This window comes from Opisthocomus hoazin, chromosome 5 (assembly GCF_030867145.1).
Source record: "Opisthocomus hoazin isolate bOpiHoa1 chromosome 5, bOpiHoa1.hap1, whole genome shotgun sequence".
Lineage (NCBI taxonomy): Eukaryota > Metazoa > Chordata > Aves > Opisthocomiformes > Opisthocomidae > Opisthocomus > Opisthocomus hoazin.
The window spans coordinates 22,759,559-22,831,647 of record NC_134418.1 but is presented as its reverse complement, the minus strand read 5'-3'; the positions used below and the strand labels follow the sequence as shown (position 1 = coordinate 22,831,647).

At 41.7% G+C, this 72,089-nt stretch overlaps 1 long non-coding RNA gene across 2 annotated transcripts; it reads right to left on the bottom strand.

Annotated features, from left to right (window-relative positions):
- Window positions 1-33,578: 33,578 nt before the first annotated feature.
- LOC142361399 (uncharacterized) lies at window positions 33,579-50,524 on the bottom strand. Of its 2 annotated transcripts, XR_012763980.1 has the most exons (4): window positions 50,458-50,524; window positions 44,555-44,837; window positions 44,182-44,240; window positions 33,579-33,802 (listed from the first exon to the last, which is right to left on the bottom strand). It is a non-coding gene; the product is annotated as an uncharacterized LOC142361399 (long non-coding RNA). The 2 variants fall into 2 exon arrangements; XR_012763979.1 differs by having other exon boundaries at window positions 44,182-44,837.
- Between the last annotated feature and the right edge of the window lie 21,565 nt (window positions 50,525-72,089).

Sequence of the window (72,089 nt, the reverse complement as noted above, 5' to 3'; positions counted from 1 at the left end):
ATCTCTAACACCAGCTGCCTGATTCAAAGACCACTGAAAGCAGTGTACAAGGAACTGTAATGAATTATGTTTCATCTTAGTGTCAGTTCATTATTTATATGCATAGGATGGTCAGTAAATCTGTAGCACCAGCAAGAAGATGTATGTGTGTACATTCATATGTACAAGGAGGAACATGCTCGGAAATTTAGTGAGGAACTATTATACGAAATCGAAATAATCAGATTACTTCTATATGGCATCTTAAAAGTAGAGTAGTAAACACAGGACTTCTAGAGGAAATATTGCTTGTGAGTTCCTGATCTGAATGATTCTTGACGTTTTAGTTGAGTGATGGAGAATGTTCTTCTGAAAACATGAAGAGGGCTGGTGATTGATCTACACTGATCCGTATCTATGGAATGGGTGATCAAAACAAGCAAATTGTTTTCTAGCATAACTAAACCTCAGTCATATATCTAGTAATGTGTAAGCTGTAATTCACAATGTGAAACTTCATGCAATGTTTCTCAAAAGAACTTGGAAGTCATGGGGAAAAGTTAACAGAACAGAAAGTTCCCAGTGTGACATTGATCAAAGGGGCTAATACATTGCAAAAACAGGGCAATACTGGACATCAGTACAGTGAATAAATAATCTGCATATTTTCTAGTGTTGAATGTTATGGATTATCTGTAGCTAACATGCAGATATGATGTGAGAAACTAAGGAAGTTTTGTAGAAAGAAGCATAGAACTGAAGATTGACTCTTGAAGTACTAAAAAATCATTGTAATCATTACGCAAAATGAATTGGTGGAAGAATTGCTTGTTTATTTTAAAGGCGATTAAAGTCCATGCAGTCAGATTCTAAGGTCAGAGTTTTGGGAAATATATAAAAATTGTGATATCAAGGTACTTTTGTAGTGAACAAATGAGTACTGTAGTTCTCTTGGAGAAACAACATATCTTTTGAACTACCTCATACTTCCTGTGCTCTCCTGATTGATGGGTTTATTGATTTATGATAAATATAATTAAGTAACCCGTAGACATTTGGTTAAAAATAAAAAGTATTTTGAAGACAAAACAAACAAACAACAACAACAACAGAACACAGAAAAAGAAAGAAAAAACCTGAAAGAACCCACTTTCTTAGCTTTAACTCTTTGAGGGGATTATTAAATTTTATGTTTTAATGTGAGAGCAAGTAAACATTTCCCGCAGCAGATATGTACCATCCAGCATATGTACCTGTACTAAATGAAGATGAGTTAGAAAGAAATAATCAGAAGTGCTCTGGATGTAAATTAGGTCTGCCTGTGGGCTTGCTTAGATATGCAAATTAAGCAATAGAATATTACAAGGGCTTTTGTTAAGTGTTTTGGAAAATAAAAACTTGTGGACCATTTTGTAGGGGTCAGTTCTGAATGAGACATTTGAGCACAGAAGTTTAGTACATTTCCAAAACTCAATAAACCCTTTTTTTCCTCATTCCCTTGCAAAGAACACATTTCAATTTCAAACCATTGAAAGATGACATGCAAATATGTAAAAATATGTGCAAATATTGCATATTTATTGAAAGAGCAAACATATTTGAAAGCATGCAGTTTTAACAGTATATCGGTCCTTCATTTATTTTGCATTTTAGAATAATATAGTTCTTAAAAATAAAATCTCATTTTCTCCTTTTTCCTTACAGATTGCTACATGCTTACTACACACAATCAAATTCATCACACTTTGAGGGGAAGGGATAAACATGAAAATAAAACAAGACAGTGCTGTATATTGAACAAATTTGAAGAATCACCTCCATTGAAAAAAAATGTAAAAGCTTTAGAGCTCTACAGTGACAGAACTCATAGGCCACATATCTTGTGTGAAATTGGATTCAGTGTGATTATTTCTGGGCAATAATTCAGAGCGAGTAACATGAAGAAAGACTTGCACAAATCCTGACAGAAAAAGTGGATTTAAAGCAAACTAATATGTTGCAAAACATATGAAATATGCTTTGTACTGTGCCTTGGAGACACATGGCCAAATCCATATTCAAAAAGTAAAAACAAACCAGAGTGATGTGAAGAATAAATTACTTGTCGTCTTGATCTTTAAAAATGCCAGAATTTAAGGCAAAAATATAATCCTAACATATATTGCAGCAAAACTAAATGTCAACATATTAGACTTAACTGGCTAAGCCTTGTGGTAGCATTTCTACAAAGTTTAAGGAACACGACAAGTTGTATTTCGCATTTATTAGAATGTGATTTGGTCTTCTTTATCATAAGCAGTAGATTTAGACACTTTATTTTAATTTACTTCACAGTATTGAGAAAAACACTGACTCAGATAAGAAGTGGAATACCATATACACTTTTGTCTGAAGCAATCAATCAATTTTAGAAGTTAAATATGTAATATGACAACACTAGAGCTTTGCAGTGGAATACAAAATGTAACCTAAAAAGTTCATGACATATCACAGACACTACTTACAAGCATATCTGCTCTATGTAGAACATTGTAAAAGTTATGATCTCCTATTAGTTATAACAGATATATCTTCATAAACATTGTCCTGGGTTCGGCCAGGACAGGGTTAATTTTCACCGGAATCCAGGAAGGGGCACAGCCGGGCAGGCTGACCCAACCCCAACCTGGCCAAACAGAGCCGGGTATTCCATACCATGTGCCATCATGCTGGGTTCCGGGGCGGGGGGGGGCGGCGCGGCAGGAACTCTCTCGGGGCTCGGGAGGGCTCAGCGGCGGTTCGGTCCGAGAGAGTGGGTCTGTTCTGCGGGTATGTTTTGTATTTTCTCCTTATCTGTATCGTTGTTGTTCCTGTTCCCTTTGTTTGCTGTTCTGTTAAACTGCCCTTATCCCAACCCACCTGTTTCTGCCTGTTTATTTCCATTCTCCTCCGCACCCCGGCGGGGGGAGGGGCGGCCGTGTGGCACTTTTGTTACCGGTGGCAGCCGAAACCAAAACAAATATGTAAGTACACTACAGAAAAACTGTATCTAAGACCATCATTTGAATGCAACTAGGTACATATCCAGAGACAATCATTGTTCTAATTCCTTCTGAAACTTTGATATTGTCTAACACTTCTGTGATCTTCCTCGTCTTCCATTACTTATATTTATTCATTGCAAAGTATGTTCTTACACATTATCTTTCCACTACTAACATAAATACACATATGAAACTTAGGCATCGTAGACACTATCAGTTTTCTAAGCCTTGTCTTCATATGAAACAATTCGAATTCCATGGATACTAATACAATTCTTCATTTTATAACAGTGGCAGCATAGACTTCAAGGGCTTTTAAGTTATCATTTGTTGCCTTGCAGGGTTATAATGTTGAGATCATTTTCTTTAAGAAGACAAATAATGTTTATATAAGCCTTTTATCTAAAATAAAAAAGTAACATAAATTAAAACATGAATATCATAACTGCATTAATTTTCTATATGAAATAAAACTGTAAAATAAAAAGGGTTGTAATTGAAATAAAAACAAATATTTTAAATGAATATATTTCAATTTGCAAAATTAAGTACTTAGAAATCAGGATGGTCCAGAATGATAATTGGTCCTTTTTACTAAAGTTAATAGCTACAGGTAACAGAAATCAACACCAGGCTTGCTTTCCAGCAAACAGGTTAAAAAGATTATACCTCCGAAAAGAGTAAGATCACATGAGAAGATCAGAAAAGATTCAAGATTGATTTGAAAGACTTTCTTTTTTTTTCCTTTTAGTAATATCAACCATAAACATTCATCCTAATCTTTTCATTGAAATTAACAAAATATTTTTAATTTTATCCTAGATTTCTGGTATGCATAGGCTTGGTTAGTAAGATGTATGAGCAGGCTAACTTGTCATGAAGGAGTTGTCTGGGGAACTGGATATTTTCATTATCTTATGCAGGGGCTGAGACAAGCTTTCTCCTTTCTAGTACTTACACGAAGAAAAGGTTGATACAAACTAAGTGCTAGGTCTAGTGGAAAGCTTTACAGCCTCTGAAAGTGCTTGTTTTCGAGGAGACTCTCCTGTAGATCATCTCCTAACACTGCTTTGGCATTTTGGCATAGATCAGCTTTGGCTCTCAGGCACTTTAATAGATTTCACTCCCAACAAAAATTTCCCTTGGAATGCAACTGCTAAAATGGGCACTATGATTGACATGTTACAAATTTTTTATTTGTGAGGGGCTTTAACACTATTATATGTAAATATCTCTCTTCTTCCTACTATAAATTTATTTCACCATTCAGAATTCTGACAGACGGTACGTGTGTGCCACCAGTAAAAGTGTGTCTCTTGAAGGCCTGACAGTACGAACCTAAGTTCTGGCACAGGTTACTCACATACGTGACTGTATGACACAAAAGTATTGTAGCAGACCATTATGAAATTAGACTTGTCTCGACATTGTCATTTTACCTCAGCCATCACTTCCTGACTTGAATACCCTGCCCCTGGAGAAGCCACCACACCAAGCTGTGGACAACTATCTGGTTGAGCCCGCTCTGGGGCGGAGGCACGAAGAGGCAGGGGAGCCTGCCTGAGGAGATCACAGACTGCACGTACACGCGGGCTCACTGCGCATGAACTTGGGCCGGTATAAAAGGGATTGCGCGTGCTCCTCCCTCCTCCGTGCTGGCTGGAAGCTGCCGGAGTGACTTCTCGACATCGAAGGAGAAGGACCCATCTACTGGGCCTTGCTGGACTAGTGGTGGCAGTTGGTAGTTCCCAATACCTCCCCCCCCCCCCCCCCCCCCCCCCGCTGTTCTTTGCTGATTCAGGTTATCTGGCTTCACCTTTTTCCTGTTTTGTTTCCCTTTTCCTTCCTCTCTCTCTCTCCTTCGCCTCCTCTTTCTGTATTCTCTCTGTTATCCACTTGTCCCACCTTCAGTTCACGGTTTGTTGGAATAAAGCTTGCAGGGTTGTACAGCATCTGACCTCATTTGTGTCTCAATCTTGTCCCCTGGGATTGTATCAAAACTTCCCCGATATTGGATCGGGCCAAGTATATGCTATGTACTCAGTACATTAGTAAGCTGAGAAGATTAGTTATTTGAATGACAAAATATGAAATTACACATTTAACTCTGAAATATGTGCTGTGAAAATGAGTTGCAGCATATATGGATAATAGCATTTAAATCTGAAATTAGTTATCATTTTTTATAATAAATAAGGCTCCCAAATGTCTAAGTACTGCACTGTTTTGTATAAATAATAAGAATGACAAAAAATGTAATTACATACACTAAACATGTGCTGCGATGAAAGGATGATAAGTTATTATAATGTGCTTTTTTAGAGGAAACCAAACCCCTGTTTTCAGTAGAACCGTATTTCCAAACAGCTTTTATATAATTCAGCTTACAGATACATAGGAATGTTTACAGATCTGGAACAGGTAGCTACTTAAAAAGCTTAAAAATTTCTACAGAAAACATTTACTGAGCTTCTGAAATATCACAAACTACACATACCTCTGGTCATATACTTATGTAGGTTACATGAAAAATTCTCCCTTCTTTCCCTCTCCAGGAAATCCCCATTGTATTTTGATCTGCTCATAAAACATTCACTAAAGCAAACAGAATGTTCAGGTAGTAATAATATATTTTATGTTTCCTCTGTTTTGTAAAGAAGCTTTTTTTCTTTCATTTATGTTTCATTGCCCCCTACTGTTTGATAGAGTCCTTTTTTATAAAAAAAATAGTCAACATCTCAGTCTACTTTCTTTATTTGTGAAAAAGAAGGTGGAGTTGAATTCATCTTCTCTTGTTATGGTCTCAGATTCAATATGAATTCTTTTTTCCTGAAGGAGTGAAGTATTTGGATAATGCAGTCAATGAAGCTAAACTGTTATGGCAACACTGTAAAATGAAAAAAGGCTTTCAAGAGCATTTCCTGCCTTACACACAATATTGAGGAAAATTAATATTATTTTCATATGCAATATCTCTTTTATTTTCAGTTACTGTCTTGGGATACAGAATGCCTCATAGGTACATGTGAAAAGACAGCTTTCCTTACATATGCAGATCTATTAGCCCCTACTGCTTGAGAAGGCTTCTCAGTTGCTTCATGAAACTGTTCATGTAGATCTGTTCATCACTTACCTCAACAGACTTCTTTTATGTTTTTCAAAATATTTACCTCAGAAAGCTGAAGTAGTTAGTGGTGTTCACCTTTTCTTCTGGAAGATATGCATAAGTGTTGCCCAGGCTAACTCATTCATACGGAGAAGAATACCTATGAGACTTCTCCAGTGGTATCATGATAACTACCAGGTGAAGTCGCTGATGACTGGAAGAATGGAGACATTGCACCCATTGTTAAAGAGGGTAGAAAAGAGGACTCTGGGAACTACCGACTTCTCAGCCTCTTCTCCGTGCCCAGGAAGATCATGGAATACATCCTCCTAGAAGCTATACTAAGGCACATGGAAGACAGAGAGATGATTCGAGAAAGCCAGCATGGCTTCACCAAGAGCAAGTCTTGTCTGCCAATTTCTTGGCTTTCTGTGATGGTGTGACTGTATCAGTGGACAAGGGAAGAGATATGAATGTCATCTATCTGGACTTTCATAAGACCTTTGACATGGTCCCCCACAAGGTCTTTCTCTCCAAATTAGAGAGACAAGTGTTTGATGGGTGGACTGTTTGATGGATAAGGAATTGGCTGGATGGTTGCATCCAGAGGGTAGTGGTCAGTGGCTTAAGGTCCAAATGGAGATCAGAACAAGTGGTGTCCCTCAGGGGTCCATATTGGGACCAGTACTGTTTAATGTCTTCATCATTGACCTAGACAGTGGAATTGAGTGCACCCTCGACAAGTTTACAGATGACACCAAGCAGAGTTCTGCTGTTGACATGTGAGGGAGAGGATACCATCTAGAGTGACCTGGACAAGCTTGAGAAGGGGGCCCGTGTGAACCTCATGATGTTCAACAAGGCCAAGTGCAAAGTCCTGCACCTGGGTTGGGGCAATCCACAGTATCAATACAGGCTGGGGGATGAAGGGATCGAGATTAGAAGGACTTGGAGGTGTTGGTGGATGAAAAGCTGGACAAGAGCCAACAGTGTGCTCTCACAGCCCAGGAGGCCAGCCATATCCTGGGCTACATCAAGCAAAGCATGGCCACCAGGCTGAGGGATGTGATTCCACCGCTCTGCTCTACTCTGGTGAGACCTAACCTCGAGTCTTGCGTCCAGCCCTGGATCCCTCAACACAAGAAAGACATGGACCTGTCGGAGCAGGTCCAGAGGAGGGCCACAAAGATGATCCAAGGGCTGGAGCACCTCTCCTGTGAGGAAAGGCTGAAAGAGTTGGGGTTCTTCAGCCTGGAGACGAGAAGGCTCCAGGGAGAGGTTATTGCACCTTTCAGTTCTTAAAGGGGGCTTATAGGAAAGATGGCACAAACTTTTTAGCGATGGCTGTCGTGATAGGACAAGATTTAATGGTTTTAAACTAAGGGAGGATAGATTTCGACTAGATATAAGGAAGAAATTTTTTACAATGAGGGTGGTGCAACACTGGAATAGGTTGCCCAGAAAGGCTGTAGGTGCCCCATCACTGGAAACGTTCAATGTTCAGGCTGGACTGGACTCAGAGCAGCCTTATCTAATAGTAGATGTCTCTGTTCACTGCAGGGAGGTTGGGCTGGATGACTTTTAAAGGTCCTTTCCAACCCAAAGCATTCTATGACTCTATGATTCTATGACGTTATAAAGATGGATATGGCAGATATTGACTCTGTACACCAGCAGAAAATGTGTATACCCTATGGATTGTTTCATTCTTTAATGAGTTTCTTTCATGCTAGGTAAGGCTCTGTTGTACCAGAACGATACATTTTTTGAATGAATGATATACATAGGTAAAAATAGCCAAAACTCAGTGCAAAATCTTCCAGAAGTCACAAAATCACCTCATTGTCATCAGAATTGTGGGTCTGTGTTGAAAGCTGCAGGGTTACTTTGAAAAATGATTTTGGGAAATGTTACATGGGCTTACTTGTTTTTTCAGGCTTCTGTACGTCAGCTTTTCTCTGCGACATTAATGTCCAGCAATTTAAAAGAAACAAAGATATTAAAATTATAATTTTTAATGCAAATCCACACAGATTTCTTATTATCAGAGCCTGAAGACTCAGGCTAATATCCGTTTTATCTTGGCTGATGAGCTAGTCTGAATTAAAAACTCTGCTGTCTAGCTGTACCAAACTGAGATAGCATGTCTTAACCTCGTTTCATTACGATGTCATTTCACTTCACGAGTGTCAGAGGCAAACTAAGAACATAGTCACTTAATTAGCTCAGATGATTTAGATGACTTGATCAGTTGTGTGAGCCCTGAGGCTGCTTAGTAAATACCCACAGTTTGTAATGTAGTACAGAGCTGGTACACCCGAGCCAGATCAGATGCTGTGTAGATATGTTCCATTAGTATAGATGCACTGCTCTATACAAGCTAATTTAGAGTATTCCCTGCTCAAGGAAAGAAACAGCTACAGATAGAGCCACAAATTAATTTTCCTGCCTCTTAGCTAACCAGAATCACAAGTGCTTTTTTTGGAACAGATTAACTGCCTCTATCTGCCTACGTCACAGAAGAGTGAGGAACTAAGTTGATTCCACAAAGAATTACTTCAGGATTGCCAAATGGAAGAAATATTTACTACAAAGAGTAGTTTTTGTGGATTCTAGTAAGGTTTTTGATACTGTCCCTCACAGCCTCATTTCGGACAAGTTGTCCAACAGTGAGATGAACAGGTACATGATGCCCTGGGTGAAGAACTGGCTGAATGGCAGGGCTCAAAGGGTTGTTGTGGATGGGATTACATCTGGCTGATGACTGGTCACCATCATATTCCTCAGCGCTCAGTTCTAGAGGCAGTTCTGTTCAACATTTTTATCAATGATCTGGATGCAGGAGTTGAATGCACTTTTGGCAAGTTTGCTGATGATACTAAACTGGGAGAGGCTGTTGATTCTTTTGAGGGACAAGAGGCCTTGCAGAGGGATCTAGACAGATTGGAGCATTGAGCAATCATCAATGGCATGAAATTTAACAAGAACATAGGCTGTATTCTGCACCTAGGACAGAGTAACACAGAGCACAAGTTACAAATTGGAAGAGCAGTGGCTGGAAAGCAGCCCTGCAGAAAGGAATCTGAGGGTGCTGATTGACAGCAGGCCCAATATTAGACAGCAGCATGCCCTGGCAGCCAAGAGGGCAAGGCACATCCTGGGGTGCATCGAACACAGTATAACCAGCCAGTCAAAAAAGGTGGTTATCCTGCTGTATTCAACATAGGTGTAGCCTCATCTTGAATACTGTGTACAGGTCTGGGCCCCACAATGTAAGAAGGATGTTAAGGTACTTGAATGCATCCCGATGTCAGCAAAGCTGGTGAAAGGCCTGGATGACAAGACCTGTGAGGAGCAGCTAGGGACTCTGGGTTTGTCTGGTTTGGAGAAAAGGAGACTGATGGGTGACCTTATTGCTCTCTACTGTTTTCTGAGGAGGGGAAGTGGAGAGGGAGGTGCTGAGCTCTTCTCCCTGGTATCCGGTGATAGGATGTGTGGAAATTGTTCAAAGCTGCACCAGAAGAGTTTTAGACTGGACATTACAGTGAGGTTTGTAAAACACTGGAACAGGCTTCCTAGGGAGGTGGTCAATACTCCAAGGCTGTCAGTGTTTAAGAGGCATTTGGACAATGTCCTCAACAATTTACTTTAACTTTTGTTCAGAGCTGAAATCGTTAGGCAGCTGGACTAGATGATTGTTGTAGGTCCATTCCAACTGAACTATTCTATTCTATTCTATTCTATTCTATTCTATTCTATTCTATTCTATTCTATTCTATTCTATTCTATTCTATTCTATTCTATTCTATTCTATTCTATTCTATTCTAACTAGTTATTGCTCACCAGGCCCACATCTGTGCGTGATCTGCAAGAAATGAAAAAGGAGCTCAAGGCAAACAACAGAATACAGAAAGTCTCTGAAGGAGAATGTGAGGATGAAATAGATTTGAACGAGAATAATGAGTATTTAAGCTGATGGAAGAGTATAGGAACATGGTTTTAGTGAAGGAAAGTACAAGGAAAATAAACTTTGGAGAAATAGGAAGGAGGCAGTGGAAATTTGGGAGAGAAAAGAAAAAGACAAATGTACACAAAACACAAGCATTGACATCTTCAATAGTACATGAAAAATTGTAGCCCAAAGTCTAAAGCTGGAACCCTCGATAATAGTGCTGTTATAAAGATATGTCCTGTTCCTCCTAACACTTCTGTATCCACATATTTCAGCTTTGTTTGCAAACATGCCTCACTGGATTCAAACCTCATATCCTTCCCCAGAAATACTTCCCACAATTTTTGGTTTATTTAGTGTTGCCTTGACTTTCCTGCAACAGAGCACAATGTGTTATTATTTTTTCTGATGTTTATCTAAAATATCTTGATATTACTACCAACTAAGCATTTGTTTGCAGTCTTGTCAAAAGCTGGAGATTGTTGCTTACAAAGCTGGAAAGGACAAATTATCTTTGTTATTTATGTAGAAAATTTTAGCTTGTTATTACAAATCAGTGATGTTACTGTTTTTCCTTTCTCATACTGGCTGCAGCATTTATTGTTTTGATATTTCTTAACTCTTATTCTAGAGTTTTGGAATTCATTTATGCAAGTATTTAGTGGCATAGCTATTGGCACTAGAAAGTTAACCCGCTTGCATAAAGGCTTCCTTTTGGCTTATTCATAATTTACAAATGAGCATCAGGCTACACAGCCTAAGGTACATACTAAGTCAGCTTTTCCAAATTTGGGATAATTTTTTAATCAGTTCTCTTCCTCAGTATATCTGTGACACTTTCTAATTTTCCATCCTCATCACTGCATTTTTCCGAAGCAAACTTAACTGAATTGATTTTTTTTTTATTTTACTCACAGAAAGATTAATAAAAGCCTCACTTTCTTTGCTGAGACATACAATAGATATTTTTGCAAGGAATACTGAGTAATAAAAGTGCAGTGAACACAGAATGCATTTCTAGGATGCAGAAAAGGGAAATTATGAACAAGAGTTTTCTAAGATGGAAACAAAATAAGAAAAAAAATATTTTCAAACCTATCAACAAAAAAAAATTGGATTTAGTAAGTGATGAAAACCCCTTGAATCTTGCTTTTCAATGAAACTGAGCAATTGCACCTGAACACTTGGTTTAGACCTTCAACTTTTAGACCACTTCCTTGTGAAAAAATGTGATTTTGTAATATTCAAATATAAACCACTAGCAAGTTGTTTCTGTAGTCTAGATCTTCCCAAGCTTTGTCATGTCATGTTCCCACATCTGATGAAATACAATTCAGCAGTTTAATACAATCCTTGGTAGACTCATCTTCAGATTCTAGGAATATGAAGCCTAGTTAAATTTAAGGAAGTCCAAGACCACCATTTTTTTAGAAGGTCTCTGGTAAAACCCAGCAAGAATATTGTTTTTGTAAAACTTACGCAACTTCTTAGAAATGTGTGTTTTGTCTGGTTTTCTTCCTAGCTATTTGACAGCTTTTCTGAAAACTATTTTCTCAGGAAATACCTATTTGTGCCACTTGAACATCCCAGTCTTTCTCTTTTGTTTCTCTTAAGGCTTTGTGTCTCTGAAAATAATTGTCTATTCGTTATCTTTCCATACTAACTTGCTGCTATTGTTTTTACTCATTCTAGCTGATAGTACAAGCACCAGAGGTCATTCCCTTTGATCATTGTATAGAACCTAAATATTAGTCAAATATGTGCCAAATCTGAGGCAAAATTATGTGAAGGCTTGATTTACAATGCCATGAAGACTACTGGTTAGTTTTGTAGATATAAAGGATTCTAAACAACAACCTTTCATTTATGGTGATTGCAAATGTTCCTACTCTCTAACAAAGCTAGTTCAATGAAATAGAGGAGCTTCCTAGTTTCTATAGAAATGGAAGAAGTAATCAGTATAACTGCTTTGGTATATGTTTTGTTTCTTTCAGTCACATTCTGCTCTCTTGCAATACAGATGAGATCTGGTAATCTTCTCTGACAATGCCAATTGTTCCAGCTTATTGGGTTGCTTGTAGAAACAGTAACAAAAGCTGTTTCTAGAATGTAATTTGGTAGAATATTAAATTATCAAAATAATGATGCAAGAATGCTCGTTATGTGCTTATGAGACTCAAGGCCACATCTGGAATATTTCTCAGCTTACATAACTGATTCTTCCCAAAGTAGAAAGTACACACAAACATTTGAATTATACAAATATGTCAAAAAAGTTTGATGACAAATAATAATAATATACCAGTCTGGACATGGTATATCTGTTATCGCAGATTGCATTTTGGAGATTTTTTTCAGTTTATTCCAATTATTTGTAATAGAAAAACCATCCTTTTCATTAAGACAAACGAAATTCATAATAGAACAGCTCACTGTAGTGATAAGTTTGACATGTTAAATTAAGAATACACTTGAGGCAAATCTGAACTGGTTTGTGTTAATGTCTTAATTCAGGTCTTTATTTGAAAAGTAGATCCTTAAGATAATTGGAAATGTGTTGGTACAAAACAGTTCTCAGATTAAAATTTCACAAGTCCAGCTGAATATGTCAGTTAGAGTGCATCAAGGGACATATCCTGAGAAGCTACTCTATTCTCTTTAAGTGATAATTCCTGCATAACTCAATATCTTGATATAATGAGACAAATGGCAAATAGGATTTATTATCATAGTTTTCTAACAATTCTGATCTAGATCACAATCCTACTATTCTAAGTAAAGTCCAAACAAACATTAAGAAATAGTTTTTGTTTAACCAGGGAAAAAAACATTGTTACTTGTGATGTTAAAAAGATTCATATTCCACAGAAATACCACAGAAAGTTAATAGAAATAACATTTTATTTCTGAAATGGATTAAAGCTTGTAATTAACTACAAGTTACCCATGTAGAAGGAAAAAAATAACCAGTCTTCTGTACATACTAAGAGAAACAGCATCGCATGGTCTATTTTTTTTCACTCTTGTCTCCAGATATTCTAGTTCTCAAGTGTAGTTCCTTTTGTAGAAGTTAAAAAGTATTATTCCAAAGCCAATATAGACTTCCTCATGTATTTTTTCTTTTTTTTTTTCACCTGTATGACAATTCTAGTGTTATCAGAAGTACCAAGATGAAACAAGCCAGGACACTGAAGCACTCTCGGCTCACAAGAGAAAATATTGATGGAGAGTAGATTCCCTATTCAGGGAAAGTTTCCACCAGATGATTATAGGTAGATAATGCAGATTTTCAGATTTAACCCAGAGATTTTGATTTTAAACTATTCAGGCTTAAGGATTAAAAGCTCATTTCAGCTGGATTGTTGTTTAGAGTCATAATAGCCTCTGTTAGTAATACTCTTAGGACTGGTGTAGATGGGTGCTAGCAAAATTTAGACCAGAATGCTCTGGCAAGTCCAGACACGAAGCCAAAACAAGAAAGTCTGTTCAGAAATCTCTGTTTCTTTAAGGTTTACATAAACCTTTCAACAGTTTCAGGTTTTCTACTTGTTTGTTTATTTGTTTGACATCAGACCGTGGTAGAAATTTTGTTATTGTTTATTTTGGATTTGGGGTGGAAAGTTGATAGAACTTTTTCTCTGGAAGATATACTAAACATACAGCCATGTTATGTGTGTCAAAGAAGAAGGGAGAATTTGTGGGTGTATATATATGCTTTTATATATATATATATACACACACATATGTACATACATATACATATATACGTCTGTATATATACGTGTAAGATCTGTAGACACATGTATTGGTATTTGCCTGTGTGTATAGATACATATAAAGTGAGGGAAACATGGTTTCTGAATGAATATAATAAAGAATGCAAGAAATATTGAGAATGCAAGGCAGCTGTATAGTATTTCTCATTGTCTTCACCATTCAATGCATAACTCTGACATGTGTTTCTGTATAGTGTCAAAGGTCTACCCTGAATGCAGAACTGTTATTTTATTCATGAGCTTCTCCTTTAGCATCATACTGTATGAGTTTTTGCCATATCCTGCCTATGAGGTGAAATACTTATTGCAGATACAGAAACTGCACAAGCCTTTTTTAAACTCACTATAACAGTGAGTATGTCTCCATGACGGTCTCATTCCCATGTCTGGCTTTACTCTCCAAACTGCCAGCTGCACAAATCATTGGTTCTACCTATTGGGGTTTTTTGTTGTGTCTTATTCAAGAAAATCTCTCTAAGGTGGGATAAACTATGCATCCAGAAAAAGGTAACAGAGTTACAAACTGCAAAAGTTCTGTTTTAGGTGACTTGACTGATGAGGATCCTGTGACAGATCTTTATCTTTCAGTGTAATTTTAACAACTGGAGCTTTTTTTTGGTTGTTTTTTATATACTTGCTACATTCTCTACGCAACTTTCTAAATTCAGAAGCAAAACCTTCAGTACTTACAAAGTTGTGATAGCCTGTGTACTGAAGCTTCATTTTATTTTCCTCTTGAATTTTCTCAGCATCACATCCTGATGCAATTCCAGAGATCAAATTATGTGATACTTGCTTCCTTTCTTTTATAGATATGGTGGGTTGATCGCAGCCAGGAACCTGAGGTGGATTGATCTTGGCTGGCTGCCAGGTGCTCACCAAGCCAGTCTATTACTCCCACTTCCTCAGCTGGACAGGGTGAGAAAATACAAATAAAAACTCCTGGGTCGAGATAAGGACAGGGAAAGATCACTCAGCAATTACCATCATAAGCAAAACAGACTAAACTTGAGGAAAGTTAATTTACTTTATTGCCAATTCATAAAAGAACAGGATAATGAGAAATAAGAATAAATCTAAAAAATTTGCTCCTCCCATCTTCCCAGGCTCAGCTTCCTTCATGACTTCTCTACCTCCTCCCCCAGAGAGGTGCAAAGGATGGAGGCGGAAGGTTGCAATCAGTTCATCACATGTTGTCTCTGCTGCGCCATCCTCCTCATGCTCTTCCCTTGCCCCAGTGGGAGTCCCACCCACAGGAGACAGTCCTTCACAGCCTTCTTCAACGTGGGTCCTTCTGACAGGCTGCACTTCTTCACAACCTACCCCATCATGGGTCCTTTCCACAGGGTACAGTTCTCCATGAATGGACTGCTCCAGTGGTGGTCTCCATAGAGGGCACAGTTGCTGCCAGAAATCCTGGTGCTGCATGGGATCCTCTCCATGAGCCACAGCTTCTGCCAGGAGCCAGCTCCAGCACAGGCTTTCCATGGGGTCACAGCTTCCTTCAGGGCACATCCACCTGCTCTGGTGTGGGGTCCTTCATGGGCAGCGAGTGGATATCTGTGGTACTCCATGGGCTGTAGAGGGACAACCTGTGTCACCATGGTCTTCTCCGTGGGCTGCAGGGGAACCTCTGTTCTGGAGCACTGAGTACCTGTTCTCCCTCCTTCTTCACTGATTGTGGTGTCTGCAGAGTTGTTTCTCTCACATATTCTCACTCTTCTCTCCCAGCTGCTGTTGCACAGGATTTTTTTACCCTTTTTTAAAAATGTTGTCACAGAGGTGCTACCACTATAGCTGATTGGCTCAGCTTTAGCCATGTGGATCTGGCTCTGTCCCACATGGGAACAGCTTTTGGTGTCTTCTTACAGAAGCCACTCCTGCAGACCCTTGCTACCAAAAACCTTTTGCCGTAAACCTGATACACAACCAAACACCTACCCTGCCTTTCAATCACCGTCCTTTTCCAGAGGATAAGGATAAAAAAAAAATTTTAAGGAAGGCAAAAAGACTTGTGGCTCAAGATAATGACTGTTTAACATGAAAAGCAAAATCACTTTCTTGGAAGGCAGAGTCACAGCACATGTAGTGATTGCTTGGGAAGACAGGTGCAGTAATGTTGCGGGTTTGCATGGCAAGGTTTTGGTAGCAGGGGGGCTATAGCGGTGGCTTCTGTGAGAAGCTGCCAGAAGCTTCCCCCATGTCTGATAAAGCCAGTGCTAGATGGCTCTAAGACAGACCCGCTGCTGCCCAAGGCCAAGTCAATCAGTGACGGCGGTAGCACCTCTGTGATAACATATTTAAGAAAGGGAAGAAAAAAACTCAGGGGTGAAACAGCAGTGTAGGGAGAGAGGAGAGAGAGACTATGTGAGAAAAACAACTTTGCAGACATCAAGGTCAGTAAAGAATGAGGGGGGGAAGGAGGTGCGCAAAATCTCGGAGCAGAGAGCCTTCCCTTGCAACTCGTGATGAAGATCATGATGAGGCAGGTTGTCCCCCTGCAGTCCATGGATGTCCACAGTGGAGCAGATACCCACCTGTAGCTTATGGAAGGGACCCCACACCAGAGCACGTGGATGCCTGAAGGAAGTTGTGAGCCCGTGGGAAGCCCCACGCTGGAGCAGGCTCCTGCCAGAACCCACAGACCCATGGAAAGAGGAGATCATGCGAGACCAGGTTTGCGGGCAGGGCTTGTGACCCCTTGGGGGACCCACGCTGGAGCATCCTGTTCCTGATGGACTGCACCCTGTGGGAAGGACCCACTCTGGAGAAGTTCGTGCAGAGCAGCAGCCTGTGGGAAGGACTCATGTTGGAGAAGTTTGTGGAGAACTGTCTCCCGTGAGAGGAACCTTCATGCTGGAGCAAGGGAAGAGTGTGAGGAGTCTTCCCCCTGAGGAGGAAGGAGTGGCAGAGACAATGTGTGATGAACTGACCGTAACCCCCATTCCCTGTCCCCCTGTGCCACTCCGGGGGGAGGAGGGAGAGAAACAGAAGTGAAGCTGAGCCCGGGAAGAAGGGAGAGGTGGGGGGAAGGTGTTTTAAGATCTGGATTTATTTCTCACCATCCTACTCTGATTTGATTGGTCGTGAGTTATACTCCCTTTTCTCCCCAAGTTCAGTTTGTTTTGTCCATGACAGTAACTGGTGAGTGATCTCTCCCTGTCCTTGTCTCAACCCTTGAGCCTTTCATCATGTTTTCTCTCTCCTGTCCAGTTGAGGAGGAGGAGTGATAGGGCGGTTTTGGTGGGCACCTGACATTTATTCAGGCCAAACTAAAACAAGTAGCAGCTAACATCCACCCTTCCTCTCCCTTTCTCAGAGCTTTTATTGCTTCGTATTAAGTCATACACTATCGAAAATCCCTTTGGTCGGTTGGGCTTAACTGTCCTTGCTGTGTCCCTTCCCAGCTTTGGGAGGGAGGAAAACACAGACAGAAAACCTTGACACTGTGCAAGCACTATTCTGCAATAGCCAAAACACTGGTGTGCTACCAACACTGTTTTAGCCTCAAAAGCAAAGCACAGCACAACGGGAGCTGCTATGAAAACTTTGTAAACTTCATCCCAGCCAGAACCAGTGCAATGAACAACAAGATACATGACTAGAAGTGCTATGATATTCTGCATACCCAGAAATTATGTTCTATCCAAAAAAATAATCCTTGGGGTGTTATGTAAAAAAAAAAAAAGTGATGAGCTGCTTAAGACACTTATAATTGGAAAGATAGAATCAGCCAATATGAAATATTTTGGAATATGTTAAACACAAAAAAGGTTATTCTTCAATAGTTATGTTTAATAAGAAGACATTTAATGCTTTGAAATCCTGAAAATATAGGAAAAAAAAATTTAAAATAAAAAAATCCAAAACAAAATGAAAACTAAACCAACAAAAACTTTTCAAAGAGTCTCTTCAGCAAAGGAAGTTTTTTTTCAAAGAATTACTGAATATTTGATGTCTTATGACAGCTGAACAAGATAGATTTTATAAAATATTGGTAGCAAATATGAGACAACATTACTGGCTTTCTGACAATGATGATAAAGTGATCAATTATGGTAAATGTTAACAATTGTGATGATTCACACTTTTCCTAGGTTCAAATTCACTAGGGATTTCAGAACATATTCAAAACATCATACTTCCATATGAAGTCCTCATGTGGTATAAGCCAAGAAGACAGATCTCTATAACAAAGAAAGTGGCACCAAACCATGCCAGAGATCTGCAGAAAGGAAGAATCTAAACACACTTAGGTATGTTTAATGTTTAATACTGCAGCCTGTGGAAGACCCCACACTGGAGCAGGTGGATGTGCCCCTGAAGGACCTGTGGACCCGTGGGAATTCTGTGCTGGAGCAGATTCCTGATGGGTCCTGTGGACCCATGGAGAGAGAGGATCCCATGTTGGAGCAGGTTTGCTGGCAGGACTGGTGACCCCATGGGGGACCCACACTGGATGAGTTTCTTCCTGAAGGACTACACCCATGTTGGAGTCCATGAAGGACAGTCTCCTGTGGGAGGGACCCCAAACTGGAGCAGAGCAAAAGCGTGAGGAGTCGTCGCCGAGGAGGAAGGAGTGGTAGTTTCAATGTGTGATGAACTGACCACAACTCTTCTTCCCCATAGCCCTGTGTCACTAAGGGGAAGGAGGTAGAGAAAATCAGGAGTGAAGTTGAGCCCAGGGAGGAGTCAGGGGTGTGGCAAAGGTGTTTTAAGATTCAGTTTTATTTCTGATTAGCCTTCTCTGATTTCATTGGTGATAAACTAAATCAATTTTTTCCAAGTGGAGTCTGGTTTGCCCATGGCAGCAATCAGTGAATGACCCCTCCCTGCCCTTATCTTTACCCACAAACCTTTAGTTCTATTTTCTTTCTCCTGTCCAGTTGAGGAGGGGAGCGACAGAGCTGCTTTGGTGGGCACCTGGAGTCCCCCAGACCTTCTCTTTTCCAGGCTGAAGTCTCTCTGCCTTTCCTCATAGGAGAGGTGTTCCATCCCTCGGATCATTCTGGTGGCCTTTGGATCTGCTCCAACAGGTCCATGTCCTTCTTGTGCTGATGGCTCCAGAGCTGGAAGCAGCAGTCCAGGTGGGATCTCACCAAAGCAGAGTAGAGGGGCAGAATCACCTCTCTCAACCTGCTGGCCACGCTTCTCTTGATGCAGCCTAGGATACAACTGTGAACACACAGTTCTGGCTCTTGTCCAGCTTTTCATTCACCAGTACCTCCAAGTCCTTCTCTACTCTCAATCCCTTCACCTCCCAGCCTGTATTGGTACTGGAGGTTGCCCCAACCCAGGTGCAGAACCTTGCACTTGAGCTTGTTGAGCCTCATGAAGTTCACACAGGCTCACTTCTGAAGTTTGTCCAGGTCCCTCTAGATGGCATCCCTTCACTCAGGCATGTAAACTGCACCACTCAGTTTGGTGTAATCTGAAAACTTGCTGAGGGTGCACTTGATTCCACTGCCTATGTCATTGTTGAAGATATTAAACAGTACTGGTCCCAATACAGACCACTGAGGGACACCACTTGTCACTGATCTCCATCCAGACATTGAACTATTGACCAGTATGCTCTGGATGCAACCATCCAGCCAATTCTTCATCCAATAAACAGTCCACCCATTAAATACTTATCTCGCCAATTTAGGGAGAAGGACGTTGTGGGGGACAGTGTCAAAGGTCTTACAGAAGTCCAGACAAATGACATCCATAGCTCTTCCCTTGTCCACTGACGTAGTCGCTCCACTATAGAAGGTCACTAAGCTGGTCAGGGAGGGAATTGCCCTTGGTGAAGCCATGTTGGCTGTCTCGAATCACCTCCCTGTCCTCCAAGTACCTTAGCATAGCTTCTAGGAGGATGTGTTCCATGATCTTCCCAAGCACAGAGGGGAGGCTGACAGGTTGGTAGTTCCCGGGGTCGTCCTTTCTACCCTCTTTAACAATGGGTGCAATGTTTCCCATCTTGCAGTCACCAAGGACTTCACATGACTGCCATGAATTTTCAAATGTCATGGAGAGTGGCTTGGCAACTACATTAGCCATTTCCCTCAGGACTCTGGGACGTACCTCATCAGGTCCCATAGACTTCTACATGTCCTCAGGTGGTCACGAACCTGATCTTCTCTTACAGTGGGAGGGATTTTGCTCCCCCATCCTTGTGTTATAGTCCATCCACTCAAGAGGTGTGGGAGGTTTTTTCTTTTCTTTTTTCCTTTCCAGAAGCAGTAGAAAAACTGAAATACTGGGGTACTGCAAAAACTGAAAAGTGATAAAAAATAAAATCCTTGTTTAGTGTACTGAAATTTTGTACGGCAAAGTTCATTCCAGTACATGGATTATTAAAGTTTTCATACAGTTAGAATTTCCAAGGCTAAAAAGAACTTTTATGGTCACTGAACGCAGACTGCTGACTCATGTCTAGTAATTTTTTTATCAAGTCCTTCTAATAATATCTGTCTCAGCTACTGTATATCCTGATCTAAAAATCTTCAAATAATACAGATTTTACTGCTTCACAAATAACCTGTTTCACTGATTAGAATATTAGGTCTAATTGAGCTGATGTTATTGAATTTTTTTTATCTTTATGTCCTGGTTTCAGCTGGGACAGGGGTTAATTTTATTCCTAGGAGCTACTATAGGGCTGTGTTTTCGATTTGGGATGAGAATAATGTGGATAACACACTGACGTTTTAGTTCTTGCTAAGCAGTACTTACACTAAGCCAGGGACTTTTCAGGTTCTCATACTGCCCTGCCAGTGAGGAGGCTGGGGGTGCACAAGAAGCTGGGAGGGGATTCAGCCAGGACAGCTGACCCCAACTTTCCAAAGGGATATCCCATACCACGTGACATCATACTGAACCTATAAACTTGACGGAGCTGGCCTGGGGGTGGCTGCTGCTCAGGGATTGGCTGGGCATCAGTCAGCAGGTGTGACAAATTGCATTGTGCATCACTTGGTTTGTATTTTCTTTATTAATATTAATATTAATATTAATATTAGTATTAGTATTAGTATTAGTATTAGTATATAGTCCTTTTCTGTCCTATTAAACTGTCTTTATCTCAGCTCATCGCTTTTACCATTTTTCTGATTCTTCCCCCATCGTTTTATGGGGGCAGTGAGCGAATGGCTGTGTGGTGTTTAGCTGCCTGACGGGTTAAAGCACGAGACTTCTAGTAGAGTTGCTATGTTCTATTCTTCTAGATTAAAGGCCAGTACACCGTCAGCAGTCTTTGGTTCTTTTGGGTTCTTGTAGACATTGACCAAGTCATTTCTACATAAAGTAAAAGTCTTAGTTTCTTGTTGTGAAACATGGCTACATTCACTTCAAATTATTGCTATAATTCCTTTATCTATAACCTCCCATTTCTCAAGACCTCGTATCCCATATCAGTCTCTTTAATTTAATGTACAGAAGTAATACAACCTCAAAATTCCTACTTTGTACTTTCATGTAAGAGGATTTAAAATATAATTCATAAATTGTGTTTGCCTCCAGTGTTACAGCATCAAAGATCAAATGGTCAGCTATTTATCAACCATGAATGTAAGTCCTTTTTCATACTTTCTATTTGGTAGCAGTCACCTTAAATATATATTTAAGTAAGAGCTATACTTAAAAATTAGGCCACCTGCCAATATCAGTTTAATTCTAAGTAATATGATGCTGATGCATATATTTGTGATAATGTGTAATTCAACATAGTAATCTGAGTGTTGTCCTTATTCTGAAGATAATCTCCATATCCCAAAAAAAACCAATAAAAACATTGAATTGTTGAACATACTTAACCAAAATTATGTGACTTTCTTAATTTGTAGGTTATGACTTACTGGTTTTACTGTAAACAGAAAAAAAAAAATAATCCAGTTCTGCAGCACCTTAATGGAGGTACACATTTTCATGAGATTGTCACTAATTTGTCCCAGTAAGTAGCTACACAAATAAAATGGAAAGTCTCAGGTTTTGTTTTTTTCTGAATAATAATAACAATTTTCTCTTTCAGGTTAGTCTAAATTGTAAGGTAGCTCTTACAAGAAGATTTCTTTTTAGATTCAGCTAGCACAAGTCTCTAGAGAATCACTTCTTCAATGTAGCGTGGACTACCCCTTAAGAAAAGCACAGAGTATCCAGGGAATGTCACTGTAAATACAATTTTCTGTATGGGGCAGCTGCAAATAACATGTTTCTTTTCACGAATACAGCAATATTTATTTTTTTTTTTTACTCAAAATACCTGAAATAAAAGTGTCTTAGATCGGCTATTGACATTGGTCACTGCGTCCCCCACCCACTCGGCCCATCCCAATTTGTATGGTTTCAGAAATTGCTTTAGTAAACCGTTTGTTCTTTCCACGATCCCATTTGCTTGCGGGTAGTACGGTGTGTGGAACACCCATGAAATTCCCTCCTGGGCCGCCCATTCTTGAACTATTTTAGCTGTGAAGTGTGAACTATTGTCCGATTGAATTGATTGCCGTTTAGGGAAGGTCCGAAACCATTCTTTCAGGGCCTTCACAGTATTCTCCCCTGTCGCCTTGGCAGATGCTTTGGCCTGTACTAGTCCAGACACTATTTCAACACCCACCAGTATGAAACATTTTCCCTCTGATTTTTGAAACAGACCAATGTAATCAACCCGCCAGGCCTCTCACAAACCCTTTCCTTCTCTTAAGTGCAGGGGGCCATTTTCCAGGGGGTGTCTGCCCAAACGAACACAACACTGTTCACAAGAGGATATACATGTTTTGCATTCCTCCCTGGTAATTGGCCACCCTCGAGCCTGCGCCTCACAAAATAAATCATTTATCCCTGAATGTTTTCGTTTTATATGCAGCCGTTCTAATGAATGCTCCCAATTTTCTGTTATTTGGGTGCTCTGCAGAGGAGCTAGTCGAGCTAGTTCGTCCACTTCATCATTCCATTGGTTCACTGGGGTGTCACTTTGTTGGTGGGATGCAACCCATGCCACTGCAAACTTCCCACATTTACCAATTGCAAGAATATCTTGCCATTTTTCCTTCTGCCGTATCGGTATCCTATTAACCTCCCATTCATTTTGTTCCCAGAATGGCAGCCACTCTGTGCAGCCTTTAAATACCGTGCAGGAGTCAGTATAAATATATACAGGGGAAGCAGCTTGGGCCTCATGCTGGAATACACTCCACACTGCAGTTAGATCTCCCACCTGCACGCTGCCCTCCCCTTCAGTAATGATTTGTTCCTTAGTCCCGACCTGAAGTGCCACAGCTCGATACTTCCAAATCTTTCCTTCTCGTTTCGATGAAGTATCTGTAAACCGTACGTTCTGTAACTGTTCAGAAAATGGGGGAGCTATTTGTATCACAGGAGCAAGCTGGGGCACATCCTTATCTAGGTCTGCCTCATCCTGTATATCCAGCACTTTAGTAGCTCCTTCAGATACAGAAAAGATCTCACAATAATGCTCTATTTGGGCATACCATTTCCGCACAGAGGCTCTTTGAGCCACCCCATCAGGGGGTGGGGTTCCCGTTAAAACTGCTTTGGTCACTTTAAATGGGCCCCAAAGGATTATGGGCTGCTGTCGGATAGTTCGTTCAGCCTCTCTCGAAGCTAGACTAACTACAAATAGGCCCTTTTCCCAAGTTGTGTACCTTTTTTCAGCAACCTTGAAACCACATGAATAGAACCCAATGGACCGAATGGGCCCCTGTGGTCCCTTCTGCCACAAATGAATTGAGAGCCCAGTTCGGGCAAACCCCCATTCAGTTTGGACTGGATCTGTCGGATGGATAGGTCCCACGGCTTGGTAGGCATTTGCCTCAAACACCAACAGCCATAACGCCTCATTGTGGACCTGGATCCACTCCCATTGGGCCTTTTTCCGCAGTAAATCATACAAAGGTCTAGCAATAATCGAAAAATCAGGGACAAGTCATTCCCCCCCTCCACCAGATTCCCAAAAATTTCACTTCACTAGAAGGGGCTTGTATCTTTTCGGGTGGAATCGTCAATCCTATACATTCTAAATGGGTAATAATGTCCCGCTGCACCTCCCCAACTTCCTCTCTCTGACTCCCTCCCACAAGCACATTGTTTATATACTGATAAATCTTCACCCCCTCTTGTATGGGGATCGCTTCTTATTCCTGCGCTAGGACATGGTGATCTAAGGTGGGGGAGTGCTTATAGCCCTGGGGAAGCCGCGTGAAAGAGTACTGCTGTCCTTCCCAGGTGAAAGCAAAACGGGTTTGATCTTCGGGTTGAAGGGGAACCATAAAGAACATATCCTTGACATCAATAGTTGCCAGAATCCGGTGCGGGTGCTCCTGAATGGTGCTAATGAGCTCGGCAATGTTGGGCACAGCAGCAGTTAACGGTCCCGTATTAGCATTCAAACGGCAGTAATAGACCATTAACCGCCACTTTCCATTAGGTTTTCGAACCGGCCAGACCGGGGAATTGTAAGGCGAGTGGTTGGGAACTACCACTCCTTGTTCCCGCAGCTCTGCCAGCACAGGGGCTGTGACTGCCCTGGCTCCCAATGGCAGCGGGCAGGGTTTCACATTCGTTAATTTAGAAGGGGGGAGGGCAGGCGCCGCTTGTAACAGACGCACCTCCGCGCTGGGGGTTTTAGCCAATTGTCTAATTTGGTGGGCACTGAAGGACCACGAATTTCCCCGGGTATCACACCACTGTTTACCCCTTAAAACATCCATGCCTAAAAGGTTCATTTGAAAGGTCCCGCAGTTACCATGATGTCCACGGGGTCTTCCTCCCCCGGTAGCCAGAATGTCACCAGAGTCATGGGCACTATCTGAGTTTTCCCCAAGGCGTTTAAAACTATCAGGCTTTTGGACGGGACTGAAATTGCACACCGTTCCTCCTCGACCCGGCTTAGCACAGTAATTTGTGCTCCGGTGTCAACCAAAAAGGTTACTGGTCTCCTCTTTGGCCCTACCACCACCATAATCAATAAATGCCCTTTGTTATTGCAGGTGAGTTGTCTTACAAACATCCACCCTCCACCTCCCCCCTCACCCAGGGGGGACAGAGGATTTAGTTTCCCACCATCTTCTCCCTATTTTGTTCCCCCCCAGATTCACCAAAGGTGGGGCACTAGGACCTGGCTCAAAACTAATTTCTTGCCCTGACCATCTCTGCACAAGCCGTTCCAGCTTCTTGGTCCGGAGTCCATCCATTAGGTCCCAGGGAATGCCCTTCCGAAGCCCTTATTGCCAGATCCCCTGCCGATTTAGGGGCTTTTCTGTCCCGGCCAGATCCGGGCTTCTCCCTGAGAAAAACAACTGCCCACTCCCTCGTTCTGCGGCTCACATGGCTCTGGTTTCAGCCTTTGGATATGGTCGGTTAACAGGTCCATATTTCCTCCCATAGTTAATCAGCTCTTGGGCTATCTCCCCCCACATCCACACTTTCCTCCCCGGCTACCGACGGTCAGGGGCCACCACCCCCTCCAGGGCAGCTGTGGTTCTCTCCTCGCTGGGGATGTTTTGAATTCTCCCCTGCAGCTGAATCCCTATGGGTTTCAGGGAATCGGGAAGCCCCCATATTAGGGGAGTCATTCTTTCGGGGTCTGCTGGCAGCAGCATTGGGGAGCTCAGATTAGGCTTGAGTTCCCAGTCATACGTTATCTGAAGGCAAGCCGCTTTCTGCACACTTTCCAATAACTCATCTGTCGTGCCCTTTATGGCCAGGGGATCCCCCCTCTCTAGCGGGTTCAACCCCTCCGCCCAGTACGCGGCCCTCTGAGTCAGCGATCACGGGGCTCGGTGATCGCCGGTGGTTAAGAACACACCTGGGCCCCACTACCCTTCCACTTCCCTTTCTGACAACAAGATTGCGTACCCCCCCAACAGGGACACCCGGCAGACATATTCGGTCTCCGATTCTCTCGCGGTTTGCACCTTTGCCAATTCGGTTGCCGCAAAAGGGATTTCTTTAGTAATAACCTGGGGACGCTTATCACCGTCGTCTTCATATACGTATTCCTTTTTAACCAACGGGTACATGTGGAGGGGGCTACCTGTGGTCTCTTTTGCTCCCTTCAGGTCCCCCTGGGGATAGATCGATCATATCCGTTTCTCTGCCAGCGCTACTTCTGTTTCCGCCAAGGAGTCTGCCTCCCTCAGGAGCTGATTCCTTAACTCCTCCTTCAATATTATGTTTCGGCACCTCTCCTCCTCCAGCAGCTGTTTACTTTCCCGCAACTGTTCCCGCAGCGTTTCTATTGCCGCTTGCAGAGAATCTACCACCGCCTCAGCCTGACCAGACCTCTGCTTCCTTTCCTCCACCACAGTAGCACCGCTCCTGAGCATGGAGGAAGTGACATTTAAAGAGCGACCAGCACTCATGGACCCCCCTGCCTTCGAGAGCCCTGGCCCATGGGATTCCTCCCAGTAGCTCCTTGAAGAGGGCAAAGTCAGCCCTCCTGAGGTCCAAGGTTTTGATCCTGCTTATCGCCCTGCTTCCTCCACGCAGGATCCTGAACTCGACCATTTCATGGTCACTGCAGCCGAGTCTACCTCCGACCTTCACATCCTCCACCAGTCCCTCCTTGTTTGTTGATACAAGGTCCAGCAGCGTGCCTTTCCTTGTTGGTTCCTCCACCACTTGCATCAGAAAGTTATCATTGATGCTCTGTAGGAACCTCCTGGATTGCACCTGCCTAGCTGTATGGTCTTCCCAGCTGATGTCAGGGTGGTTGAAGTCCCCCATGAGAACCAGGGCCTGTGATTGTGAGGCTGTTTGCAGCTGCCTGTAGAAGGCCTCATCAACCTCCTCCTCCTGGTCAGGTGGCCTGCAGTACACACCCACCGTAATGTCACCCTTATGAGCCTGTCCCTTAATTCTAACCCACAAGCTTTCAACTTGTTCTTCATTTGCCCCCAGGCCAAGCTCAATGCATTCTACTTGCTCCCTCACATATAGAGCAACTCCCCCACCTCTCCTTGTTGGTCTGTCTTTCCTAAAGAGTCTGTAGCCATCCATGACAGCATGCCAGTCATGTGAGTTGTCCCACCATGTTTCTGTGATGGCGACCAAGTCGTAGCTGTCCTGCTGTATAATGGCTTCCAGCTCCTCCTGTTTATTGTCCATGCTACTTGCGTTGGTGTAGACACACTTGAGCTGGGCTGTCAGTCTCACCCCTGGCCTTGGCACGCCAAGCCTAGGCTCGTCCCTAGTGAGCTGGGCCATGTCCCCTTCCCCCTTCGAACCTAGTTTAAAGCCCTCTCAATGAGCCCCGCCAGCTCGTGCCCAAGAATTCTTTTTCCCCTTTGAGATAACTGAGTTCCACCTGTCACCAGCAGGCCCGGTGCTGTGTACACCTCCCCATGATCAAAGAAGCCAAAATTTGACCGATGGCACCAGTCCCTGAGCCATCTGTTAACCAGGTGAGTTCTCCTGCCCCTTTCAGTGCTGTTCCCTGCCACTGATGGGATGGAGGAGAACACCACCTGCGCCCCTGATCCCTCAACCAGTCGCCCCAGTGCCTTGAAGTCCCTTTTGATGGCCTTGGGACTTCTTTCTGCTATCTCGTCCACGCCAACCTGCATTACCAAGAGGAGGTAGTAATCAGAAGGCCGCACCAGACCAGGGAGTTCCTTAGCATCATCCCTAACCCGGGCCCCAGGGAGGAAGCAGACTTCTATGTGGGATGGGTCCGGTCGGCAGATCGGGCCCTCTGTTCCCCTCAGAAGGGAATCACCTATGACAATGACCCTTCTTTTTTTCTTAGCCGAGGAAATTTTAATATGTGGGGCTGTCTGACTCGTTCTAGGCAACCCCCCGGATGGAGCTTCACCTTCACCCACATCCTCTGTGGCCAGTCCCTCACATTCCAGATCCCCATATCTGTTGCTTAAGGGCAACTGGGCAGGTGAGGGAGGCCGGGGGGAGATTTGCTTGCCACCCCGAGCAGGGACCGGATTCCATTCCCCCCCATCTCTTAGATGCCCTCTTTCTGCTCGGTGGCAAGAGGGTAGGGCGTTCTGTGCTTTCTGTGCTTTCCCCATCCTTCCGCATTACCCACCAGGTACACCCAGGTCCTTGAGCAAAAGCAATCCCCCGGACGGACTTGCCTTTGCCCGAGGCAGGACTAACCCAAACCGTCTTCCCTAACATGTTCCGCATGTGCACTACGGGGACTTTGTCCCCTTCTACAGGGCACTGAGGTTTTGACTGGGCAGGACCAGCCCGGTTGGTATATCCTCTGGTGTTAACCAACCAGATGGCCTTTGGTAAATGAGTATCCCAGTTTTTGAAAGTCCCACCCCCCATTGCCTTCAAAGTGGTTTTTAGCAGCCCATTGTACCACTCGATCTTTCTAGAGGCTGGTGCATGGTAGTGGATGTGATACACCCACTCACAACCGTGTTCTTTGGCCCAGGTGTCTATGAGGCTGTTATGAAAGTCAGTCTTGTTCTCCGACTTAATTCTTTCGGGGGTGCCTTGTCGCAACAGGACTTGTTTTTCAAGGCCCAGGATGGTATTCCGGGCGGTGGCATGGGGCACAGGGTAGGTTTCCAGCCATCCGGTGGTGGCCTCCACCATTGTGAGCACATAGCGCTTGCCTTGGTGGGTTTGTGGCAGTGTGATATAGTCAATCTGCCAAGCCTCCCCATATTTATATTTTAGCCATCGTCCTCCCTACCACTGAGGCTTTACCAGCTTGGCTTGCTTGATTGCAGAGCATGTTTCACATTCATGGATAACCTGTGCAATGGTGTCCATGGTCAAGTCCACCCCTTGGTCACAAGCCTGTCTGTATGTCGCGTCTCTTCCTTGGTGGCCCAAGGTGTCATGGGCCCACCGAGCTATAAAGAGTTCACCCTTATGTTGCCAGTCCATCTTCACCTGAGCCACTTCAATCTTGGCACCGTGATCCACCTGGTGGTTGTTCTGATATTCCTCAGTTGGCTGACTCTTAGGGACTTGGGTGTACACATGACGCACTTTTACAATCAACTTCTCCAGACGGGCAGCAATATCTTGCCACAACGGGGCAGCCCAGATAGGTTTGCCTCTGCGCTGCCAGTTGTTTTTCTTCCATTGCTGCAGCCACCCCCACAAGGCATTGGCCACCATCCAAGAGTCGGTGTAAAGATAGAGCACTGGCCACTTCTCTCGACTGGCAATGTCTAAAGCCAGCTGGATGGCTTTCACCTCTGCAAACTGGCTGGACTCGCCTTCTCCCTCGGCAGTTTCCGCTACTTGTCGCGTAAGGGCTCCATACAGCAGCCTTCCACCTCCGCTGTTTCCCCACAATGCGACAGGACCCATCCATGAAGAGGGCATACTGTTTCTTCTCTTCTGGCAGCTAGTTACACAGTGGGGCCTCTTCAGCACCTGTCACCTCCTCCTCTGGCGATGCTCCAAAATCTTTGCCTTCTAGCCAGTCCATGATTACCTCCAGAATTCCTGGGCAACTGGGGTTTCCCATTCGGGCGTGCTGGGTGATCAGTGCGACCCACTTACTCCACGTAGCATCAGTGGCATGATGCATAGAGGGAACCCTCTCTTTGAACATCCAGCCCAGGACCGGCAATCGTGGAGCTAGGAGTAGCTGTGCTTCAGTGCCGACCACTTCTGAAGCAGCTCGAACGCCTTCATATGCTGCCAGAATCTCTTTTTCAGTGGGAGTATAGCGGGCCTCGCATCCTCTGTATCCCCGGCTCCAAAACCCCAGGGGTCGACCTCGAGTCTCCCCTGGTGCTTTCTGCCACAGACTCCAGGTTGGGCCATTCTCCCCAGCTGCGGTGTAGAGCACTTTTTTAACATCTTGCCCTGACCGGACTGGACCAAGGGCTACGGCATGAACTATCTCCCCTTTAAGTTGTTCAAATGCCTGTTGTTGCTCGGGGACCCATTCAAAATCATTCTTCTTCCGGGTCACGTGGTACAGAGGACTTACAATCTGGCTGTAATTTGGGATGTGTATTCTCCAAAAACCCACAACACCCAAGAAGGCCTGTGCTTCCTTTTTGCTGGTTGGTGGAGACATAGCTGCTATTTTGTTGATGACATCCATTGGTGTTTGACGGCATCCATCCTGCCATTTTATTCCCAAAAACTGGATCTCTTGCGCAGGTCCCTTGACTTTACTTTGCTTAATGGCGAAACCAGCTTTCAGAAGGATCTGAACTATTTTCTCCCCTTTCTCAAAAACTTCCTCTGCTGTGTCACCCCATGCAATAATGTCATTGATGTACTGCAGATGTTCTGGAGCTTCACCCTTTTCCAGTGCAGTCTGGATTAGTCCATGACAAATGGTGGGACTGTGTTTCCACCCCTGGGGCAGTCGACTCCAGGTGTACCGGATGCCCCTCCAGGTGAAAGCAAACTGTGGCCTGCACTCTGCTGCCAAAGGGATGGAGAAGAATGTATTAGCGATGTCAATTGTCGCATACCACTTGGCTGCCTTTGACTGCATCTGATACTGAAGTTCTAGTATGTCTGGCACGGCTGCACTCAGCGGTGGTGTGACTTCATTCAGGCCGTGGTAGTCTATTGTCAGTCTCCACTCTCCAGTAGATTTTCTCACTGGCCATATGGGACTATTAAAGGGTGAGCGAGTTTTGCTGATCACTCCTTGATTCTGCAGCTGGCGGATCAGCTGATGAATGGGGATAAGGGAATCTCAGTTATTGCGATATTGTCACTGGTGCACCGTTGTGGTCGCACTTGGAACCTGTTGTTCTTCAACCCTCAGCAACCCCACAACAGAAGGATCCTCCGAGAGACCAGGCAAAATGGACAACTGTTTCATTTCTTCCGTCTCCAAAGCAGCTATGCCAAAAGCCCACCAAAATCCCTCTGGGTCCTTGAAATACCCTCTCTTAAGATAGTCTGTCCCAAGGATGCACGGAGCCTTGGGGTCAGTTACAATGGGGTGCTTCTGCCAGTCCTGCCAGGTGAGGCTCACTTCAGCCTCCAATATACTCAGCTCTTGGGACCCCCCTGTCACTCCCAAAATGCAAATGGACTCTGACCCTTTGAAATATGATGGCATTAAAGTACACTGTGCACCAGTGTCCACTAGAGTTTTATACTCTTGTGGATCTGACGTGCCAGGCCATCGAATCCACACCGTCCAATAAACACGATTGTCCCTTTCCTCCACCTGACTGGAGGCAGGGCCCCTCTAATCCTGGTCAGAGAATTTGCTGCTCACTTGCTGTAAGAATGACTTGGAGGTCCCTTCCAGAGGATCAGAATCAAGATCAAACTCTCTACCTGGTCTGGAGTGCTGGCTGCTGGAAACTGGAGTGGCATTTTTCCTAAGAGAATCCCCTTTTGTAATTGTTTTACCTCGCAACTCACGCACTCGTGCCTCTAGACTTGAGGTAGGTTTTCCATCCCACTTCCTCATGTCCTCTCCGTGGTCACGCAGGTAAAACTACAGGGTGCCCCAGGGTGTGTAGCCTCTCTATTCTCTCTCCTGAGCAGAGGAACGCCTGCCCCTAATAGCTGAGATGCGGGCTCGCACAGGTGGGGAGTAGGAAATATCCTCTTTAAATTTCTGCAGCTCCTGGGACAATTTATTCACAGCTGAGATGAGGGACGAAGAGAGGCTTCCTTCATATTGCCGGAGTCGGACAGCCACCTCATCCACTGTTGGTGCCTCCTTACCCTTACAGTTTACAACTGCCAGTGAGTTGGCATATGAGTATGGTGCGCTCCGCACAAACTTCCTCCACAGAGACGGTGTGCACTGGACTTCATCTGGGTCTGTGGGTAACTGGTCATCGTCTGGATCTTAGTAAACCAGCTCCTGCACAGCTAATTCCCTCAAGTACTGAATACCCCTTTCCATATTGGTCCACTTGCCAGGATAACATACAAAATCGCCACTGAAGGGGTAACTCTCTCTCACGCCTGAGAGAAGTCTCCTCAAGAGGCTGAGGACTTGGTCCTTTTTCCCAATGGCCTTGTCTATGCCCTCATCCCTGGCCAGGGATCCCAGCTGCTTGGCTTCCTTGCCCTCTAATTCCAAGCTGCTGGCCCCGTTATCCCAGCACCTAAGCAGCCAGGTGACAGTGTGCTCGCCTGGGTGGCAGCTGAAATGTTTCCACATGCCTCGCAGCTTGCTCAGGGACAGGGACCCGGTGATGATTTCTTTCTCTGTCTCCCGCGATGACCCTGGCTCATTGTCATCCCTTCCAGAGCGATCTGCTCTCTTTGCATCTTTCTTTAGTTTTACAGGGGCGACTGCTACCAGCACAGGTTGGTCATTGTGCACAGCTGTGATGCCTGCTGCTGGAGCTGGGGCTGGAGCAGCTGCTGTGCCTGCCGTGGAAACCGGGGCCGCCCCTGGGGCTGTGGCTGCAGCAATGGTGGTGCCGGTCGGGGGGGGGGGGGGCTGTGACTGCCTGCTGGGCTGGAGGGGCTGCAGGGCCGGCTGGGGGGGCAGCACCAGCCACAGTGCCTGCCGCTTCGTTTTCCCCCCTTTCCCCTTTAGGGCACTGAACAGTGTTGATCATGGCTAGGTAGACGTGGGCCACACCCCAGCACATTGCAGTGATTTATGTCTCTCTGGAGTTCCCAGGGTGGCAGCACACTTTTTGCAGATATTTTACTAGTTTGTCCGGATCCTGCACTTGTTCAGGGGTGAGTTTAAAAAACACTGGGGGTGTCCACTGCCCTAGGTACTTGCCCATGCTGTCCCACACACCCAGCCACTCACAGCTATCCAGCCCTGGGGCAGTTCTCTGAAGGATGTTCTTAACTGCTTGATTAACCCTAAACAAAACCTGAAACCCTTTCAGAAGGCATAACAATAGGAGAGTGCTGGCCTGAGCATCCCACAGGTACTCAAAATTCTAAAAAGCTGTTAGAACTCTCCTGAAGGAGACAAAGGGGGTGAAAGGTATCCCCTTCAGTTTTCCCCACAGGCTGGGTTCAATTATTAACAAATTCTTAGACATAGGATCCAAGGTATGGAAATGATCGCAGTGCTGCATGCGAACACAAGACTAATTTCATGCACAGTGATGTTATCATGTCCTAAGTTGATATCGTACAGTACAGCAAAATCGTCATCCTGATCCTTTTCCCCGAGGTAATGAACAGCACAGCAGTGAATACATACTGCAAGTAAGGTTTGAAATACCAGAGCCGTCTGATCAAAGTCAGAAACATTTTTACCGGCGACTGTTTAAGTAACACGGTAAATGCTTATGATAAATTTTAACAAAATCTAGGAAAGCTGTTTTAACACATGCTGCTCAGCCCTGCCTTTCTCCCCGCCCCACGCTTGGGCGCCAAATTTAATGTTATGGTTTGGCTGCAGCCGGCATCAAAAGCACCATGCATCCGCCCCTCCCCCTGCCGGGGTGCGGAGGAAAATGGAAAGAAACAGGCAGAAACCAGTGGGTCGGGATAAGGGCAGTTTAACAGAACAGCAGACAAAGGGAACAGTAACAACAACGATACAGATAAGGAGAAAACACAACACAAACCGCACAACCCAGAGAGCCGCCCTTCACGACTGCCACCACGAGGTCCCGAGCCGCGAGTGAGCTCCTTCTGCGCCACTCCCCCCCACCGGAACCCAGCATGATGGCACATGGTATGGAATACCCAGCTCTGTTTGGCCAGGTTGGGGTTGGGTCAGCCCGCCTGGCTGTGCCCCTTCCTGGATTCTGGTGGAAATTAACCCTGTTCTGACCAAACCCAGGACACAAACGCAGTCGTATGTCAAGCAACCTTGTAAACTTTATTTCGGTGAACTGGGAATCGGAGGGCGGGCGGGGATGGCAGCGGGGGGAGGAAAAGATGAGACAGAAAAATAAAAAAGGGTAAAGTCAGAAAAACCCCAGCGGGCGAGGTAAAGAAGTGTGGGGGGATGGGATCAGTTACCACCACCACAGATCTGACGATGTCCAGCGATGTCCGGTCGGCTCAGTCTCTGTGCAGGCGTGGAGGCCCCGGCGAGGATGGAGGCCAGCAGCAAGGCTGCGAAAAGGAGAGGAAGATAGAGAGAGCTCCGAAGAGCATGTGCTGCCCTTTTATAGGGGCATTGCACATGCGCAGAGCATGTCCGCGTACATGCAGTTCGTGCCATGCATGCTGCCCACTTAGACAAGTCCACTCTTGCCCATCCACGCGCTACTCTGTGCGCAAGCGCTTTCCTGCAGGTCATTGTGGTGCTTTTTTCAGAGGCCAGGAAGAGACGACAATGGCAATGTCGAGACAAAACCAGTTCGTAGCGGTTTTCTACACTTATGTTCTTTGATTTTCTGAAGTTTGTCATATCACTCCTAATATAAATAGGTTATCTTCTCCTAGGATTTATACAGAGCTCCTCTAAATATAATTCTATCTTCTAGCCTCATGTTGTGTTTTCCTGTTAACTGCAATGTTTGGCTCAATGTTTTCTGAGTTTTTTTATACACTAACCCAGCTAGAAAACATTACATGATCATCCTTTACTGGTCTTTAATGACAATTCAGATGCATACCAAAAGTGTACTGTCACCTTCATCATGGTGATAGGTTTCTATACCTTATTTGACATAGCATTTATTTTATTTCCTTTTATTAATGAATGAAGTATCTTTCAATCTCCATACATGCCATTTCAGCGAAGCCACCGAGCGAAGGGCTCCAGAGTGGACAACCGCAACAGGGAACCCTTTCCTAAAGCGGCAGAATCGCGAAGTCAAAAGCGCAGGGAGGGAGAAGGCACCCCAGGCCCCCCCCCAGAGTAGGCAGAAGTCAGCTTCTAACGAGCAGGCAGCTCTGACTCAGCAGGGGCGGAGTCAGCGGTGACAGAGGCATGACCCTCCTGAGTACAAGAGCAAACCCTAGGGAGCGCGAGCGACCAGGAGCACAGCGAACAGGGTGGGCAAACAGGGCGTGGTGCATCAGAAGGGCGTGGTGCAGCAGTTCGCGCAGGCAGGGTGTGCAGGGAAGGCGGAGGCCCTCCCCCAGCTCCTGAGGCAAGCTCAGGAAACTCAACTGCAGGAAGGAAGCCCAGCCATGGCACCCCACCGTCAGAAGGCTGCTTCTTCTCTGCTGGTCAGAAAGGAAGCCTCAACCCAGACTGAGGTCCCTGGAAAGCATGCAGCTGTCCAGGTCTCTGGCTGTAGCGAGTGCCACCAACTAGTGCTGGAAATGGACAACAGCAAAGGGAATAACTACATAAGGTGTGACCAGGTGGACTACCTACTCTGTCTGGTGGCAGAGCTAAGAGAAGAGGTAGATAGGCTATGGAGCATCAGGGAGGCTGAGCAGGAGATCGACTGGTGGAGCTGTGCCCTGACAACCCAGGAGTCTACCCAGGAACAACCTATAAAAAAGGCCCGGGACCAAAGGGCACTGGTAACCTCCCCCCATCAGGCTGAAGGAAGGGACGCAAAGGAAAACAGTGAGTGGAAGCGGGTCCGCAATCGGGGTAGGAGGCGAACCCTTCCCTTGCCCACCACATCTCCACAGGTGCCTCTGCATAATAGGTATGAGGCTCTAGATGTGGAGGACAAGACAGTGCATGGTGCAGGGGTTGACTCATCCACATCGGAGGAGGCACAAAGATCAGAAGGACCTCCCTCTCATATTACTACCAGCTCCACAAGGAGGAAGAGATGAGTCATCGTTGTAGGAGACTCCCAGCTAAGGGGAACAGAGGGTCCGATATGCTGGGCAGACCCTTCTCTCAGGGAAGTCTGTTGCCTCCCGGGAGCACAGGTCAAAGACATTGCTAGGAAACTTCCTAGACTGGTCCGACCCTCAGACTATTATCCTCTGCCTCTCTTCCACGTGGGTGCGGACGAAGTTGCAGTAAGTAGCCCAAGGGTAACTAAAAAAGAATTCAAAGCCCTAGGACGATTAGTAAAGGAATCTGGAGCACAGGTTATCTTTTCATCGCTCCTTCCAGTGGTGGGCAGAGACGTTGAGTGACATAGGCAGACTCTGTCTATTAACACATGGCTCTGTGACTGGTGTCACCGCCACAATTTTGGGTTCTTTGACCATGGGACGACATACACAGCACCAAGCTTGTGGCATCAAATGGGAGCCAGCTTTCTCAAAGGGGGAAGAGGATCTTTGGCCAGGATCTCGCGGGGCTCATCGGCAGGGGTTTAAACTAGAGGTGAAGGGGGAAGGGGAACCTATCAGGCTTGCCAGCGACAGGCTAGGGGATGATACACAATGGTTAGAGGGATGGGGGGCTAGTAGGAGCCCTCAGCCCGTTGCCCAGCAGCATGCGAGGGACACTGCAGAAATGTGGAAGTCTTGCGGAAGGGAGCTGGAGGTGCCTGAGGTATCAGGTGCCAACAGGAAAATACCCATGAAACACCTCAAGGGAAAAAAGGGGTGCTTCTGCTATGAAGGTAACGAGGCCGACAGCTCAGATGAAATGCCTCTATACAAACGCACGCAGCATGGGAAACAAACAGGAGGAGTTGGAAGCAATCGTGCTGCTGGAAAGCTACGACCTGATTGCCATCACGGAAACTTGGTGGGATGAATCCCACGAGTGGAATGTAGCTCTTGATGGCTAAAGGCTGTTCAGAAGGGACGGGTGAGGAAGGAGGGGTGGGGTGTTGCCCTTTACATCAAGAAAACATTACAGACTGAAGAGATGTCCCTGAAGAATAGCCACGAGCGGGTCGAAAGCTTATGGGTTAGAATCAGAGAGAGGCAACAAAGGGAACCTAGTGGTTGGTGTCTACTACAGGCCGCCAGATCAAGAGGAGCTGATAGATGAAGCGTTCTTCCTCCAACTCCAGGAGGCTTTGAGCTTGCAGTTTCTCGTCCTGCTGGGGGACTTTAACCACCCTGACATCTGCTGGAAAAGCAACACGGCAAGCTGTAGGCAATCCAGCAGGTTCCTAGAATGCATTGAGGACAACTTCTTAAGCCAGGTAATAAGCACCCCTACCCGAGGGGATGCAACACTAGACCTGGTGGTCACCATTGCGAGTGAGCTCATTGGGGATGTCAAGATCGGAGGCAGCCTGGGCTGCAGTGACCACGCGCAGGTGGAACTAACGCTACTGACGGAAATGGGAATAACGAAGAGCGTAGACAGGACCCTAAATTTTAGGAGGGAAAATTTCCAGCTCTTCAAGGAGATAGTCAGAAGGACTCCCTGGGAAACGGTCCTCAGGGACAGGGGAACAGAACAGAGCTGGCAGGTCTTTAAGGATGTATTCCAGAAAGTGCAAGAGCTCTCGGTCCCCAAGTGTAAGAAGTCAGGCAGAGAAGTGAAGAGACCAGCATGGCTAAGACAAGAGATGCTGGTCAAACTAAGGCAGAAGAGGGAACTGCACAGGCAGTGGAAACAGGGACTGACTTCCTGGGAAGAGTATAGGGAAGCTGCCCGGTTGTGTAGGGATGGGGTCAGGAAGGCCAAGGCACAGCTGGAGCTGAACTTGGCAAGGGATGCGAAAAATAACAAGAAGGGCTTCTACAGGTATGTCAGCTGGAAAAAGATGGTCAAAGAAAGCGTACCCCCACTCATGAGCGAGACCGGCAAACTGGTAACAGCAAATGAGGAGAAAGCTGAGGTACTCAATAACTTTTTTGCCTCAGTCTTCACTGGCAGCCTCTCTCCTCACCCCTCCTGAATCGATGGATGGCATGAAGGAGACCGGGAGGGTAAAATCCCTCCAGCTGTAAGTGAAGACAGGGTTTGGGACCTCCTGAGGAACCTAAACATACAGAAGTCCATGGGACCTGATAAGATGCATTCCAGAGTCCTGAGAGAACTGGCTGACGTAGTTGCCAAGCCACTCTCCATGATATTTGAAAAGTCATGGCAGTCAGGGGAAGTCCCCAGTGACTGGAAAAAGGGAAACATTGTGCCCCTTTTCAAAAAGGGTACAAACGAAGACCCTGGGAACTACCGACCTGTCAGCCTCCCCTCTGCCTGGGAAGATCATGGAACACATCCTCCTAGAAGATATGCTAAGGCACATGGAGGCCAGGGAGGTGATTCGAGACAGCCATCATGGCTTCACCAAGGGCAAGTCCTGCCTCACCAACCTAATGGCTTTCTATGATGGTGTAACAACAAGAGTGGACAAGGGAAAACCTATGGATGTCATCTATCTGGATTTTTGAAAAGCCTTTGACACGGTCCCCCACAACATCCTTCTCTCTAAATTGGAGAGTCATGGATTTGATGGGTGGACTGTTCAATGGATAAGGAATTGGTTGGATGGTCGCAGCCAAAGGGTAGTGGTCAACGGCTCAGTGTCCAGATGGAGACCAGTGACAAGTGGAGTCCCTCCGGGGTCCGTACTGGGACCGGTGCTGTTCAATATATTTATCAATGACATGGACAGCGACATCAAGTGTACCCTCAGCAAGTTTGCAGATGACACCAAGCTGAGTGGTACGGTTGAGACAGCAGAAGGACGGGATGCCATCCAGAGGGACCTGGACAAGCTGGAGAGGTGGGCCTGTGTGAACCTCATGAGGTTCAACAAGGCCAAGTGCAAGGTTCTACACCTGGGTCGGGGTAATCCCCGGTACCAATACAGGCTGGAGGATGAAAGGATCGAGAGCAGCCCTGCCGAGAGGGACTTGAGGGTGCTGATAGACGAAAGGCTGGACATGAGCTGGCAATGTGAGCTGGCAGCCCAGAGGGCCAACCGTGTCCTGGGCTGAATCAGGAGAAGCGTGGTCAGCAGGTCGAGAGAGGTGATTCTGCCCCTCTACTCTGCTCTGGTGAGACCTCACCTGGAGTACTGCGTTCAGTTCTGGAGCCCTCAGCACAAGAAGGACATGGAACTGTTGGAGCGGGTCCAAAGGAGGGCTACAAAAATGATCCGAGGGCTGGAGCACCTCTCCTATGAGGACAGGCTGAGAGAGTTGGGCTTGTTCAGCCTGGAGAAGAGAAGGCTGCGTGGAGACCTGATTGCAGCCTTTCAGTACTTAAAGGGAGACCATAGGAAAGATGGGGACAATCTTTTTAGTAGAGACAGCAGTGACAGGATGAGGGGTAATGGTTTTAAACTAAAACAGGGTAGGTTTAGGCTGGATATAAGGACGAAATTCTTTACAATGAGGGTGGTGAAACACTGGAACGGGTTGCCCAGAGAGGTAGTGGAGGCCCCATCCCTGGAAACATTCAAGACTAGGTTGGACAGGGCTCTGAGCAACCTGATCTAGTTAGCGGTGTCCCTGCTTGCTGTGGGGGGGTTGGACTAGATGACCTCTAGGGGTCCCTTCCGACCCAAAACTTTCTATGATTCTATGATTCTACAAAATAACCAAAAAGTCTTCATTTTTTTAACCAGTACAATTCTGTCCTGAAAGCTCAAATACCATTTAAGTGTGTAATCATAATTCTGTAATTAAATTAAAACCGCCCTCAAACTCAGTAGTCAGGAAGGAGCTAATAAAGGAACTGAGTATCAGACTCATGTGTCACCCATCAATCAAGTAGAAACAGATACAGTTGTCCAGGAAGAAGGTGAATAAAATAGGGAGAAAAAAGCAGGTTTATTCTAGTATAGAAATATAATAAAAACTGAGGGAAAACCTTGTGAGGAGAAGAACAGAATGTAAGTTTAAAAAAAAAAGGAGAAAAAGAAAAAGAGAGAGGGACTGGCTGTGAGTAGATGGATTGTATACTCAGGTATAGCGAAGTTCACACTCTGGTTCCCCTCACTTTGGACGTAAGAAGTTGGAGAGATATATTTCTATACTGGTCTCAGATTAGGGAGCACTGGAGGAATAGACAGCATGTCCTCTAGAATCATTAGCATGCATTTAAGTTTCCTGCTATCTGAGAAAGCATGTCTGTGTGGATAGCTTCAAACAATTGTTTTTCTGCCTGGTATACTCTCAGTTGGTTATGTGATCCAGCTCTCTTCTGGGAGATACTTTAAATGTTTTAAGGAAATACATAAGTGTGCTGATGCATCCTACATCTAGTGTTCAGCTTGGTATTGTTTCATTGGAGTCAAGCTGTTTTTTGGACTGGTGCTGGCTCAGAACACAGCTGGTTTGGATGTATAACAGTCTATATATGTTTGCTGTACTGCTTAGCTAGAGAGTGCTTAAAATAAAAGAGTTTCTGATTTCCCTGAGATGATTCTATGGTGGCTTTCAGTGTGACAACTAGAAAAAATTTCACCTGTTGTAGTAAGCAACTGTGGAACTTCAGATTCTAAATTTGTTGTTGCTGGATCACTCTGAAATCAACAACCAGGCAGTGCTCTAAAAACGTCAAGTGGTATTTTTATTTTCATATGGAGTTCTAACTGAAAATATTTAAACCACTTAATAGAAATGTCCATTGTGTTTGAAGAAAGATAATGCAATCGCTCAACCATCTTTAAACCTGTATCCTCAGATATGTTGGACCAGCAATGACCTGATGGAAAGCATTTAAAGTGCTAATTCCAGTTAATTAAGAAAAAAAGATATGAAAGTGTCTGACTCTAATATCATATAACAATGTGGAGAAACATTACAATTTATTCATGGCTTAAACACACACTATGCTTTCCCATATGTGAAGTATAGAAAAAAAGCCACAGAAAGATAACTGATATCACATGGGTTTGTTGTGCTTAAAGAAAATAAAAAATATAAAAACACTTTGTTGTAGTCTTTAGTTCAGAGGGACATGCATATTTTTTAAAAAATTAATTAATTTGATACCAGTCTCTTCAGGGCGAAGTCTCAAGTGAGCTTCAATATATATTTCTTGGTTGCACGTTGCCATAGTTGTTAGAGAAACACTATTATCCTTCTTAACAAAATTGCTATGTTGTTGTTCCTCTCTGGTGCAATGCCATTGACAGTATGTTCTAGACTTTCACTGCAATTATCTTAGCACTTAATAGATGGCTTTAGAAAGTACTTAGGAATCTCATGTTCAACTTCTCGGCAGTTATAGATGTATTCATGCTCCATCCAAAAAAAATAGTTTCAGTTAAAGTGATGTGCTTCAAGTCTTAAAAATTCTAATTTTTGAAGTGTCTGTAGACACTGTAAGGATTACAGTGTACTCATTAGGAATAAGGAAACAATGACTTACACAATGGAGATATTTTTTCCTTAATATAAAGTCTAGACTTCTGTTGAATGCAGTGGCGGAATGGGGAGGTGGCCAAAGGGTCCCTCCACCTCTGTCATTGAGGTGAAAATCTGTGTTAAATCCAGAGATTTTCTTAAAATGCTGGACCAGATCCTACATGGTGCTTTTTCTGAACTCAGAATAAATCTGCAGCTTTTCGGTTGCATAGCTTTAACAGTCCTTTCTTTCCTTGCTCTGTAGAATTTGGAGATCTGTGGGGTCCCAAGGAGCCTTCATCTTACACTAGTCACATCTCTATTACTTGAGCATGGATTAAGGTCTGGTTTGTACTTCAGTCCAAATCTTTTTCTCATTCATAGTGTGTGAAAATACAACCATTTTCAAGCATGTATGTGATCTTTTTTCTAAGCGTGCCTGAAAAATTTTGCACCCAAGATCTTTAGAAAGGTCTAAAAAATTACAGAAATATCAAATATCCTGTGCCAATCCACATCTCACCAAGAGTCTCTTCCAATCTTTGTAGGAAATTCTGTTGCTTCATGTTAAACAGATTAGTCATCTGGGCTTCTTTCTGGAAGTTTCTGAACTTTGTGTGGTGTGAAAGAAGTAGAAAATGTTCGTTAATGTAGATGCTTAAACCGAGGGCAAGAAGTGTGAAGGACTGTATCCTACTTTCTCATTAAGGAGATGACATATGGCATAGTTATTGTCTTAGACTTACAGAGTTTTATGCAGTATTGTTTCCTTTGTTATTCATTGTTCCGTTTACCATTCAGTGATTTACCATCTCTATGCAGAAGACACCTTTGAAGCTGATTTCTGAGGTATACACAGAAAACCTAGTGAGTTCCCTTGCACATGCAAAAGTTAGATTGCAAGGCTGAAAGTAAGAAAGCAAAAGTTTAAAGGACACTTTTACCTTTCAATCAAAACATGAAAGCATACTGTTTGCGTGCATAGCAGTCTTTCAGGTGCACAGTTATAGAGCAGCTGAATTATTACAGGATAGCTCTGGATGACTGATTTAAAACTCCTCTTGAGACTGAACTAAAAGTGACCATGATATATAGTTGTTTGGGCTTGAGAGAGGAAGGTGATTTGGAAAATGGTACTGTTCATAAAATTGCCATTTAGGTCTTAGCTGCATACCACTTTGGTAATTTAATTATAAATCTATCACTTAAATCTTTCTGGAAGATGGGTTGTTGTTCAAGCAAATTCTAACTTAAACAATTCAAGATGAAGTCCTATAGCTTATAAAGGAAAACAGACTGGATTGTTATAATGTGCCGAAGATCCTTTACTGTTCCCATATTTGAAATTTGGATCTTTATCTGATATTCAAGGCTATTTGGAATGCTATCCAGTTTAAGAAAAATAACTTTGCTATAGATCAGAATGCTTTCTAAAGTGCATGTTAAACAATTGTTACGTGATTTTTAAAACCTACATTTCTTCAGACTCCCTTAAATAGTGCGATGTCTCATGGAACTTGGAATAGGGACAGTAGTCTAGATGTAGTGATCTGGCATCTTCTCAGCAAGAATTCTTGAGATTCCATTTTGATAATATCACTTATTCTGAGTCATCATATTTTATATTTTTGTAGAACTAGGGCTCAGATAGTTTATAACCTTTTCAAAAGGATCTCAGCTTCTTAAGGATTTATTTAATCATGAGTACCTCATACTATCATTTAAGGGAATCATTATTTCCTAAGTTAACGAAGTTAAGTTAGAACTTTGAATTGGTACTAATTAATACGGCAAAGACAATGCATCATGACCTGGATTTCATTCAAGTCTGGTGTGTCTCTAAGTACTTTGTTATAAGAACTGACTTACTGGAGAGGACATGCTTACGTCATGCGTGCTATGCGGTATACATAGCCAGTGTCTTCAAGACCTTGTCTTAAAAGTTGTTGGGAGTCTGGTCAAGATGATTCAAATGGAACTAGTACCAGAGGAGTATTTACTCAAATAAGAATATCTATATAATGTTTTATATATGTAGCTATATATAATATCTTATGGATTTATCTTTATATGTATGCAATTATACACATATACACACACACATACAATGAATTTTCATTTCAATTAATTTTTTGAAGTAACACTTCCACAAAGCAACCTGCTAAGGGCCTGCTAATAGGCAGCTCTCCTACTGTCTGTTAGACAGATAATAGACAGCTTTGCTGCATAGTCTTCTGTGTGCTGTACATGTTTTCTGTGTTTTTGGGAAGTGTTGTAATTGCCAGAACTCCGTTGACTGAGAACCTTGATGTGAGCTTTTCATTAAAATCACTCAATTTTTCCAGGTGCTTTCAAGGCTACAGCTCCAAGTCTTCTAGTATGCTTTGCATTTATTTGGTTTGACAGATAAGCAGACATATGCACATTTTACTAGGTCTGAGATCCATTTGAGACTGGAACTTCTCCAGCTATTTGATTTTTTGGAGGAACTGAGACACCAGTTCTAAGAATTTCTGAAGTGCCTGTGGCCCAGTACCATGTTTTCTGTAACAATCAACAGAAATCGTCTAAAGCAGATCTTAACAGAACAAATTCAGTGATGTTTTCCCATGATCCTTCCCAGTTTCCAACATTTTCTAACTCAGGCTTTTGGACAAGCTCTAATATCATTAACTTTTTTGAGGAGGATATACAGTATTCAATATCAGGGGTTTATGTTACGAGTTCAATAGCAAAATGAACTATAAATTTCAGCTTTGGAAAGCAAGAACTCCCAGGACAAATATTGTTTCTGTTAATGCCCATTCAAGTGACCCTTTGTTGTATGTGGTTCTTTTTATGTCTTAAAGCTAGTAAAAAGCATAAAATTTTTCACTGTGTCTGTTTCATCTACGATGAAAAGCAGAAGCAGAAGCTAAATAATAATGAATTACATTAATTTACAATGCTTTCTGTGTCTCTATGCAGTATTCTTAGTACAGATCTAACCTTTCAGCATGGTGATACCTCAGACAAGGAAGATATTTTTATTAAAAAAAAATGCATGATTTTAAATAAATGTTATTTGCATATCATAATTAGTGAAAACACTTTACATATGTCTACTTTCAATATTTTAAACTGGAACAATTACTATTTTTCCCACCAAGAAGTACAAAAGAGTAACTAAAGCATGGCTAAACAAAGGAAAACTATAAGATTTCAATTATGTCTTTTCTACCCTCTCCCTTCCCTTCACAAAGGAAAAACTGTATTGATCATTGACATTCTTCTCTCAAAGGATGCTTGAAATGACTGTGTCCTTGATAGCACTTGTTCTAATTTGATGTCTAATTAAGAGCCACACATCTATTCTTTACCTGCTCTCCTTTCCAATACTTCTGGCGGTCAAGGCTCAGGATATTGAAGTTCTTCATATCTTAGAAATATAATAAACAAGAATAATGAAGCTTTAAAAAACAAAACAAAACAACAACATCAACACTTCGCAGAATCACAGGATCACAGAATGGTAGGGATTGGAAGGGACCTCTGTGGATCATCCGGTCAAATGCCCCTGTCAAAGCAGGGTCATCTAGAGCAGGCTGCACAGGACCTTGTCCAGGCAGGTTTTGATTGCTATGATTACTATGCTACTTGACTTCAGAGAAACCGCACCATCAAAATAGGAGTGGAAATCTCTGCAAACAGCAGAACTTCAAAATAAATGAAGATGGTTAAATTGCTACATACCATGATACTGTGCTCCTGATGCTGCATTAACAGGAACGGTAAACAAGCACTTCCATTGGAAAGTTGGCTTTTCAGAGTTTGTTTCAGGTCAGATACTGGTACACACTGCCATATCGCTTGTACAGGTTTTAAGTTACAAAGTTTTGGTAGCAAACAGGGGAGCTGAAGGTGTGGCTTCTATGAGAAAAGACCAAGAGCTGTCCCAGTGTTGCACAGAGCCAGTTCTCCAAAATGGACCCAACACCAGCCAAAGCTGAGCCAATCAGCAAAACTGGTGATGTCTCTGTGAAAACAAATTTAAGAAAGCATAGAAAAAAAACTCTGCAATAGCAGACGGGAGAGAGGACTAAGAATATCTGAAACGACCCTGCAGACACCAAGGTCACCAAGGGGAAGAAGGAGGGGGAGCAGGTGCTCCAGGAGCCAGAGTAGAGATTACCCTTCAGCCCACGGTGAAGACGATGGGGATGCAGGTTGTCCCCCTGCAGCCCATGCAGGTTCGCAGCCGAGCAGATATTCACAATACAACCCGCAGAGGACCCCACACTGGAGCATGTGGATGTTCCTTGAAGGAAGCTGTGACCCCATGGAGAGTCAATGCAGGAGGAGTCTCCTGGCCAGAGCTGCTGCCCATGGAGAGAAGCCCATGCAGGAGCAGGTTTTCTGGCAGGAACTGTGGTCCACGGGGGATCAACACTGGAGCAGTCTGTTCTTGAAGGGCTGCACCCCATGGAAAGAACCCATGCTGGAGTGGTTCCTGAAAAACTCTAGCCCATAGGAAGGACCCACGTCGAAGACAGTAGTGAAGGACTGTATCTCATGGGATGGACCCCATGCTGGAACAAGGGAAGAGTGTGAGGAGGAAGAAGCAGTAGAGACAATGTGTGATGAACTGCTTGTAACCCCCATTCCCCATCCCCCTAAATCGCTCCATGTGGAGGAGATATAAAAGAGCCATGAATGAAGGAGTGAAGCTGAGCCTGGGAAGAAGAGGGTGTGAGAGGAAGGTGGTTTTAGTTTTGTTTTCTTTCTCAGCCTCCTACTCTGTTATTGACAATAAATTAAATCCATTTTCCTTGAGTTGAGTCTGTTTTGCCCATGACAATAGTTGCTAAGTGATTTCCCTGTCTTTTTGTCGACCTATAGCTTTTCCAGTTTATTTTCTCCCCATGTCCTCTTGAAGAGGGGGAATGAGAGAGTGACCAGGTGGGCAGTTGGCTGCTGGCCAAGATCAAACTAATCACATCTCTAAAACAAAGTGCTGTTGAAAAAACTGTATAAATTCTGTCTTATTTGTGGGCAGAAGTGTAGATATATTAAATGTATGTATATGTTTCAGTGTGTTACAGGTGCATGTGTTTTGGGGATGTTGTTGTTTTTGTTGTTCTTTCTTTATTTGTTTTTATCTCCTGGACAATGTTAGGCTTTATTTTAAAAATATGATGAGAAAATGACCATGATTTATGACCTAAATTTCTCTCAGGATGGGTTGGTAGGAGAAGAAAATAAGCTTCTTAAATGATTTAAAACAACCGTTCTGCATGTGCAAGCTGTATTTGTCATAGTCTTATTGCTAAACTTCTTATGTGAAAGATTCAGTATCTGATTTTTATATACAGAATATCTGAAGAGGAGGAAAACTTTCATGCATTTATCATGGAAGGAAGTCTTCTAGGACATGAGGTTATGATAAACTCTGTCCTGGTTAGGTATGTACTCAATATTTTAACCTGAATTAGTCCTACATCTTAAACCAGCTGCATGAATATTTTTTTTTTTAATTTTATATGTTTTACTCGGTGTAAATGTATGTCCTTAGCACTATTTCAGAGTCTCAAAATTTGGTATGTAAAAGAGAAAAGGACTGGTCTCCAATGTCTTTTTCCCCACTGATTAAAATACATGCTGTGGGTATCTGAATGGGGAACAATTTGTAAAGAGTTATTTATTATGTACAACTATAAACTTCTAGATCACTGTACCTAACTTATTGCAATGATCGACAATATAGAATTTTAGGCAAATTCATTCATCTGATGAGGTATCACAGAAAAAAACTTGCTTAAAAATCACAGTTTTTATTATATCAGAATCAAAGTGGTTTATTGTTGGCTAACTACATATCATCCATAACTCAGTCAATGAACTACACTTTCAGAATCAATATGCAATAACACAGAAAATGCAATACTAGACGCCTCCAAAATGTTAATAATCACCTACACATTTCTAAATACTTTTTCATAACTAATCCCCAAAATTATACCTGCACACATAGTTACATGTATGCACACGTGCATACACACCCTCTCCTGACACACCTTTCCCTGGGACATGTGGGCTGTAAGCACACACACCCTCTCCTGAAGCTGCCCAGCACTCTTCTAAAGATGATGCAGTAGAATTTAAGAAGTTGAGAAATACATGGCAAAAACTACAAAATGGCTGCTACATAAAGTAAGACCAAGTAGATGACCGAAAAGACCTTTAGCAATACATAAAACAAATAGTTGGTTGGCTGTTAAAAGTTATAAGTAGCATTCTTGTACCATTACTCAGTACAAGAATTGTGTGTCAACTGACCAGTGAGTAGGAGTCACATGTTGCTAATATCCAAAACCATGTTGTCATAGACCATGCTGCATTACCATTATTTTCACTAAATAGAGGCCGTGAGTAGTATATGGGTTCAGAAATAGAGTTGAAAATTCTGGGAGTGCCTCAGTGCTTAATAGCTACAACAACCTCAGTGAAACTTTAAACTTGGGGAATCACTGAATCCTTAAACCACTGACACTGTAGATGATCCTGACTTCTGACAATCCTTGCCTTCTTCCTTATTTTCTTTCTGCCCACTGTTAAAGATAGCCTTATTCTCATGGGTACTGCCCAAGGCATAACAAGACACAGAGATGGAAATCTCCAAGATCTTCCTTTTTTCCATCCTCACCCTGTCAGACTTCCTCTCCTGCTGCTATGAAAGGCAAGTTTGGACAGAAAGGATTATGCACTAGGTCTTAAGACTTTGCGAGGCCATGTGAAAGTGCAGATGACACCTGAAAAACAGGGTCTGGAAAAGCCAGAAGAGTGACAGCAAAATAACCTGCTCCTCATGCATGTGTACCATGTCTCTCTTCTCCCACAAAGCACTGTGTGTCAGGGTACCCTATGGAGAAATACAGCTACTACATGCCATGAACAAAACTATGACTTCTAGTCTATGGAGAAGTTTTCAAGTAATGGCTCCAGTTAGCACAGGCTGGAGGACAGCCTGACCTATGAGACCTTTGTGCCCTTGTCTTATGCCAAGAGGTCCTTTCACTATTTGTGTGGGCTGAACCAGAGGATAAGGGGTGGAACAAAAGTGTATAGAAATGGTTCCTGGAGGTGATTCTGTGACAGATAGGCTGCATGTCATGCAATCTACTACAGTGGTAAGTAGATTGGTGGAGGCAGTGAAAAGTACATGTTTGAGAAGCATTTTGAAGGCTTGGAGGATTTTATAAGGGGACTTCAGTTCAGAGACGACTTCAGGGTTCAAGGTGGGACTTGCTTCTTGGAACTGATTAGTCTTAATTGGCAAGTGTGCTGTGTACTGAGAGAACCCCATGAGATCCATTTTATATCACTAACAATGATGGAGGGGTTTCTCCTGTCTTACTGACACCTATTGATCACGTATTTCATCTCACTAAGAGAAAACTCTGACTTTTGCACACAGAAAAAACGTTCACGTACTTAAACTATGAAATAGCAACAGAAGTAGTACAATACACAGTTTGGATACAGCCAGAGCATCTCTTCAAGTGAGGATCAACAGTATCAACATCATCCAACAACAGTATCCTAATATCAACAGAGGAGGAGAAGGCTGAGGTACTCCACAACTTTTTGCCTCAGTCTTCACTGGCAGCTTCTCTTCCCATACTTATAAAGTGGATGGACCACAGGACAGGGACTGGGGGAGCAAAGTCCCTCCCACTGCAAGAGAAGATCAGGTTCAAGAACACCTGCAGATCCTGAACATACAGAAGTCTATGGGACTTGATGAGATGCGTCCCAGAGTCCTGAGGGAACTGGCTGATGTAGTTGCCAAGTCACTCTCCACAATATTTGAGAATTCATGGCAGTCATGTGAAGTCCTTGGTGACTGCAAGATGGTAAACATTGCACCCATTGTTAAAGAGGGTAGAAAGGACGACCCCGGGAACTACCGACCTGTCAGCCTCCCCTCTGTGCCTGGGAAGATCATGGAACACATCCTCCTAGAAGCTATGCTAAGGTACATGGAGGACAAGGAGATGATTGAAGACAGCCAGCACGCTTCACCAAGGGCAAGTCCTGCCTGAACAGTTTAGTGGCTTTCTATGATGGAGTGACTGCGTCAATGGACAAGGGAAGAGCTATGGGTTTCATCTATCTGGACTTCTGTAAGACCTTTGACACTATCCCCCACAACGCCCTGGGTTTGTTTAAATTACCTCCAGCAGTAGGAGACATTCTGTTGCTGCTGAAAGCCAATGTCTGCACTGGGTGTAATTCAGAGGATTTTAATTCAGGCTAGTTTAAGCAGCTGACAACCTGTGATCATTAGATCTGCTTCTGGAGCCTATCTGTCAGTTGAGTTACATCTGGAAGGAATCTAGTTTGTTTATTCTAAAGCAGAAAGCCAAACCCAGTAAGGAGAAATGAAGAGAAAACTTGTTTAACAAATGCATTTCTGATGTGAATTCAGAAAACTTGTATAGATACACCTTGACTATGAGGGTGAATCTCATAGGCTGATTTCCAATGTGTTTTGTATCTCATGTTTCTGTGATGTGAAGTAAGCTAGTGTTTGCCTTTCTAAGCACATCATCAATTAGCCTGTGAGATGATATCAAAACACGGTCCATGAGACATCACAGGGATTGTATGATATTTCATCTTTCAGCTTCACCTGGACAGTTTAACAAGGCTTGAGTTTACTGCTTATGACATACACATGGCGTGTAAACTTTACAATGTCATGATAGTCTCCTGCCTTTCTCATGCTATTCTTACCATATGTTCTTTTGTCAGTCTGATTTCTTTTATTACAAGGAGATTATGCCATCTGTTTGAAGAGATGATATTTTACAGTTGTAAAAGCCAGTTACAGAAGTAGAAACTCCTGACATGGTATAATCATATCTCTCTCCTACAGAAGACACTGAAGCTTTCTTTGCTTGATAGCACAGAAGTCCAGCTTAGACTAGGAATGCAATTTTATCTGCAAGAGAATTTTCTTGTATTCATTCTAACTGGTTTTGAAGTGGGGTACTTTCTTCCTTTTCTCCTCATAAAAGGAGTTCTCAAAAGCCCAGACTAAGCATTTTTTTTCTTTTTCTTTTTCAGCTGCTTCCTTAAAACATCACTTGCAATTGAAAATACAGAAACAAAAGTTAAAAGTTGAACTGATGCACTGAAACAAGTATCCATCATTACACACTCTAAAATCTCACTTTTTTCAACCTTTTTCTTCCTGTATTTTTAATATTTTTTAATTCTGTAAGCCTTACTGAATAGTTCCTTCGATATCAAGCAAAATTAATACGTTTTTGTGCAGCATCTAGCAGTCTGAAGCCCATGACTTCATTGTAATAATAACACCAAATAAATACAACTAAGTAACATTCCATGCTGATCGTGAATAGAAGATGCTGTTTAATAAGGATCAAATCATTAAAATGTGTTGTTCTGGTTTTGGCTGCAGCCGTCAACAAAAGCGTCACGTGGCCGTCCCTTCCCCCGCCGGGGTGCAGGGGAGAATGAAAAGAACAGACAGAAAACTGGTGGGTCGGGATAAGGGCAGTTTAACAGAACAGCAAGCAAAGGGAACAGGAACAACAAAGATACAGAAAAGGGGAATATACAAAACAAACCTGTAGAACAGAACCGCTCTCTCGGACTGAACCACCGCTGTGACCTCCTGAGCTGCTAGTGAGTTCCCACCCCCCAGCTCCCCACCCCCCCGGAACCCAGCATGACAGCACATGGTATGGAATACCCTGCTCTGTTTGGCCAGGTGGGGTCAGCCCCCCCGCTGTGCCCTTTCCTGGAATTCGGTGAAAATTAACCCTGTCCTGGCCAAACCCAGGACATGTGTCTAAATATATTGGAAGAATTTCTTAGTAATGTCTCCATATAATTGTTTCTGCATTCTTACCTTACAGTTCTGTATAGAAAGTTTTTACCCTACTTCTCCTGTCCCATGGGTGCTTTTTTCTTTTTTCAATTGAACCTGAATGGAAGGATTTACACATTGTTAATTTGTTCCTTTACTTCTTTTTTGAGCTTCTTGATTCTCCCTGAACAACACTTTTCCAAGTAAGGAAAGGCAGGAGTACAAATTGGCAGAGGTTTGGGAATCTTCTTCCAAAAATTTGGAACTTTGAAATAAGAGACATAATCGCATATTACCATCAGGGCACAATGTTCAAAACTTCGTTCAGTAGAATTATAAATGAATTCACTCTTAAATCAGCAGCTTGGATTGTGAGAAGGAAATTGCATGATTGGTAACATATGATGGTAATGAAGTACGAAAATTTTTTTCTGGACCAATATTGCTGATACATGAAAATCTGGTATTATAAACTGTTACTTCCTCTGGATTCTGCAGCTGAAGGTTAATTAAAACTCAGCAGGAAGAGCTATAATAAACAAATACCACCTGCTGCAAGAACAGGTGTTTGTGTCTTCATTTAGAAACCAAAGTAAAACAGGAGATGCCAAGGGGCTGAAGTAGATCAGTATTTAGATTGACATAATTTGTTACTACTTGTCCTTGAACTCAAAAGTATATTATTCTGCTTTCAAGACTCCTTGATAGGGATTCAACAGTCATTTCTAGTAATTAAGCAGCTCTCTGCCTTCTCTGTGCAGCTGTCCATTCTCGATACTCTGTGCATTCACTGAAAGCGTTTTTTTCTCTATTCACTGGTATGCAACATAGTGTTTTTGACGAAGAACACTGTATGCACAAAACTAAGTAAAATCAGCATTTGATATTTTATTTAATTTCACTAACCTCGTCAGTGATTTGTTTGACATTTGTAGTCCAAACAAATCAATACAGTCATGGGAATCTATTGTGTCTTATCTGTTCCTTGATGGATTGTACACATGTTTGCAAAAGAAGATACTTGATTTTAAAAAGAAAGTACAAAACATTCTGCTTCTGATATTTACCTCAGTGGCACTTCTGGTGCAGAAGAAACAAATTAGTATCTCTCTCAATGGAAGTGAAGGTCTGCTCACTACCTCTTTCATGTTTGTAACTTCTTGGTGGTGATTTCCAATTGCAGATTTCTTTCTTCATAATAGCAGAACTTAAACAATAGCAAGCAGAGTAGCTAAGTATCTCAACAAATGCATAACACGTTATATATTTGTTCACATAAATAGAAAATGCAGTAGAGTGCATACAAGCTATTGTGATATACCTTTAGCTAAACCCAGAATCAATTCTAATAAATGGGTTCAGTCTGTCCCAAACAAACTACCAGGAAGTTGCTTTCATGTTACAAGAAGTCTGAAGCCATTTGAGTTTATAGTGGATGACTTTAAGATCGTTCACTGTAACAGATAATACTTACAGCCGGCAGGGAGAGAACTCCAAGGTAACGAACAAAGTTTCTGAGAGCTCTATTTTTTTTCTTTTTTTGCAAGAGGTGTCACACATAAAGAAGGGCTGAAATCCCATAATACTTAAAGTGGATGTGAAGAGTTATTACTGGGAATACAAGCAAAATCACAAAGTTATTTAAAATCTACACACTGCCAGAAGAAAGGATTATAAAAATGAGAAGCTGAGAACTGTAAAGCTTTGGGGAAGATTTAGCATATCTAAGGTGTAATAATTATTTTCCTATCTTATTTAGGGAGCCTGCATAGGTTGAACAGGAGCTGCAGCATCATCGTGCCAAAGGTAGGATTACCTGGGGTTTTTTGTTTGTTTTTGAATTTCTGACAGTCTGGATGTTTAATAATCTTGGAGGTAAATGATGTTGAAATCATTCGTAAATCAATATCCTAAGATAGACAGTAGAAAGCCTAAATTATTGCTAACAATGGCCACAGGACATTTTGACAACAAGGTGACTGAATCTCTTTTATGTTATTGAGTGTTGGAAGAAAAATATTGCCTCCCTCAAAAAGCGGAAACAGGCAAATCTCATTATAGGAGTAAAATCCACTTGCACTGATACTAAAGATGCATGGATCTTATATATATTTACACTTTCTGTATGAAATATAATGAGGTATTGAAATGAGATGTAATGTACGTGAGACTGCATTTTACATCAGAACTAAATATCACTTCTAATTCTGCTCACATACAATTCATAAACATTGTAATAGATTCTTTAGAATTTAACAACTATTAAATCAGTAATGTAAAGAGATTTTTTTGGAAAAGGTAGTTTTTCTTTTTTTTAATTTAAGCAGATATAAGTATGAACCAAAGATCTGGAAAGAGACCTAAACATATTTTGAAAATAAAGGATGAAACAAAAGATCATTGTTGAAATAGTTCTCATAGAGATTATAGAAGAAACTGAGTGAATATTCAAATACATATAGAAATTTATGCTGTAAGAATGGGCCTCAATATGGAAGTCAAACTACATGTTTAGTTTAACAAGCTGAAAGTTAAAAGAAAGCTCAATTACTCTGTAGACTTATGAAAATAAATAAAACTGATCTGTCGACTATTCTGTGGGTAAAAACCTAAAATAGATGGGTCATATATGTGACTGAAGCTTTTAATTTTAGGTGTAGTTACATAACGGCTGCTGTAGTTATTTTTTTGGTAGATAAAACTTTCACAGTGACATATAAAGTAGCTGCAAAATTTGAGCTGGCTCACAATTTTTTCAACTTATTATCTATGGAACTTTGAAACAATTTATTGGAAAATTAAGCTGCTTTGAATTTGGAAAACTATGTCAATATGTAGAACAGTGTAACATGTTCATACCACTCTATCATGTACCAAAGTACTAAGAAATATCTTGCACCCACTGCCAGAATCTGTCTTCAATTTTTGCATATTTTAAAATCACTTTATGCTTCTTGCCAACTTATTTCTCCTGATTAAGCTTCCTCTTATGCTCTTTTAAAGCTATTTTCTTCTTTATTTGAAAATCTGTTTTCTATGATATCTATCAAAACAAACAAGATCAAAAGTTTGGCCATAATTGGGGCACTTCTGTGCCAAAACCTGTGGTTTCATGCAGAGCAATAGTGCTGCATTTTCTTACCTCCCCTCCATTCAGGCTGAGACTTATGCTTATTTTTAGGGAATACCAGGAATCTTGATATAATAGCTGGCTTGTTTAATAAGTTAATTTAAAAATTTATTTTATTTTACATTTTTAAAATTTATTTTATTTTACAATTATAAAAGTTGTAGCAAATTTCACTTTAAACATTGTCATGGTGTGCAGTCTAACCTAAATTACTGCCCAAATAAATGAGACATTGGCTAAACTTACCAAGTCTGGTTAGATCAGTTCACGGTGAGCTAGAAAACAGAGAAAACAAACAAGCAATAGACAAACTTTGTTATGTTATGTGTCATTCGCTGATTTCATACTTTTGTAATATATTTGAGGCTGGATACCAGTGGGTGAGAGAAAGCCTGATGAAAATGGTGACAACTGCTATTTGTCATCGGATATAGAGCGTGTCAAAGAGTTTGGCCTCAGGCTACAGGCTTAGCAAGGCCGTTAGCAGCTTGTGCTGACGTTCTGGTTTATAATGCCATAAATAGAGAAGACAGTTGCCCAATGGGAGGTGAAATCAACACACCATATGTGGACCTCAGACATCATGTCAAAGGCTGATTCCAAGGTGGAACTGTTTCACACAGAGGCCAGGCCATCAGCCAGGACTAGGACACTTCCAGCAGTCCTGTGCTCCTGGGTCTGTACTGTCAGTCTAACCTGGACTAAAAGGGCAGGAACTGTGGCTGTAGGATATAGTATGTGGTATGCAGGATGACCATGTATGAGAAAAACACTTAACTAGATATTGTTATCCATCACTATACTCAATATGTTTAGTAAATAGACTCTAGCTTATGTCAGAGTGATGATGTGGTTGTGTTCTTGTAGACATTATACCCAATTACCTCATCACAAGAGTTAACTGCTTTTTAAACACCCAATGTCATGGTAAAGGAGTTTTCTTGTCAAACAGTTTATATCTCATGATTCTCCTCTTAAAGAGAAAGTGAAGCCTAAGGGTTTGGAAAAAAATCACAAAAACAAAAGCAAACTTTGTTTCTGTAGGAAAAAAGATAAAGCTCACTGATTGACAGAAAGTGCTGAGATGTGGGAGAAGTGGGCAGCTGACACAGAAGTAGTCTTCTAGATAGAAACATGTTTCCTTATTCTTACTACACACTTTAATTCATCAGTCCACATCTAAAGAAAAATCCTACAAAATCTGATCAATTCTTATTTTCTACAGGACTGGCAGCAAGAAAGAGGCATGAATGCCCAAGATTTTACAAGTTCAGGATTTTTTTTATTCTTATTATTGTTTAATCATACACAGAATGGAGAGTGGTGGAGAGAATAGTTTCTTAACCTTATTTTTTTCATATTTTGTAGGTCCAGAAGTTTTCGTACACTGTATTCACTTAAAAGACAAAACAATTAACCTACTTCAGTGTTTTTGCAAGCACACAACGATGTCTGGTTATTAGGTAAAGGTTTTCTGAAAGAATTGTTCAGGTTCTTCAAATGCTCTGAAAAGTATTCCTTCCATTCTTCTTTATCTGAGATTATTAAACTGTTTTTATCCACAAATTGTCCCCTCTGACTAAGATGGCAGATGCGTTTTTTATTCTGGCAGTGCCTGAAGTGCTGCTGATGTCTCAGTCCTAATATATGGTATACACCCACTTGCATGGATATAAGGCTAATAAAGGTATAGTGGCTGTTTCTTCCCCAACAATTTATGTGAGTTATTTGAGACAGAGTCAAAAATAGACTATTATTGAAGTGCATGTTATTAGAAATAAACATTCAAGATGGTGAGAGATTATTTATCTGAATCCTCTTTTCCTGTCTTCCTCTGGGAAAGGCTGATGCTGCTTGTTGTTGATTTACTGGACTTGAAAGAAGAAAATCAGTAAAGCTGCTAAATGTGTGCAACAACCATGTACTGAGTACACGGTTCAAATCTAGAATCTATTTCTCAACTGATAATATTTCATATTTTCAGAATTTGTGTTCATATGGATTATATTCTGTGATCCTTTTTCCTAGAAAGTGTTGCATTTGATTTTAAGCATTTCAACCAAACATTTTTATTTTTGTGAATAGGAAATCTCAGGAAATATTCCCAATTTTCTGGCATCAGGTCAAATATACTATGGTATCTGGAATTCTGGCAGAATCTCGAAAACCAGAGAATACAGTGGCTTGTAAACTTCTATGTAAAGAGAATTTCTCTGAGAGGTAACTACAGTTAGCTGATCTGGTGGGTAGTATCATAGCAATATCTCCGTTGGCTTTATTTTACTTTCTTCTAAGAAGTTCTATGTGTGTATGCTTTCTCTTTCCAGACTATTCTCTTTATCAAAAACCAGATTTTTTTATTTGCCAATATTTGTATGGTTTATTTATCTTTTTTGTCCTTCTTTTCCCTATTTCGCTCAGTTATGATGATTTCCCAAGTATTACAAATTTATATTTAAACACCAAGTACTCCAAGTTATAGCACTGCATAAATGTTTATTATTATTGTTAAGAATAATAACAAAAAAATGATCAATGTTTCACTAGATTTTTTTCATAGTATAGAAAGCAGCAGCAATGTGAAATCTTTACACTAAGGATTATTTTGTGCATGATTACTTATCACATGATAACAGCTTCAATGTGTGCATCAGATACTCTAAATGTCAATAATAAATATATCACTACAAATGTCACAGAGTTAAGTGAAAATATATCTGGTAAGTTTAGTGAGATTATTTCCCTGGGTTTGTGCTTTCCAAATTACATATTAAAGATTTAGTTAAAAGTTACGATAACATGTGATATAATCAAATTGCACATACAGTGTTTAGTTTTGCCATAATAATGTAAAGATCATCATTGGCATGAGCATTACAACTTTTCCAGAAGAATACATTGTAGAGCTAATCAGAGAATCACACAATAAGTTGCACTGGAAGGGACCTTATAGGTCATCTAGTTCCATCCCCCCTGACACGGGCAGGGTCACCTTCCTCTAGACCAGGTTGCTCAAAGCCCCATCCAACCTGGCCTTGAACACTTCCAGGGAGGAGACATTCACAACTTCTCTGGGCAACCTGTTCCAGTGCCTCACCACCCTCACAGTAAAGAATTTTTTCTTATATTTAATCTAAATCTACCCTCTTTCAGTTTAAAAACATATCTTGTCTTCTGCTGTGAAGAGAGCTGTTGCAGAGAGTTGTAGAAGTCACTGCCCTGTTTGTTTTATGATAATTGTAAGGTCTGGGTTTCATAACTCCTTTTCCTGATGTGTGTTTTCTACTTTTTGTCTTCAGTCTCATCAGCCTTAAGCCCTGGTCAATCAATCAGTCCACACATTTCCTCTAAAGCCAATGAAGAAATTCTGGATGCAGAAGTCTGTACTCATCGTTTTCTTTCCAAACTTTAATCAAACACACATTTTTCAGGCTACATTCTACGCATCTTTGAAGCCTTCAACTTACGAGTCTAAGCATTCATTTATTGAGATAAATGTCCATCATGTTTTCCTCATGATGGAACAAAATTAATTGAAAAATACACACAAATCCTCAAATCTTTGCTAGGAGATTCCTTGGTTTTGGAATATTAGATCAGTACTGTCCACCACATCCATATGTATGCAATCTGGATGGGACAAAGTTAATTTTTTCGTACCAATCCCTATGATGTTGTGCTTTAGATTTGTGGCTAAAACAGTGTTTGGTATAGCCCAATATTTTGTCTATTGCTGAATAGTTCTTGCAAAGCTTGGTCTCCTTCTTACTCCTCCCCAGCTCCCAATCAAAGCAAGTAAACTGGGGTTTGACAAGAGGCCAACAGGGGACATAGCTGGGACACCTGACCCAAATTGATATTCTGTACCATATGATGTCATGCTTAGCAGCAAATGCAGAGGGAAAGGGAGAGAAAGAGTGGTGAGTGAGTGGCTGGTTGGGAATTTAAAAATTGAATATTTAAATTTTAAATCTGCAAAATATTTTTAAAATTAAATTTAAGTAATTCTGCTTGAAATATGCAGTGTACTAAACATAAGTAATTGCATAATTCTGTTGTTTGTTTGCAGGGGAGGGAAAGATATCAAGTAGAGCTACTCTCTGACCAGTTGTTACCTCTATACCTGAGTTATAACGCCCAATGGAAGGACTAGCAGGATAGAATTCCTCCAATTACTTGTTGCTAGTATATTTGGTAGTCTGTATGACTTCCAAGGTGAGCAAAAATAAAGATTATAACAGCTAGTTCATGCATTTCAAAGAGTGTCTCATATGTGGGTGATCACTATCCCTATCAGAACCAACAGCAGTAATCCAAAAAGAAGAGAAAAGACAAGTTGTAAAATTTTTTCAATATTTTATCCTAGCAGTAGAACAGGTCAGAGCAGCTCTAATTAAGGAAGGCAAAAAACCAGCATGGATGAGTTGAGATCTACTGGTCAAACTAAAAGATAAGAAGGAAACTCGCAGGCAGTGGAAGCAGGGACAGTTAATCTGAGAAGAGTATAGGGACGCTGCCCAGTTGTACAGAGATGGGGTCAGGAAGGCCAACGAGCAGCTGGAGCTGAACATCACAAAGGATGCAAAGAATAAGCAAAAGGGCTTCTATAGGTATGTCAGCCAGAATAGGAAGGTCAAAGAAAGAGTATGCCCCGTGACAAGCAAGACTAGAAAATAAGTTACAACAGGGGAGGAAAAGGCTGAGGTACTCCACAACTTTTTCCTCAGTCTTCACTGGCAACTTCTCTTCCCATACTTATAAAGCGGATGGACCACAGGACAGGGACTGGGGGAGCAAAGTCCCTCCCACTGCAAGAGAAGATCAGGTTCAAGAACACCTGCAGATCCTGAACATACAGAAGTCTATGGGACTTGATGAGATGCGTCCCAGAGTCCTGAGGGAACTGGCTGATGTAGTTGCCAAGCCACTCTCCACAATATTTGAGAATTCATGGCAGTCATGTGAAGTCCTTGGTGACTGCAAGATGGTAAACATTGCACCCATTGTTAAAGAGGGTAGAAAGGACGACCCCGGGAACTACCGACCTGTCAGCCTCCCCTCTGTGCCTGGGAAGATCATGGAACACATCCTCCTAGAAGCTATGCTAAGGTACATGGAGGACAGGGAGATGATTGAAGACAGCCAGCACGCTTCACCAAGGGCAAGTCCTACCTGAACAGTTTAGTGGCTTTCTATGATGGAGTGACTGCGTCAATGGACAAGGGAAGAGCTATGGGTTTCATCTATCTGGACTTCTGTAAGACTTTTGGTGCTGTCCCCCACAACATCCTTCTCCCTAAATTGGAGGGATAAGTATTTGATCAGTGGACTGTTTGATGGATAAGGAATAGTCTGGATCCAGACAATCTAGAGGGTAGTGGTCAACGGCTTGATGTCTGGATAGAGATCAGTGACAAATGGTATCCCTCAGGGGGTCTGTATTTGGACCAGTATTATTTAATATTGTCATCAATAATATGGACAGCAGGATTGAGTGCACCCTCAGCAAGTTTTCAGATGACACCAAACTGAATGGTGCAGTTGATATGCCTAAGTTACTGGGTGCCATCCAGGCAGATCTGGACAAACTGGAGAGGTGGGCCTGTGTGAACCTCATGAAGTTCAACAAGCCCAAGTGCAAGGTCCTGCACCTGGGTCGAGGCAACCCCCGGTATGAATGCAGGCTGGGAGATGAAGGGATTGAGAGCAGCCCTACAGAGAAGGACTTGGAAGTACTAGTGAAAGAAAAGCTGGACATGAGCCAACAATGTGTGATTGCAGCCCAGAAATCCAACCATGTTCTGGGCTACAGCAAGAGAAGTATGGCCAGCAGGTCAAGGGAGGCACTTCTGCCCTTCTGTTCTGCTTGGGTGAGACCTCACCTGGAGTCCTGCATCCAGCTCTGGAGTCCTCAGTACAGGAAAGACATGGACCTGTTCCAGCAGGTCCAGAGGAAGGCCACAAAAATGGTCCAAAGGCTGGAGCAGCTCTCCTATGAAGACAGGCTGAGAGAGTTGGGGTTATTCAGCCCAGAGAAAAGAAAGCTCCAGGGAGACCTTTTTGTGGCCTTTCAGTATCTAAAGGGGGTTTATAAGATAGATGGGGACAAACTTTTTAGCAGGGCTTGTTGCGGTAGGACAAGGTTTAATGGCTTTAAACTAAGGGAGGATAGATTTCAACTGCATATCAGGAAGAAATTTTTTACAAGGAGAGTGGTGCAACACTGGAACAGGTTGCCCAGAGAAGATGTGGATGCCCCCTCAGTGGAATTGTTCAAGGCCAGGTTGGCTAGGACTTTGAATAACGAAGTCTAGTGGAACGTGTCCCTGCTCACTGCAGGGAGGTAGGACTAGATGACCTTTACAGGTCCCTTCCTACCCAAACTATTCTATGATATTTCGTGTCCATTGTCAGTGGGATCCATGCAACTGTATTCTCCCTATGGAAGGTTTAAGTATGTTTCCAGACAGTCCCTTTGTCTAACCTCTGAATTTCTGTTGTGTTGGAATCTGTCCTAAAGCATTGATTGTGTTCCCTTGGCCTTTTAGCTGCAATGTTTTTTTCCTGAAAATGCTGAAAAGGGATAGGATGACTGCAGTGGAATAAAATTTCAAGCAATTTGTTGTATATTTCTTCTTGTTTGTGTATGAAATTTAGTAACTAGAGTATGCTTATGCTAATAGCTATTAGAGAATGAGTCTGAAAAACACACTGACTTCCTCCATTGAGAAATGAAATGTGATGTTGTTACTTCGACCACATTTAACCTTTTACAATCATGTTTCCTCTTCCCTACAATCAAAATTGTATTACAATAACTAAAATTGAAGAGGTATTTTTACAAAGCATAATTGCTGACATCTGTAGGCATTTTTGACAATGCAGGCATAGATGTTAATACATAAATATGTCTTTCTTACTCCATGTATGTTTTAATTATACGTGTATCTAAACGAATAGATGGTCTTTAAGTCAGTGAAAGGAGTTATACAGCAAAACAACACGCTAATAAAATACTCCAATGCTTTGACAAAATTAAGCTATTTTCAGCTTTGTATAAATTCAGGCAGAGGAGATGGGATCCCTGTGTGATCTGGTTAAACACAAAGTCTGTTGCCATAAGGTGGGTGCTTGGCACAAGTAGTCAAATTGTGGGCATATTTGGTATGCACTGATCTTGTTTCTTGGCTAAAATGATGTACGAGGGAAAAATATTAAAAGACTGACTTGACAGAATAGTTTTTGACTGCTGCTACTTGTTAATTTCTAGTGAAAAAAATATAAATTAATTTTAAGGTAATTAAATTGTGATATGGTGTATTTTAATATGGTTATGAAAAAATTTTTTAGGAAGAAGTTAAGTTACTTTCAAGAAGGATCTTCTTTCCCAACACGTTTATTAGTTTGTTACTGTCTCCTTTTAGTTCACCTTGTAAGAAATGATTTATTAAGTCCTTACTGTGGAATTAGAACCTGTAAGAGAGAATGTTAGTATTTGCCAGTCAGTGTGTACTGGGTAAAGTTACTATTGCTTTTGTTTGCTAAAATAGCATTTAATACGTATATCGGACATTGACAAATATATTTGTTAATTTCTATAGTAATTTGGATGATTGCTCAAAGGGAAAAACAGGCAAAGTTCAATTACTGAACAACACAGTTAAACTACAGATAAACGGTAACTTATACTTTGAGAAACTCTAAACAAATCTTCTGAAAATGATTTCCTGAAAGCCATGTAACAAAGGAGCAGGACTATTAGAATTATATCTTAAGACTTTTTTCCATAATATGGCCAAGTTGGAACGTAGCGCGTATGTGGTTCCTCCCTTTTGAGTAAGGCTGATGTCTGACCTGTTTTTAAATATTTTTTGCTTTTTTCACTGTGAGTTAGAAATTACCACACCTTCTGATGTCTGAGGGGTTACCTATGCAATATTCCATGATTCTGATAGACAGAACACAGGGAAGATAAATTTTGTTAATATTCTTTGTTCTATAACTGTAAAGTTTTGTCTTTTGAGTTTGTTCAGCTGCCTTTGTAAAAATTTATGTATTTTTCCTATTTAATTTCTTCATCCTTATTCCCTCTTTAACTACCGTGACATAATCCTGTATATATCAAAGGTTAAATAGACACTGATCTGTATTTATCCAAATCATAGCTTAGAAAATTATAAGCTTGTGAAATTTCAGGTAACTTTGAATTTTCTTAGGCTGTGCATTTCATGGGTTTAAAATAAGGGTACAGATGAAGGAATTCTCAAACTCTCCTTTACTATTTTTATATATTTATATATTATTAAGTTGTAATATTTATACATAACCAAAGAATTTTAACATTATTTCAGTAGTGGAATTTGGAGGACAGGAAATAGTTCCACTAAAATAACAATTTATTCAAAATCATTACATCTGATTATTATTGATGAGGGAGAAATTAAAACAATTAAGTCAACTCTCAGAAAGATTTTAGTAATTTCCCATTGCAGATTAAAGTTTAAGGATTGTAGTAAAACAAGTTCTTGGATCCTATTTCTGACCTTGTTTTCTCCATGTGCCTGAAAGTAGTAGATTAGGTTGGCTCAACCTTTTATGTCCTTAATTTTTACCTACATGTTGCCCGTTGGTAGTCTGGGCCCACACTATGTTTTAGGGAAATATGAAGACCGATCTTTAAAGAATTTTAGGCCTTGGGTGTCAAAGAGGCCACAGGATCTCACAGCCAGAAGATAGGCCTAGCCATTTATTCTCTAGATACAGTTCACGTTTTAGGTAGATTTGAGATTGCGTTGTTGCTGTGTGTAATTCCAAAAGATAACGTTTAGATTCTGTCGTAACAATGAGTTGACTTTTAGGCACTTGCAGTGTTCCGCAGCATGCATCCCTAGAAGTCAGGATACTTGTTGTGTTGAGAATTGAGGCATCAGACTTCCTGCCCTGTTGCTTCTGTGAACTGTTTTTTTTGTTGTGGTTCACAGGAGTGAATTTTGGCCATCCTCAAAGTAGAAATGGGTCTGTGTAGTGAGGCAATTTTTTTTTTTAGAACCTTCAGAGAATTGGTCCTTTTTCACAAGGGAAACCTAAGAACTAGTTGGCATTAAAGGAGGGGGGAACTACCAGAAATAAAGAAAACAAATAAAAGATCTAGTTTTTTATTGTCTCATTTCTTGCTATAGAAATCTAGCTTCACTCATATTTACTCCTGATTTGATTTCACACATTTGTTACCTGCACTAGTTAACCAGAGCTTGCAATGATGAATTAGGATCATATTAGTAGGCCTTAATCACTGTAAGAGAAAAATATGAGTGGAAATGTTGACTGTTGGATGATAAGATGTCCCCTTTCTCTGTTATTTTTAATTAAATCTTTTTCAGAAATCGAAATGTTAAACAGGAACTTAGAAATAATATTTGCAATTCTATGGTTCTTTCACAATCAGCCTAGTGCTGATCTCTTGCCTAAGATAGCGATCTTAAAAATATTCTATCTCAAATTCCATATTCACTCATTTCTCATAGTTTACACAAGAATTTTGGTCGTACCTCGAGAAGCAATTACTCAAATAATTGTTGTATGATATATATCATTGTGATGAAATATTCAATTGAAAAACTATTGTTTCCTCTGTTCTCTGAAGTCTCTGAGACAAAGATGGAGATAAAAGGAAAGTATAAGGATCTAAAAGCATAACATGACTGACTAGGTCAGACCTTTTACCTAAATGTCTGTCCTCTATAACATTTTGTAAATGTCAGTTATGATGCTATATGAATGATAATAGCTTTTAAAGGCCTCATACAAAGCTATGGATCATGATTTTGGTGAAATTAATATTAATTTATTTTTATTCCAGTTCATTAGGTTTCTAAAGCAAAAAGTCATGATCAATCATCCAGAAATATTGTAAGTTGCTTATCATATTTAGAGCTATGCAAACTTTCTCTCAGGGAAAAAAAAATCTTGCCTCTTACTGGAGTTAGTATTCAAGGTAATGAGGCTGTATTGTATTCCCTACTTGTGACCACTCTGTTTTGGAAGAAATGAGTGAGTGATTTTTCAAGGGAATCTTTTAAGATCAGAAAAACAGAATTGCAAGATTTCTAAACTATCATTCAGAACAAAACGGAAAACTATAAGCAATATGCTAAACCAGTCAAAAAAATAAACATACTGCTTTCTACTGTGTCCTCTCCCAAATCAATCAAGTTAGTTAAATGTTTGGTACCAATTTAGTTTTGACCTACATATAGTCTGAGAACTGAGAAAGTGCAAGATGTCATCTGTGCAAAAAGGAATGATTTAATTCAAGTATTATGTTGTAGGAGAGGGGAAGATGATTGATTAAACTTCCTTGTAGAATAAACCTGAAACCTAAAGTCTTCAGGGAAAACAGTAGGCTAGACAGATCTAACATACCTGTAGACTGTTGAAAAATTACTTGAAGCTGCTGCTGCCAAATATGTCTTTGGGAACACTGTATCTCATAAGTCTTTAGCCTAAATACTCCCATAAAGTAGACTGGAAACTCTTGGAGTTTTCTATAAACCTGTCTGTCTGCATACATGTGTGCCACTTTATTCAACTGACAGGTGGTTTGATCAATATCTGAGTCACAGAGTTTCAGAGATCTGAGCCTTTTCATTGTCCCCTTTCTGTGTCAGTGATGAGCCTAGTATAAATGTGAACAGAAAGACGGATGGGGGGAAGTGTGGCTCAGGTAGAGTTATTACTCCCCATTAACCTTTTCCAAGAGAATTTCAGATCACAGCAAGAGAACCGGCTCGTTTCATGCTGACCTAGAATCCCTGTGGTAGTAACACTGAGGTGAGGCAGTGGATTGAAAACTATTTGCCAGAGTACATAGTCCTATTTTTAACTGTTAAATGCCTACCAGTAGATATGTTGTTATACTAGATACAAAGGGATGGATCAAATTCCCATTAAAATCCTCAGAAAGACTCCTAAACATTTCAGTGGAAGCTAGTTCAGACCAATAGCATACACATCAAACTCCACCAAAAGTAGTCTTCAACATAGTAGTGGAGTATCAAAACTTCAACAAATGGAAAACACTGGCACTGAATGGTAAATGTTTCCTCATTAGCAGTATTCATTCATTTAAAGCAGGCATGTACAGTCTTCAGCTTAATCACTGTTCTTATCTCTCTGCTATACAAAAATGTAAACCTTTTGAATGGTGTAATACTTAATACAGCTCCAGATATAAGAAAGTAGAGAAACAATGAACAAATCTTGTACCGTAAATTGATTCTTGTCCCTTCATAAGACTGTTAGCATGCTATAATTCTCTCTTTCTGTCCATCTGTCACGGTTTAACCTCATCTGGCAATGAAGCATCAGACAGCCATTTGCTCACTCCACCCCCCATTGGGATGGGGGAGAGAACTGGAAGGGTAAAAGTGAGAAAACTGGTGGGTAGAGATAGAGACAATTTAATAAGTAAAACAAAAGCCGCATGCACAAACAAAGCAAAAAGCAGAATTAATGCATTACTTCCCATTGACAGGAAGCCATCTCCAGGAAAGCAGGGCTCTATCAGGCATAACTGTTACTGATGAGGACAAACGCCATCACTGTGAATGTCTCCCTCTTCCTTTTTACCCAAGCTTCTATTGCTGAGCACAATATCATACGGTACATGATATCTCTTTGGTCAGTTGGGGTCAGCTGTCCCAGCTGTGTCCCTTCCCAACTTCTTGTGCACCCCCAGCCTACTCTGTGGTGGGATGGTGTGTGAAGCAGAAAAAGCCTTTACGGTGTAAAGGCTACAAATATCTGCCTACAAATTTATGCCTACAAATATCTGAAGGGTGGGTGTCAGGAGGATGGGGCCAAGCTCTTTTCAGTGGTGCCCAGTGACAGGACAAGGGGCAATGGGCACAAACTGAGGCACAGGAAGTTCCGTCTGAACATGAGGAAGAACTTCTTCCCTCTGAGGGCGACGGAGCACTGGAACAGGCTGCCCGGGGAGGCTGTGGAGTCTCCTTCTCTGGAGATATTCAAGACCCGCCTGGACAAGATCCTGTGCAGCCTACTGTAGGTGACCCTGCTTCGGCAGGGGGGTTGGACTAGATGACCCACAGAGGTCCCTTCCAACCCCTACTATTCTGTGATTCTGTGATTCTGTGATTCTGTATAAGCACTGCTCAGCAATAGCTAAAACATCTCTGTATTATCAACACTGTTTCCAGCACAAATCCAAAACACAGCCCCGCACTAGCTACTGTGAAGAAAATTGACTCTATCCCAGTCAAAAACAGCACACTATCTTAAATGGTATTTCTCACATAAACACCACAAAATATGAATGCTTGCAAATAACTCTAATATAAATATCTCAAATTCCAAAAAGTAGAGACTATGTATCTTAACTGGCAAATCAATTTCTTATCTAATAAATCAAATGTGACCTGGGGAAATTTCACACTCAGTTGCTTACAAACTGGGCATCTAATATTAAACTAATCCTAATTTGAGTTTAAGCTTTCTCAGTAATTAAATTGTGGAGTCCTGGCTGGACTAGAAGGGACATAGCTTGGTGCTGTTGAGCAACCCAGGCTTGGTAACGGAGATAGACCTTGAAAGTAGTGAACACGGAACACTGCTACAGAAGTAGAGTGGCTAACACGGAACGCTGGAGCAGGGGGACTGCCACGTTGTTGCTTCCTGCCTTAGCCGATTTCGGCCACATCGCTGCTTCCTGCCTTATCGTTCCTTCCGCATCGAGATGCAGCTCTGCACCAATCACAGTGAGTTGTAGCTATTTTGACTATATATGGTTAAGATAACTAACCAATCAGAGGCTGTAACTGCTTTGCTATATAAACCTTGTTTTGCTGACTAATAGAGGAGAACGATCTTACTCACATTGAGATTTCATCGTTACTCCGGGTCCAACTTCCCACTCCAACATTAAATGGCAGAGAAACACTTTCAGGGGTAGTATATCCCACTTTCCATAGAAACATAAGAAAGGATGACTCTCTCTAGAGTTGAGTGACTGACCTCTCTTTCTTCTCAGCTCTACATTGATTGTTGAGGGAGAAAGACAACTATCTTTGATAACATGTCCAGTTTTAGAGACTGGTAAGAAAATCCCAGATTTCCTGTATCCTGAAACACTTGGACGTGAAAAATTACTCGGCCCTATATTTTTCATGTTAAACAGTCAAGCCAAAATCTTTATCCCATCAATGAGTGTTATTTTAGTTCATTAATATATTTTAAGACCTACTTTGGCTGCTGTGAAGGATGGGATGGAAATGTAATCTGAGGATAAATTTTGAACTCCAAGGGTTCATGCAAAAGTACTGGATGCATAATATAGCTAAATAAGAAACCAGGTCTGTAAAAACAATGATTTTGAAGCAGGAAGTACTAATCCTCATCTAGAACTTGGAGAGATATTACTGTGATAGAATTATCAATGAGATGAGGTTAATACTCCAATGGTATGGAACTTCATACACAAATTACAAAGCCACAGACTTAGAAATTATTTTCCAAAAAAGTTTGCTTTACACTGGGATTCATCAGCTGGAAACAAAAGAGTCAAAATATCTAAGAAATTACATCAAGAGTATAAGCTAGCAGCATGATACAATTATAAAAAGAAAAAGCTATTTATCTTAAGGTATATTGTTTAAAGTATTTCCAGTAGTCAAAGTCCCTCTTCCTACATGATAAATTTATAAGAGCTTTCAGAGGTTATTTTCAGGAAAGGTTTGCCAATAGTATCTTTTGCTCCAACTATGTCTAAACTCTATTTAGTTTAAATAAACGGATGACTTTCACCAAGCTGAACACTGAGCCAGCAATGCGCCCTTGCCACAAAGAAGTCTAATAGGATTCTGGGCTGCATTAAGGAGGAACATCACCAGCAGGTCAAGGCAGGTGAGACTGCAGCACTGGTGAAACACACCCAGAGGGCTGGGTACGGGTCTGGGGTCCACAGTACAAGAAAGACAGGCAGAGAGAGTCCAGCACAGGGCCACTAAGATGATGAAGGGACTGGGGCATCTTTCCTCTGAGTAAAGGCTGAGAGAGCTGGGACTGTTTAGCATGGAGAAGTGAAGGCTCAGAGGGGAGCTCATCAGTGCATATCAGTATGTGAAGGGAGGGTGCGAAGAAGACAGAGCCAAACTCTATTCAGTGGTGGACAGCAACAAGACAAGAGGCCATGGGTGCAAAGTGAATCACAGGAGGTTCTGTCAACATCAGAAAACAGTTTTTCATAGTGGGAGTGACTGAGCACTGGCACAGGTTGCCCAGGGAGGTTGTGCAGTGTCTATCCTTGGAGATACTCAAAAACTGTCTGTACAAGTTCCTAGGTAACCGGCTCTAGGTGACCCTGCTTGAGCAGAGGGGTTGGGCCAGATAATCTGCAGAGGCCCTTCCAACCTCAACTATTCTGTGATCATATGAGTTCTATCATCTTAAACTTATATCCTTGGTCATATCTTTCAGCAAGAAACCTTTCCTGCTCTCTTTTGAACAAGTCTTTCTACCTGGTTTAGTCTAAAGTGGGCCTCTTTATGGCCTCAGCTTCTTAACTGTTGACTGCATAGCTTGAAAGTAAAACTGGTCCTGAAAGCATTTCCCACATTTCAAACTTTTATCTTCACTGTAGGTTCTTGTCCTTGTAAGGGCACTTGCCTTTCTGCTCTGCTATTTTTCGCTTTGCTCTTCAGATCTGATACCTTATTCATGAGACCTACAAATACATTTTAAAGCAACTTAACATTTTGTTTTGAACTCTAGTTGCCTGAACTATTATGTCTACATCTTTCTAGCAATCTTTACTATGCTTTCTGAGCACAACTAAAATAATATAAAATAACTTGTCTGCCTGAAATTGACTTTTAGCTGATTTCCTCAAGTTTCATTATGAAAAAGTGCTAGAATGATATTCTGTGATAGTGTATTCTATGAATTCTAGACCTATAGAAACTATAATTGCTACTTTACACCTAACAATTATCCAATCTGTTATGTTTTCTACTTATAATATTTGGCTTGATTATTCCATTTGGAGGCAAATATAGTCAGTCTAATAACTTGTTCAAAATACTGAAAAGAAATGCACCCTCATATTGATAAGTGTTTTGAAAGCAAGTATGTAGAAAACATGATGGTACTTGGCACTATTTGGTAAAAGAAAGAATAAAGAGGTTTGAGGGTTTTGTTCTGGGTTTTCTTTCGTGTTTTTTTTTTTTAATTTTATTTTTGAAGGTTTCACAGGCAGAGGGGTTTCAAGGTATCAGCAAATACTTTCAACTTCTAGTATAAAGCCACTGTCAGGGTCTTCTTTTTCTTAAGCCTTTGATAGAAAAGAAATACTTATCCCAAGATACTTTGGAGAGTGAAGCATAGTAGTAGTATGGGAGGGAATCAAAGTACTGTGATGTATAATTAATAAACTTTTTGAGCAGTTTATCTGCTTAGTCTTTCTTTCATAAGAGGAGTCAACATTTCTAGTATGTTGATTAATTTATATTGAAGTTCTAGGAAAATAATATTTTCCACAAGTTGCTCCATTAGCCTATCTTATCGTTTATTTTTGCACTTAGCAATAAAATTGATTTTCCAGAGACATTCCTGTAAAGCTACTTACCTACTGTGTCTGTCTTCTTTTCACGAGTACTGTACATATTGTGTGTCACAAAAATTCCTATTGTGATGCTTTTTAACCTAGTTTTTCCTTTAGAATAATGTTGTGTTGAAAAATAAGTGTGTCATTCATTTTGTTGCTATAAGTTTCACTTTTATTATAAAATGCTGTCTTCACTAAAAGTGTGGGGGATTTTCTTAGGAAAAAACCTTAGGAAAATTTTTATCCTGTGAAAATTTCTGCAAGTCTGCTAGATGGTTTTGCTTGTTTGGTTGTTTTTTTACTTTATGAGCTACAAAAATATGTCAAATAATTTGTCATGTACTAAGAACATTTCAAATACTTGGAAATCATGGAAGCGAGAATTCTTCTCATTCTCTGAGTAAACACTTTTAGAAAATTCATTCTGGTGTTCGATTTTGGGTATAAAACTAAAAGGCTACAGAGATTAAATTATTTTGTTCTTTAAATTATTTGCATACAGAACAAAGTAGCCCTACCATGCTGGAAAAAAAAACAAAAAAACACTATCTACAAAGTTGGACATAAACTGCTGAAGCGGAACATTTACTGAATTGCTGGAAAACCTCTTATTGGTTTTTATTTAGGCTTGATGTTGCATCTAAACCTAGCAAATATTTGCCTTTCTACCCTGCAATTTCAAAGGTCCTAAAGATGTTTGGTTTTGTGTGTGTATATATTCCTCTTAACTGTATGAGTAGCTAGGCTCATGTTATTGTAGGCCATTTGGTTCCTTTCACTGTTGAATAGAACTGCTTAGTCCAGTAATCATTTTAAAATCACAGTCAATATGTTGCTTACAAGTCTCATTACCGGGACTGCTTAGAGAAATGACTTCAGAAAGAAATTCAGATTAAATTGAAATGTAGATGATCTTCCTGTATCTGGAAGAGAAGAAATGGATTCAGAAGAAAAGGAAGTCTTCTCTGCATGCTAGTGAAACAGCACCATATGACCCAGTGTTCAGGGATTCTTTTGTGGTGTTGAAAATTTCCATCTATTTATGTAAATTATAGTGTCCTACTTGTTCCCATTCTATCCTAGTAAATAACAAGACTTTAAATAAGTGAGTGTCATAAACAGAAGAATGCAGTTACACACATTTATTCTCTCTTTTACTCTATGAATCTGGATTCTTTTCCTTATATATAGCTTTACAGGAAGAAAACAGAAAATGTTCTCCTCTTACTCCACCAAAAAAAAAAAAAATCCAGCTGTTATCCAGAAAGGTAGAAGTTGTGTGTTGGAATACTCTTCAGCAGATACAAAAGCTTAAATTTCTATTTTCTATAACACAATTTTATACAAAAGGCTGTTGCTATGGAATTATTTTAGAAGTACACCTGTGTGGTCATCTGCCTGCTCTAGGTGACCCTGCTTCGGCAGGGGAGTTGGACTAGATGATCCACAGAGGTCCCTTCCAACACTTAACATTCTGTGATTCTGTGATTCTGTGATTCTATGAGGAACTTTGTGTAAAAATGCATCTCCTTAAGATCCATTTTTGGGTTTCTATTCTCAGTTGTCTTAAACTTCTTACAAAGTTGTGACAGAGTCAAGATGTCTAACATGGCTTGGTCTCTACTTTAAAGCCAGATACTCAATTCTAGACTGATTTAGAATTCTTTATCTCTCTCTTCTTTTGAAGAAATTAAGACATTGTTTCTACTTACAGCAGTAGTAGCTTTACAATTACAAGCAATATAAAAGCAAAATGATTACAATACCAGTCCCCATACACTATGTTAGCAATATTACCTTAGTAACAGTGTTAAAGTAACATTAGTCCCACTTAGTTGACATAGTTTTCACAAAACAGTAATTGTGATTTGTTCTCTGTTTCAGATATCAATTAAAGATTTAGTACAGACAAAGGTCCTTGGCTACTTCCAGAACAGAGATTTAAAATTAAACATGTTCCTGCATATTTGGGCCTGAATATAGATCCTTGGCTTGCTTATTATGTTTGACTGCCGGTTCTTTTGTGTGGTTAATTTGCCATTCCAGTTTTCGGGGAAGATATGCATTTACTTCTGTGTAGCACCACTGATGATGTGGTTGACTGCTAAATAAGAGCATAAAGCTAACATAAAACAGAAGCTGACATTGTGTGACACATGAAAAAAGCCAGCGTCTCGGCCACTGAATTTATGGGATTGTGTGAGGAATGTATTCTTATCATTTGTTTCCTTTAGATTTTATAAAACAGGCACGACCCAGGGAATTTTTCTCCAGTGGTTACTCTTAAAATCACTTCATGAAATCACTGTTTGTCATTTCAACAACTGTGGGTCAGGACCTAGTTATTTCTGCAGGTCTGACAGCCTTTGAAATACTGTTTGTAGTATGTGAATCTAGCATGAAGTGGGAGTGAATTACAGACTTCTGCAATATCTGGAAGTAGAAGGGAAAATGCCTTTGCCTGGACAAGGTCCTGTGCAGCCTGCTGTAGGTGACCCTGCTTCGGCAGGAGGGTTGGACTAGATGACCCACTGAGGTCCCTTCCAACCCCTACCATTCTGTGATTCTGTGATTCTGTGATTTTGTGGACATCACATGATAATTACCTACCTGTAACTATGCAGATTCTTACTACGGCAAC